This window comes from Cebidichthys violaceus, unplaced genomic scaffold, assembly GCF_023349555.1.
Source record: "Cebidichthys violaceus isolate CVI_PGR_0920_01 unplaced genomic scaffold, fCebVio1.0.p SCAF_85, whole genome shotgun sequence".
Lineage (NCBI taxonomy): Eukaryota > Metazoa > Chordata > Actinopteri > Perciformes > Stichaeidae > Cebidichthys > Cebidichthys violaceus.
Genome location: NW_027176970.1, coordinates 566,023 through 636,722, shown reverse-complemented (window position 1 = coordinate 636,722; position 70,700 = coordinate 566,023). Strand labels below are relative to the sequence as shown.

The 70,700-nt window shown below is 40.9% G+C and overlaps 9 protein-coding genes and 1 pseudogene across 10 annotated transcripts in view; 2 read left to right on the top strand and 8 right to left on the bottom strand.

The window, feature by feature from the left end:
• The window catches only part of itgb8 (integrin, beta 8), a 16,175-nt gene extending 12,736 nt beyond the window's left edge, over nt 1-3,439 (top strand). Inside the window, exons 15-16 of the mRNA XM_068702540.1 lie at nt 695-858; nt 1,670-3,439. Of these exons, the coding sequence (XP_068558641.1) occupies nt 695-858; nt 1,670-1,798 (293 nt within the window). The 3' untranslated portion in view covers nt 1,799-3,439. The remainder of the gene's footprint in view (nt 1-694; nt 859-1,669) is intronic.
• Nucleotides 3,440-4,520: 1,081 nt separating this feature from the next.
• On the bottom strand, nt 4,521-6,528 carry sp8a (sp8 transcription factor a). Its single transcript, XM_068702522.1, has 2 exons — nt 6,406-6,528; nt 4,521-5,931 (listed from the first exon to the last, which is right to left on the bottom strand). Exons 1-2 carry the CDS (start codon nt 6,424-6,426, stop codon nt 4,708-4,710), a joined length of 1,245 nt encoding a protein of 414 aa, XP_068558623.1. The 5' UTR covers nt 6,427-6,528; the 3' UTR covers nt 4,521-4,707.
• Nucleotides 6,529-24,372: 17,844 nt separating this feature from the next.
• sp4 (sp4 transcription factor) lies at nt 24,373-31,806 on the top strand. The gene is made up of 7 exons (XM_068702517.1): nt 24,373-24,942; nt 25,222-25,292; nt 26,165-26,506; nt 26,609-27,788; nt 28,072-28,270; nt 28,843-29,042; nt 29,343-31,806. The coding sequence occupies exons 1-7, from the start codon at nt 24,936-24,938 to the stop codon at nt 29,621-29,623; spliced, it is 2,280 nt and encodes a 759-aa protein (XP_068558618.1). The 5' UTR covers nt 24,373-24,935; the 3' UTR covers nt 29,624-31,806.
• Nucleotides 31,807-32,810: 1,004 nt separating this feature from the next.
• On the bottom strand, nt 32,811-43,083 carry cdca7b (cell division cycle associated 7b). 2 transcript variants are annotated; one of them, XM_068702505.1, is made up of 10 exons: nt 42,866-43,083; nt 40,158-40,301; nt 39,947-40,047; nt 39,190-39,382; nt 38,991-39,044; nt 36,724-36,909; nt 35,714-35,863; nt 35,446-35,595; nt 33,809-33,945; nt 32,811-33,286 (listed from the first exon to the last, which is right to left on the bottom strand). In XM_068702505.1, the coding sequence occupies exons 1-10, from the start codon at nt 42,881-42,883 to the stop codon at nt 33,265-33,267; spliced, it is 1,155 nt and encodes a 384-aa protein (XP_068558606.1). In that variant the 5' UTR covers nt 42,884-43,083; the 3' UTR covers nt 32,811-33,264. The 2 variants fall into 2 exon arrangements, with proteins under 2 accessions (XP_068558606.1, XP_068558607.1); XM_068702506.1 differs by having other exon boundaries at nt 36,724-36,906; nt 42,866-43,082.
• A 3,117-nt stretch (nt 43,084-46,200) lies between these two features.
• LOC137866556 (lactose-binding lectin l-2-like) lies at nt 46,201-47,056 on the bottom strand. The gene has a single exon (XM_068702544.1). It carries the CDS (start codon nt 46,963-46,965, stop codon nt 46,438-46,440), a length of 528 nt encoding a protein of 175 aa, XP_068558645.1. The 5' UTR covers nt 46,966-47,056; the 3' UTR covers nt 46,201-46,437.
• A 2,168-nt stretch (nt 47,057-49,224) lies between these two features.
• Nucleotides 49,225-50,041, bottom strand: LOC137866546 (lactose-binding lectin l-2-like). Its single transcript, XM_068702528.1, has one exon. It carries the CDS (start codon nt 49,955-49,957, stop codon nt 49,322-49,324), a length of 636 nt encoding a protein of 211 aa, XP_068558629.1. The 5' UTR covers nt 49,958-50,041; the 3' UTR covers nt 49,225-49,321.
• A 3,434-nt stretch (nt 50,042-53,475) lies between these two features.
• Nucleotides 53,476-54,253, bottom strand: LOC137866548 (lactose-binding lectin l-2-like). The gene has a single exon (XM_068702530.1). The coding sequence runs from the start codon at nt 54,167-54,169 to the stop codon at nt 53,573-53,575; it is 597 nt and encodes a 198-aa protein (XP_068558631.1). The 5' UTR covers nt 54,170-54,253; the 3' UTR covers nt 53,476-53,572.
• A 3,434-nt stretch (nt 54,254-57,687) lies between these two features.
• On the bottom strand, nt 57,688-58,390 carry LOC137866555 (lactose-binding lectin l-2-like). Its single transcript, XM_068702543.1, has one exon. It carries the CDS (start codon nt 58,301-58,303, stop codon nt 57,785-57,787), a length of 519 nt encoding a protein of 172 aa, XP_068558644.1. The 5' UTR covers nt 58,304-58,390; the 3' UTR covers nt 57,688-57,784.
• Nucleotides 58,391-60,079: 1,689 nt separating this feature from the next.
• On the bottom strand, nt 60,080-62,517 carry LOC137866538 (lactose-binding lectin l-2-like; annotated as a pseudogene).
• A 6,179-nt stretch (nt 62,518-68,696) lies between these two features.
• LOC137866558 (lactose-binding lectin l-2-like) lies at nt 68,697-70,278 on the bottom strand. Its single transcript, XM_068702546.1, has one exon. It carries the CDS (start codon nt 69,310-69,312, stop codon nt 68,794-68,796), a length of 519 nt encoding a protein of 172 aa, XP_068558647.1. The 5' UTR covers nt 69,313-70,278; the 3' UTR covers nt 68,697-68,793.
• Nucleotides 70,279-70,700: the final 422 nt, after the last annotated feature.

The following is a 70,700-nucleotide window of genomic DNA, read 5'->3' as shown; positions in this document are numbered from 1 at the left end:
ACACACGCACATGCACACACACAATTTAAAAGCACTAATTCACACATACCCTGGGTTACACACACACACACACACACACACACACACACACACACACACACACACACACACACACACACACACTCACACACTCACACACATTATTGCACATCCAAGTGTTACAGTTCATCCCCGCCTTCCCGATTTTTGGAACAGCACCGGTCATTGTGTGTCCCCCCCTCCCATCTCCCCCTTTCCCCTCACCTCCACCCCTCCACCCAACGGGACACTCTCTTCCGGCTCACGCCCACTCCTCCCGGGTGCAGCAGGAGCCAGGTTTCCATGGTAACCCTGTTACAAAATGTCAGAGCACTCTTTGGGCTCTTTGTGTTGAGCAATGAGCCCGTCATCCACACATGCTCCCCAGCAGATTCACAGCCAGCTGACTGTTCAGTGCAACAGCACTGGCACAGCTGCCACTGACCGAGCTGTGTAAGAGTGTCTGTTTGTTTGTACGGAAAATAATTAAGTATATTACTCAAGCACAACTTTGAGGTATTTGTATTTTATATGAGTATTTCCATGCTACTTTATAATTCTACTCCTCACTTCCAGACATAAAACGTAGAGCGTAAAAAACGTTTTTCTAACCCATCACAAAGAAAGGAATCCTGTATCCGTTCCTCAAAGTGAAACCTCATGTGTGTGCCCACAGAGTGTGCCAGCAACAGTCGGCTCGTAGGAACATTCCTGAGTGTGTGTGCTCTGACGGTGCTGTGCGGGCTGGTGGTGGTGGCCGTGTCCCGGCTGCTGCTACAGAAGAGAGGCATGTCACCAGGGGGCGCTGCTGAGGACGCACCCTATCACTGCACTGGAAAGGTTCGCTCTCTGAAGTCAAGTATGCTTGAGGCACTCATCAGCACAGCAGGGTTTTAATTGAGATGTTCCTGGAGCCCCAGATGTATTAGGGACCACTTAATTGTACAGGATATGTTTGTTCCTGTGTTCTGTTGGCTGAAACCAGGAGTGAGAATTCTGAGTCTGCTGTCAGAGGTACAGCTGTATTTTACATTTCCTCTCAACTCCCTGCTCGCCATCTACTGCGTCCAGATTTGTGACTTTCTAATGATGTACAGCACCTTTGAGAAGAAGGAAACGATGGAAATTACCACAGGGGGGTTTTCTGGAGATATATATGCCTAAACTGGTGTGAACGTGTTTGGAAACCTCTCATTTATTCTACATGGTTCACCACAGATCATGGTGATCATAATTACATTAGCTGGGAGTTTTGCAAGTATTGTAAAGCTGTATATACTTCCTCAAAGACTACATGATGTAAAAAAAAAAGGTTACTCTCCACTTCTTAAGCTGAACATTTATAAAATCCACCTAAAATGAGCTGCTGTTACTAAAGAGATTTTATATTTCTTTACTAGTTGCATGGACACAGTCTATTGAAACATTTTTATAAAGTCTTCTGTTACAACTTAACCCATGTAAAGGATTAAAGGACATTACATTTGATTTTTCATGTCCTAAAATCTATAGCAATACAACACTAAATCGAGTATCATGTTTTGGCTTGAGTGTGTCTGTGTATATCCAGGATGCATGCATGTGTGTGTGTGTGTGTGTGTGTGTGTGTGTGTGTCTTGCTATTACTGACTGCATTTTTTTCACTATTCAGGACCTGTCATTCATCCCAACAACCAACGAGAAGACTGTTACTTACAGGAGGGACCGTCCACCTGACCGCACTGTGGAGATGCACATCCAGGTTCCCAAGATGCCCCTCGGTGACCCCTGGCAGTGCTAGGTAAAGGCCAAAGGTCAAGGTTGGAAGAAAGTCAGTAGAGCCATGAAGAAGGAGAGTCAAGTAAAGACTTCTGCTTCTAAATCTTGGTAAATCTTCAACCAGCTGCACGTGGAGACTGATAATGATGAACTAAACTATGAAACCTCCATGGGATCACTTTTGTTAAATGAACTGACCAAACTCTCATCGACTGTGTGACTAATGAGGCCAGTAACCCAAAACTAAGAGCACATGTCCCCCACCTCCTCCTCCTCTGCAGCAGGAGGGAGGCTGCTTCTTCCACAGGGTAAAGGGTGATCATTCCTCGCTTTTTAGCCGTGCAGCTCTAAGTTATGTGTGTGTGTGTGTGTGTGTGTGTGTGTGTGTCAGAGTGCGTGTGTGTGTGTGGAGCAGCTAGATGCATATATGCTCTATACAGGCTTTCTATTTATGATTTTATAGTAAAACACTACATGTTTGACGTTTCTGTGATTGTGTGACACTCCAAATCTACAACTGAACTATTTCCCTGCTGTCTTACTCTGCCTTCCTGTGGCCAGCTTGAGGTACAACATTTTGTCTCTAATAATACTGTCAACACATTACTGACCTCAGCTGTACTGCCTTGGGATTTAAGTGACAGAGCAAACCAATGACGCTGTATGCCTGTTTTTTTATTTCATTTGTGACATACCCTGTCTTCTAGTTTCTTTGTTGTATTTTGTTTTTGTTAACTGATCAACTGCATTGCAAATTATTCTTACTTTATGGCATTTATCTATCATGATAAGTTAAAATATAGTTTTATGTGTTTTTGATAATCTGGTTAGACTTGCACTAGAACAGTTGTGTTGCATTATACTACTGAAGACTGTGTGGTCTCTGGGGTAGGAGAGCTGTGTCGCTGGGTTTGAAATGATTGGTTTGCGATATATTGGGCATTAGAAGGCATCTATCTACGACTACGCATTAAATGCATTTAAAGCTAATTTAACAAATCCACAACACTGGAATAACAATGAACTGAAAAAGTTTAAAGTAATCAACATACTGACAATTAATGGCAACAGCATCATCAAACCCTTGCACGTGTGGCCTCTCTAACAGAGACAGAACCACAACTGTGTCTGCATACATCTGCTGATCATCCCAGTGCCATTACTGACGAGCTTAGACTCAACAAATCAGCTCTGAAGGTACTGAGAGCAGAGGTGGAACTACACCCCTCATGCACTTGATCATCTGGATCCAGAGTGCCGGTTGCATCTTGTGAGACTTTCGCTTCCCCAATCCTGTTTCTTCTTTTTAATTTTATTCAACACATTGTTGTTTACAGCAATAGCTGCTCTCTTTTACTGTAAGTCAGGAACACTAATTATTATTTATTGTGATTTTATTATTAGTTTTTTTTAATATATGTGAATTGTGCTATTTTATGATAAGGCTACCTGTATTACAGGTAGTGAGTACTGTTTGTGTTTATGAAGAGCGGTCTCTAACCATGAGAATAATTCAGCAATAAGGTTGTAATCATCTCATCTAACCGGGCACTGAGTTCGGAATAACAGCACTTTTCTGTGTAGTTTTGCTGTCAATTAATGTGACTAGTTGTGTAGCATGAATTTTTTCATCACAATAAAATGTGCAAGATTTTTTTAATCATTTCTTGAGTACTTTAGCTTTTCTGAACCAACAGGTTGTATAGAAATTCATGTTAGTGTGGTGAAACGTGACCATATTCATTATAAGGCAGTAACTAATTAGGCTGTCTCATTTGACAGCTAGTATATTTTTAAATGTATATAAAGTCAATGTTTTCAGTTCAGTTGAACGTACAGCTTTGTGCAAATCTTGAAAATATATATATTTTTATCAAGGTGTGACCAACGCATGTGGTCCAAAAAACTGGTGTCTGTATAAACTGAACACTAGGTGGAGTTGCTCACTAGGGTATGAGATGAGTGTTACTGATCACTGTAAATATTATAGATATAAATATAAGCAATAACAGAAAGTGTGCAAAATACAATGTTTGATAAATGATTCGATATTATTTCTTCAATAGTGCAGCTCTGACTTGAAATCGTTTCAGAAGCTTAATCAGGCAAATTTAATTTTCACACTCCTGCTATAGGCCTTAGTTATATTCAAATGAAATATGACTTCTATTTGTAACCGATTTAATGATGCATATCTGTACAAACAATGTCTGATAGACCTACAACCAAAATCAATGAATCAAATCAGTCAGTTTTAGAAATACGATGAATGGATAAACTTCACGTGCCTAAAATATACATTAAATACTCTGATTAATTCTAGCAGTTAATTTGTGTGTATGTTTTTCCTGGTTTTCAAAAAAGTTATTAGATATAAGCTATGTTTTATTTCTTTATTCCTCGTAAAAAATATATATTCTTTTCTGAAAAAAGGCTTTAACGACTATCAGCTTTAACGAGCAACGAAATATGTCCAAATATTGTCCTGTTTCATTGAGTTATAATTCATAATCATGACTTACAAGCAGAGAAAAATCATAAAAATGTAGTCTTTTAACCAAACATAATAAAAAAAACTATAACGATATAGCATAACCTTAAATTAAAATTAATTAATTAATAATTAATAAGCGTGATTATGACCAAAAATAACGCAAATAATTATATGACAGGCCACTTGTTTCATTTCCAAAAAAAAATATTTTTTAGAATAAATTAGGCGCATATGTTTTCAAATAACACAAGTCTGATAAGCTGTAGAGTACAAATTTATTTTTTAAGAAGGCTACAAATGAGATGAGGTAAGGACACAGAGTTCATCCACAGCTGAAGTTCATCATAAAGTGCCATTTCAATGTTTAGGTTTCCAAGAAAACACACTCCATACAAGCCGATACAGTGTTATCGAATGCCCACTTGTTGCTTTGTAAATCATTTCACCGCCCTCTGTCCCTCGGTGGTTTGGACAGTCTGACGAACCTGTACCCCGGGAGACTGGCTCGGGCTACCGGCCAGGCTATTGTCAGTGTCGCTGCTCCCTTTACCGAGTCCCGGTTCCGCGCCATCCTCTGAGCCCTCCGCGCTGTGCGTCCTCGCGTGCTTGTTGAGGTGGTCGGAGCGCATAAACCGTTTGTGGCAAGTTGGGCACTCGAATCGCTTCTCCCCAGTGTGCGTGCGTAAATGCCGCTGGAGCTCGTCGGAGCGCGTGAAGCGTTTCCCGCAGAATAGCCAGTTGCAGACAAACGGCCTCTCCCCAGTGTGCCAGCGCAGGTGAGCCTTCAGGTGAGAGGTCTTGCCGTAAACTTTACCACAACCCGGGATGTGGCAGCTGTGCAAGCCCCTGCGCCGCGGACTCGTGCCCCCCTGGCCGAGGCTCTCCGCCTCCTGGCAGTTCGGACAGTCGCACGTGGCTCTGCCAGAGTAGCGCCTTGAGGAGGAACGGGAAGATGCGGGTAGAGAAACGACGGGAGTTCCTGTCAGAGCAGGTGCCCCCGTCGTTGTAGACTCTGTGTAGGTAGCATGAACAGGGGGCCTGAAGCCGTCAAACAGGTGCTGAGTGGCGGGGTGCAGGTGCTGAGAGGCCCCGGGGCTGAAGGCCGAGCTGTAGTCAGTGCTGTAGCCGCTCAGAGGAGAAGGTAACCCGGCCGGGCTCTGTGTGTCCACCCAGCTGGTTCCCATGTCCCACCAAGCAGCAGACCCGTTACTGACATCTCCCACTGGCTTGAACCACGAGTCGTAGGGATGCGCGTGCATCCTCGGATAAATCCCGGCTATGCCTTCCACCGACGAGGGGAATTTGGTCAGAAACACAGACCGCTGTGTGTGCGAGGGATCGGGAGCACTGTTTTCTGATGGCACGGAGGTCTGGTACATCGAAATGTCATTTCCAAAAGGCGAGTTGGCAGTGGTCACTGAGAAAGCGCTAGAGGTTTCCGTAAAGCCCGTCCCGTTACTCCTGGAGGGAACCCCGACGGGGGTGAAGCAAGCCCCAAGGTTGCTGGTACCCGTGGCGCCTCGTTTCCACGGGTGAAACCCCTTCACGTATCCCGGAACACCATCGGAAAGAGCAGGGGAGCAAGAGGGGCTGGACTCACCGATTCTGCTGCAGGTGGCGGCCAACATTGCCAGCGGTGTGCTGCCGAGCCGGGGCTCCTCCTGTGGGGAACACAGACATTATAGGCCTGCCATTCCAAAGTCATGGCCAAACATAATGTGTGCGTAAAGACGCACCAAATATTAGATTCATCTAGTGTTAGTCACTCGATCTGCGTAAAATAATTGGCCTTGCAGATTAAAGATTAAAGTCATGTGGATTATTAATGTGGCATAGTTTAATTTTCACAAACAGTGTGCCTCTGGCCTCACATTATGAATAACAAATAACATGGATATATATGTTAATGACATCAGATTAATCACATTATAAGACGGTTTCTAAAATCAAATATTTTTCTGTGCCTCTTCCTTTTATAAACATTTAGAGAAACACCTTAAAGTGCGAAGTTAACTGGGCTCCCTAATACCACAGACTCACTGAGCCATTTAAGGATATTATAACATCATATAACCAATACTTTAGAGATTTCTTGGATATGGATGTTCAGTAAACACATAGAGAAGCAAACTTACCCCTAGCAGTGTAGCAGCCATGGTCTCTCCGTGTGTGTGTGTGCGCGCTCGCGGTGACTGAATGTGATGAGTCTGCGTTTCCTCTCCGACTGCTTCAGTAGTTGTGACTTCTTCGTGCCTTTGAAGTGCCGCTAAGAGTCCGAGGACCAATCAGAGAGCAGCTCAGACTGTCACTAAACATTAGTGCTCGAGGTCGTCGTAAATTTGAAAAGTGAGGTCTCGCGACTCTGGCGTGCTCCAAATTGCAGAGAGAAAATATGAAAAGAAAACACGAAGTTCAAGACACTAAATTCAGTTTGACCAGAACACACACCCTTCACACTAACTCACTCTCTTCACTTCAAACAGTCATGACTGAGCTTGTACATGTGCCATCATTTGTTATTAGACATGGTGGCAGTTTTAATTAGCAGTTATCAAGTGTTTGTTTATTTAACCGTTTTTTTGTTTTATTTATACAGAGCTCAAACACCAAAAGGCTCCATTATGAACCAGGAAAAGTGGGGGGAAATGGCCACTGGACCTTAAAGATCCAGGTCACTGGGGGAACCAATTCAATTTCAAATTTGTACATTTTTGCATAATACCCATAATTTAACCAACAAAAAAGATAGCAATTGAAAAACTCAAAAGCAACAGCACTTTCCAGATGGAGGAGCACTTTGTGGACAGTTAAGACAAACACGTTTTAGTGTGTTTAGGTACCTTACATGTTTCAGACAGGAAGCTTTTGTTTCAGCTAGACAGCCTGATGTTGTTGTTTTTGCTGATGTTGTGAAGCCATACAGAGATGAATGCTGATGAATCAGAGGCAGGCCCGGACCATCCCATCCTGTCCCTGGGGCGTATCTAGTCAGCCCTGGGGCAGGGAGGGGAGGACACCACCACTGCCTCCACAATTTTATCTCATTCAACACAAAACAATGTTGTCTTTCAAAAAATACCTCTTCCTGTGCTTTCCTCAATTCTATAGATCATTTAAATACTCGTCCTGGCTCAGACTCAAGCTGTATACACTGTGAGGGAGCTCTTTTATCACTTGAATGTAAACAGGTAAATACTCCTATTCTTAAATCATGGGTGATTGACCAATATGACAACGCACTCCCAAAAATAACCCACAATGATCTTCAGCCTCTTTATATATGAGCAAAGCCACAGAGGGAGCATTTCATTTGAATTTCAAATTTAATAAAACAGCAGGATTTAATCCATTTCCTTCATTTGTTTGGTATTAACTGCTTCCCTGCCCGTTCTTCATCTCTCTTGTTCTATCATCCTGAATGAAGTCAGCTGGACACACATAGACGGAAAAGTTAATCACATTCCTCATCCACTCAACCCCCCTGCGCGCACACACACGCACATACACGTGCGCACACGCGGGCGTGCACGCACATACCCTGTGTACACTGGGTGATTGATAGTGCACAAGATAAATTTTGGTGATGCTATGCAAAGACAAATAGTTCACTCCATCAGCAAGCATACATTCAACACTTTTCTTTAAAAACGTTTTAGGAGATAATTTTTTAAATGTACAAAGATGGGTAAGAGTAGGTCATGTACATTATTTTACATTATGTTGAAAACAAGGCACATGGAGGTACCTCTGTCTGGTGTACAAATACACACACACACACACGCACACACACGTTTTTTCCACTCTTTTAAAAAGATCTCTGTGCAGGTAGTCTATAATTTGGTCAAAGGGTTATATTAATTGTGTTCATCTTAGTTTGTGGGATTACTTACTGGATTTTGTTATAGCACGTTGGCCACAGAAAGTTAAAACAAGAGAGCTCTGTTGTCAGATAGCCATGACTATGCTAAAGCTAAATGTAAATTTACTTATCGTTTTTTGTCATAGATTTACAAATGAAAGATATCTGTATTTCAGTTTGTTGTTCCACATAGCCAAATGAGGCTTTAGCTAAATCAAACTGTGATGGAGAAAAAAACAACAGCTAAAAACCTTTTAAAGCTAACTATTTTAACAAATCTCAGCAATAGATGCAATCTCAGCTTTTGCCAGAGTGGAACGTGTCCGATTTGGTGTGGCTACCTTCAAATCACGTGATCGAATGTATTAAGCCTGTAAATGAATCTGTTGTATTTATTTCAGTATTAATTTAACAGTAGAGCGATATAGACACAGATTATAAAATATAGACTATAAGCAATCAAAAGAAGCGGAAGATCATTTCATTTTGAAGATGCTGAATTTTCCACTTGAATTCTGTGAATGATATCCAACTACAAAGTGCAGTATTTGCATTTTGCTGTTCAGCCTAAAAGGGTATAAAATGAGGATATTACAACCTTTTTATCTGTCATGTAAGTGCTGTCCACTTGATTTCTGGGATTTCAGAAATCAAATGTAGAGACAAATCACATGAAAATGGGTTACTATGAATACATTTGGGTGTCATTTTTGGTAGGCCGCGCACACTAATACACACATACCATTGGACCGCACAAAATCACAGGTTCCCACGCTGGCCCTTGCTTGCCCCTACAGCCTGAGGCATGGCCGTATGCACAGGTGGAGTTTACAGTAGGCCATCTTGCCGTCCTCACGAGCCACCCAAACAGCTGTCCCTCTTTTAAATGCATTCTTTTCCCACACTGAAAGTGTGTGTGTGTGTGTGTGTGTGTGTGTGTGTGTGTGTGTGTGTGTATGTGTGCGCGCACTTTAAAGACCCCCAATGAAACCCTGTCTGAGGCCCAACCTGTTCCTTTAGCGATGATAATGACCACATTATCACGCGCCATCGAACATCAACAAAAAAAGATTGTCATGTGCTTTCCAATCACTTCATGGGCACTGAGACAGAAAAAGCAGAGAGAAAAGAGTGAAATAAAGATCTGGCACTTCTCGGGGAGAGGGATGGGTGAAGTATTTTATTTCTCCTTGGTGTTTTCCTCAACTCCTCTTTTGTTGGCGGTGTATAGTCACAGTGATCCAGAGGGCAGGGCGGCCATCTTGGTCAGCTGCCCTGCTGGGACAATTAGCAGGAGAATCAGAGTCAAAAGACAAGCTGCGAAACATGACACAAAAAATATTCATTACAGCCAGGGGGTCAGTCAATCAATTTGTGTAAAACAAAGGGAAATAAAAGCAAATAGTTTGTGAGCTGTCCTGTGGTGCATTTGTGACAATGATGTACATAGGTGCTTTATGTGATGATTGACACTGTTTTCATGCAATCTGAATCGACTGAAACGTCCACCTTCTCTCTCCTCAGCTTTGTTGCCATCTCATTTCTATTTTCCATCTTTATTCAAATGTTAAATGAATATCATGAGGCCGGTGATCTTTTTCCTTTCTCATTTTTGGTTCCCAGAAAATTTTGGTGATCTTAGAACGCACTCCACCAAAATCTATTACCTTTTTAAATTAATTGCTAATCCACTGCTGACTTGAATAGCGGCTGCTGTACATCTGTATCTTTACAGATGGACAGATATACGTGCATATGTGTAAAATGTAATGTGCACTTTTGTCTAAATGTTAATTTTATATTTTATTAAGCTGTGTTTAAATACGTTGTACGTTTCTGTTGTACTGATTTGTTATAGCAGGGACAAAATTTCCTTGAGAGACAATATTGTGAATAATAAACGAAACTTATCACACTTTATTATTATCATGTCTACTAACAGTGTTAACCTACTTTTGAATACTGACACAAAACTTCAGAAATCATATGTCCTGAGTATTGAAAGTGACAGAAGAAAACATGTTTTGTGTGTCTATTTTTAATTTACATGTCTCGCCACAGAGGAGTATTTCAGACTGACTGACCCATATTTCTCTTTTGATGCCCTTTAAACTCAACCCCTATAACAAATTGAGTAAGGAAAAAGTCATCCAGGTGAGCCGAGTGCCAGGATGTGCCTGGAGCAGCTCCTCCCCGGCTTCCTGTAATTACTGCGTGGAGAGGGCACGTCCGCCGTCTGTCAGCGCAGGGCTGATGGACGACTGTGGCAGCGGAACAGGGAAAACGTGTTCGGGTTGCTGTGATGAAAACTTTCACATAAGTGATTCACAAGATCCCATTTCAACCGCACTGACAATAAAGGATCAATAAGCACTGAAACCCCACTTTTATGTCATGCAAACACATAAACTCACTCTCCTTCTCTAACTGTATTTTGCTATATGCATCTTGTACATTCTTGCATTTGCACGTTCTCACATCAAATAAGCTTTTCTGCACACACACATGCACACACATGCAGGGGTCAGAAAGAGCATCTCTCATCAGTCTATCTATGTAGCAGACTGAGGGAATCCTGGCCAATGTAATTACACTGTTGAAGCGCTTCATTCACATTCATGTATACAGCACATCTACATACACCAGTAGACACGCTCATTCATGAAATGAAGGGGGGGTGGAGGAGGATGGATTCATGGGTGAGCAGAGGAGAGGCCTCTGTTTGTAAGGCACAAGTTTGGGCTGAAGGTGAATTGAAATTGTACTTCATGAGTAGCATCTCTCTTTGTTCCATGCACACGCACACACACACACACACACACACACACACACACACACACACACACACACACACACACACACACACACACACACACACACACACACACACAAGCGCACAAACACACACTTAGGTTAGGGTTGATGGATGCCTGGGGTTTGTTAAGTCATACATCACAGAGGTCATTTAAGCTGCCAACACATCTGCTGTCTCTGCCCTCAGAAAGAGAGGAAGAGGTGGAGAGTGGAAAGATTTATAAAGGCGAGGGGGAGAATTATGCAGGGTGAGAGAGAATGAGACTGTGATTAGTAACTGAAGTGGATGAACAGCAAACACACACACACACACACACACACACACACACACACACACACACACACACACACACGCAGTAAAACGGTATCTTTGCTGAAGCTGCTTGCGTTGAGTTTCTTCGCTCTTCCATCAACTTTCGTCTTGTCTCTGTTAACTACTGACAATAAAGTTGCTGATTTATGTTGAGCAGCCTTTCTGCGCGCCAACATATTAATGAGATGCATCTGAAGGAGGAGTCCTCATTGATTTCTTCAAATGCTGTTGACGTTTGTTAGGTGGCTTTATCTCTGACGTTTCAAACGGAGCGTGTTGATTGCAGATCAATAGCTTTTATCTCACGTTGACTTACTATAGCTGCCTCTTAGACAGTGTCTCCTCTGTTACTAGACCTGCTTTAGGTCCCTTCCGAAATAAGGAAGATTCTACTTTACATGAAATAGATGCTAGCAGAAAGAGGGAACACAAATCAAGACTCTGGCTTTAAATCTTATTCTTTCAAAGTTCATAATAAAGTTCTGTACTTGATCACATCCAATAACAAAAGCCTTTGCGTAAGGTGGTGAATGTGACATTATCTCAGGGCAGCTTTGCACCTAAAGGGTTGTTTCCTGGATCAAACCAATTCAAGGATGACACAATGTTTAAATTTTCAAACTGGTCAGGTTTGCATCCAAAAAGGCAAAACTCAAAAGGTCCAGAAATTGTAAACAAAAGTTATTTGGTGGAAATGACGCTCGATTGTTGGACATACAGTTGGCTCCTTGTACAACTCAGTTGCCTCAACGCTTGTGATGTGCTTTCTTACGCTGTGACAAGAGTATGTGAATGAAGCATTATGTTATTAGGTTTTACTCATTTTGCTGCTTGCTAGTTAGCTAGCTAGTTTGCTACTTCCACCATGCTTTCATGCTACACTGGTTAACATTTCAGAAAATTAGCCAAACAGCAGGCTGGTAGCCAGAATTTGGACCCAGCCCTTCACTCCCCGCCGCAAAGAGACTAAGGAGTTGCCGACCACTCTCCTACCAGCAAAATGGTCTCCCAGTTGGGGGAGTGAGGTGGAGGGGTGTGCTAGATAGCTAATTGTCACATTTGTTTTTCTGATAAACAATAAATTAATTAAATTCAGCGGTAGCAAAAGCGCAAATAGGCCACTAGGTCACCAGTCACCAAAGCAGTTAAAGCAAATGTATATTAAACCAATGAAGTAACACAAATGGTACGCTTCCAGTGATTGGTTCGAATGGTTTTAACATCAGAAATGAACCGCTTCAGAGCTCACTTGACAGCGGTCCGAGACCACCCCTTTGATCTGCAAACCAAACAACCATTTTCAATTCACACCAACTGAAACGCAACACACCAAAGGGGGGAAATTCTCCAGAGTTCAGTTCAACCGGACTAAACAAGGCTGGCGTGAACGCGTCTTTATTCAACATCAGCCTGTGACATTAAAATATGGGAACCTCACTGCTGAAGTGTGTCTTACTGCTGTTTTTCTAACCTCCTGTCATTGTGACGTCCGTTCTGTCACCTGATATGATTTATGTTTTCACAGGATGACTAGTGACTGATTAGTTTGTTTCTGATAACACACATTCATCTCCCTCCTCCTTCTTCAATTCACCTTGGTCTGCTTGTATCCATCTCTTACTTGCGTTTTTGGTGTTTTGCCGTCAGTCAGCCATCATTAATATCTGCTCTGGTCGACACAGCCAACGTTTTCATGACAACAGACCGGCAGGAAAAGAAAAACTTTTAAAGGCCATATCAATACTTAAATACCTTTTTGCTAATTTGCTACAAATCACATGTAACATCACAGCTAACATTACCTTTACATTGCTTTGTTTTAAAAATCTAAATGTATGTTTCTACTATTTCACACTTACCTTGCACGGCAGTTGGATTCTTCCGATATCACAAAAACATATCATACGGAAATCCATCTTGACAGGCTTCAAATGCATTTGTGTCGGGCCAGTGACCGGACCAATCAGCGTCCTATGAGGAGCTACTGGCAGTGGGGGCGTGTTTTATGTGCGTGACGGGACGACATGGTCGGAGTGGCAACTGCTCGTTCAAAACAACAATAAAGTTAGCGTAGATGCTGCAATAGCATCAATTATATCAGAACTGGAGAGCATTTCTTGATTGAAAGAAGAGCAACGAATGGCACTGAAGGCTTGTCTCATTAGAAAATTTGATTTGAAGTCCACCATCAAGCAACCACCAGGGACTCCAGGAAGTCACTGCTCTCAGCCAAGAAATAGTCTATCACATAATATCTCAGAAAACCACCACTGTTGTTCTTACAATTCTTTTTTTTAATGGATGATACTATTTGGGGGCTATCTGTTTCCCCCTGCTTCCAGTCTTTATGCTAAGCTAAGCTAACCGGAAGCTGGCTTTAGCTTTACACTTAACAGACAAAATATATGAGAGTGGTATTGATCTTCTTATCTAAATCTTTGCAAGAAAGCAAATAAATGTAACATCAAACTATGGCTTCAAACAGTTTTGTGGTGTATTTCAGGAGGTAGCTATCCAATGTTATTGGTGAGAAATACAACAATGCCATGGACTTACCAATAACTAATAGACACAGATAAGGCAATGAGGCAATGTTTCTCTCTGTCAAAATGAACATCCCACTTTGGAAGTTGACTCTCCAGTGCAACCGGTGGAATGGCACAAAAGGTATTAAAATGACATGTTAGCAACATGAAAACAATGCCAATGGAAAGTAATTTAGGATCCTTTTTTGTGACTCACAAATTAAATGCATCCATGTGACTATGCAAAGGTCAGGACTAGTGACGTAGTATTAAACAATGTGTTATTAAACAGTGAAAGAGACACACAGGGCGGGTGGGAGGGGAGATTGATGAGTCAAACAAACACAGGTCTTTAAACTATAAGACCGGTATTCAAAACCGGTGTTTGTGTCCTACTGCGTTGAGTTATTTCCTAAACCTAATGTTCCTTTTCTTGCCTAGACCGAACATTACATTGTTTCCTTGGTGTTGGCGCATAATTTGAACCTGTTTCGTGCCATGAAATGCTGCAGTTCTTTGTTTTACTCTGAAAAAAAGGGGCTCTTCTTGTCCTGTTCAACATCGATGAACAGAGGGACCAGTAGCACTTTTGCATGTAGCAAGTGGTGAGTGTGTAGGGGTTAACATGATAAGTAGGAGCGGATGTGGCATTTAAAGTCTGTTATTATGGTCTATTTGCCACAGCTGGCTCTGACACACAAATTGAGACTCATCCAACACACACACACACACACACACACACACACACACACACACACACAGATAACCACTTATGAATTACACAAGCTCCAATAGCACCGTGTTTTGTGCACCAGGGAGGAAGGCTGATGAGAGGGAGAGAAGAAAAGGAAGAAGATGAGGAGCGGGGGAGGAAGAAATAAGAACAGAAAGGCCGGTGATGCTACACATGTCACACATGTTTTGATTCCTCTAATCTCTTTTAAAGCTTGGGTAAGATTTTTTTTCCCCTTAACTGAAGCTGGTGATGTTCTTCAGCATCAACCAGTGAAGACTCCGATAAACCTCACCACACCTCACTCACATACACAAACGTGCTCTCACTCTCTCCTTGATTAAATCCTGCTCTGACCGTGATCTCTGTTCTCTTCACCAATAACACTGTTCATCCCTCTCTCTACTCTTCACCAACACACACACCTCAGACAAGGAGATTAATTTACTTGTGTTCATTTTTCAAGTTCTGCGTCTTCTCTGTGTTTAATGTATGGTCGAATGTGTGTGTGCGTGTGCATGTCCGTTGATTGATGCGTAGAATCCCAGGAGCATAATCATACACTTCCAGATGTCATTTTTCACTTTCAGTGTTGATGGATAGACTTGATGCATCTGATCACTGCTACCTCAGCGTGGGGGGTCTAGGTCATCCCCAAGGTGTGTGTGTGTGTGTGTGTGTGTGTGTGTGTGTGTGTGTGTGTGTGTCTCTCATTGGCCAGCAGTCCATCTGTCTGTCTGAGGCCAGTAGTGATTGAGTAGACTCCCCCATCCCACCAGAAGGCCTGTTTGTGGGGTCTTTTTTCCCTTTGCTACCCTGAGGACAACCAGCCATGACAGCCAACTGTGTGTGGATGTGAGTGCGCACTTGTGTGTCTTAAGTGTGATTTTTAAAGGGACAATCCACTATTTTGCTCACCCCCTCTGTTGTAGAGATTTGGGGAAGGTGTCATCCTGCAAGAGCATTGAAGATGTGCCAAATAAAAATGCCCCAAAAGGTAAACTGAGACCCCTGGAATTCCCTGTAGCTGTTTTAACAGTTCAACTACTTTAAAGCTGTTACACATCTACTAACAGATCAACCGCCATCAATGCTTGCATGTAAACTGAAACTTCAGCTGCTTTAAGTGGACAAAATTAGCTCCAGCGCTTCCACTACTTAACTGCTTTCAGCACTTACAAGTCAACAGGCGTTTTATACAACAGTTCAAGTTTTTTTTAGCACTTTTCCTTTAACAGAAATGTCACGGATTAACCTATAATTAGCATATCAACAATTTCATCTCTAACACTTCAACTCCTTTCAATGCTTACACTTCGATTGACCCTTAAACTTCCTGTGTGGCATCAATAAAGTCTTATAGAACATGACATTAGCAAATAATTACAATTTAAAAGATTTTAAACTATTTACACTATTTCAAACAAAGAATCGAATCTTTAGACATTTGAGAAGATTTAAATATATCCAGTTTATGTTGGCTTTCGTCTTCAGAAAATGATGCCTTGATGTGTACTTACTTTTTAATGTGTAGTGTGTGAATAGGGTTACCATGACTTATTCTATGTAGACCAAAGCACCCAGCCGTGCACATACATATGCATGCAGATAGATAGATAGATAGATAGATAGATAGATAGATAGATATATACACGCACACACACACACACGCACACACACACACACACACACACACTATTCATGCTATGTTCCTGGTTAACTAGCGCTCCTCCCACTCATTGCGCTTCACCTCGCCACAATGCCAGCCATAAAATTCGGGGGCTGAGGGAGCAGAAGAAGAGTGGGGGTTAAGAAAAGCACAGAGAGATGGCTTGATGTTAAATTGACTGGAAAAAAGCTGCTCGCTTTTTCATGCTAATTGCTGTTCAACAAATTGTTAATTTATTCCACAAAGAAGTGCAAAACACCCCCAGATTTAGCTGAAAATGTGTGCACTATAGGACAAGCTTAAATCAAACTCTTTTATTTTCACTATTACCATCTCTGCACACACACATTATACTTAACGTGGTCATCAATTGGGATAGGGTGTTTAAAGGCGTGAATCAGATTAGAAAAAAGAACGCAGGTTCTCCCTCGCATACACACTAACACACTCTCTCGGACCAGGTTCAGGTGGTTTTGAGGTGATTTCATGGCTGCTGTTTTATTGATGGTTCCCGTCAAACATGAAACGTTTCTTTTCCCACCTAACCGCACACGCATGCACTGCCTCTGGGCTGTCATTCAGGACATACACAGACAGCAAGTAACAAGGGGTTGGCGTCAGCTCTACCCAGCCCGCAAGTCATGTCAGGTCCTGCACTGAACCACACACACACACACACACACACACACACACACACACACACGAGCGCACAAACACACACTTGCTTATCTAGGATCTTTATAGTGTGCTGCACCCTTCACTTAGCACTGCTGTAAAGGTCTTCCTGAACTCGTACAAGAGAGCCATCTTCAAAGACATCCATGCACGCACACACAAACACACACCGAAGAGCCACACAGACTTCTAAGCGGACTTAATCATTTCACATTTGGCTTCAAAGAGACTATTTAAACACATGCTTGCTCACTGTCTGAAAGCACAGCATGGGTCCCGTCCTCTTTAATAGTTTCAATTCAGCTTAATTCTGCGTCTTTGAGTTCAGCTGCATTGGGGAGTGAAGTTATAACAGAGAAACAGCTGAGATAATGGAGAGCACATGTCCTTTACAAAGCATTTCTCAATAACACCCGCCCCTCATTAACAAAAAGAGAAGTTTTCAGTGTCTTGAACTGTACAATACATCTCTTGGAATCTTGTTATTCTTGCAGAATACGGTTATCTGATGAAAATTTGTTTTCACAACGTCCAATTTGAATAATTAGAAATTTTTAATATACATTTTACTGCCTTGTTTGCTAACAGCCAAACCAATCATTACACTTTTCCAACTTAAAGTGTGATTTATGGGGCCTACGGTTCAACTCAGAGTTCAATCTCAGTTCAAGGTTTTGCTCCTATCTCTCCCATAATCATGTTACATCTTACAGCATCTCATCTCCTGTCCTGAGGACCTCTTTGTCTTGATCTTTGAACCTCTGAGGTCAGATACCTCTGGAGGCTGACCGCAGGTTGACTTTTCCCCTCTCTTGGTGCACATGTAATGTCTCCAACGTCCTCTGTGCATGTGTGGTTTGAGAGAGGGAAGGTAACTGACCTGTTGTATGAACACTCAGATGTGCAAAATGCATAGGAACATGCACACAGCGGCACGGATGAATGCATGTAATAAATACCTGCAGTTGTCGCCAGCATACACATTCTGCAGATTATAGTCGTTCCGACTCTTCTTCTGAATCACAGGACTTGTAATTAGGTTCAGCTCTCGGCCTCACTGTTGTTGTTTGAACAAACCTGTAGACAGTGCAGTTAACAGTTTGTTAGGACTTGAAGTCCAGCGAGTCGTGTTTGCGCGCAGCAGTTCAACATGTCAGTGACTTATGTTTGTCAAGACATTATCAGTTAGAAGTCAATATTTCACAGTCACTCGTAACTAACTGTATACTTAAGAGATGTGAGTCTTAGTGTGATATTGTTCCTTGAATTCAGGAAGAAATGTCAACTGATTTACATGCAAGCATGGATGGTAGTCTGCCAAAACATTTCGTGATTGATTTATGGTCTGGTCCATAAAATATCAGAAAAATATGACTGCAACGTACTGTGTAATTACTCCCAGTTTACAACGTGACTGTGCGCTACAGTGCACACTGATACAACAAGATAGAAGTTAGGGAACAAGGGGGTTAAAATCTAGGAACTTAAAAATAATTTTACCTTCAGATGTTTTTTTAACTACCTGATATTTGTTATGTTATTACAGGATACAGTATGCACATTAATGACCTTTGATTGTTTAGTGTGACGGATAGTTTAAACCCAAAGACATTGAGTATCGATTAATCAATTACTTGTTCCAGCTTTAACGGATTGCAGCTTTAAGGAACAATATAAAGCACATATTATCTTGTAAACATATTATCTTGGCTCAAAGTAGGTTGTCTTATCAATCAATGTAATGTACAAATGTTATATTTTATAATTTCATTAAAATGCAAATGCAGAAATGAAAAGCACAAGTCTGTTTTTATTTACAATCTAGCTCCATCTCATATCCATATCTCCTAGTCCATTTAAAAGCAGCGTATACTGCTTTTATGTTTAAAAAAAAAGCCAAGATCAAGATATTTTCAGATATATTCATTCATATAAGGTTATTAAAAATGAATTTTAAATAGTTTCAGTCAAGAATTCACCATTTGTGCAATTATTTCCCATCAAACTACCACCACCACCTGCAGAGAGCACTGATTTACTCATTAATTATCTCAGTGCACGACATTAAAGATAGAAGCAGAAAAATAACTTCTTATCTGAATACAATGTTCACAGGCACAGTTCACGGAGATGGACTCAAAGCACTCATGCCTTCAGATTGTCCCTGGTGCATGGATTTTGTTCTGTTGAATGGCATCTTCCAAGAGAGTCAAATGTAACAAGTTGTAAGATTTGTTGGAACTGATCAAGATAGGTGAAAGAAGAAGAGTTTATCTCCTTGGAGATCTCTAAGAGTTTTACTCTAAGTCAGAGTTGATGCTCGGCCTCTGTTCAGCCACTGATTGACCGTTTCTCTGTTAGCATCGATGAAAACAGCGGTTAACATTCTGCTCTGCACTCTGTTCTTCTGGGTAATTGTGAAAGAATTTCTTCAGAAACAATTTGAGTTTATACTGGCACACCTCTCTCTCTCTCTCACACGCACACGCACACAGGACCAGCAACATTAATTTTCAAGCATTAAAAGATTATTATTCCAGACAATTAAACCATATTTGACAAATGTTTTGGGCACTGAATTATTAATCTGTCAAATTTATATCCAGATGACACACACATGCACACAAAAACTCACAGAACATATTGTTATTTACTTTTACAGACATTCACGCTCCTGTCAGCCTAATCAGAGGTCTGTAACATTTCCAACAGAGACATAGAATTACGGAGGGTGTGACAACCATCTATATATATTCGGATGTCATGCAAGTTCATTAGTTATTGTGTAAATCATAATAACCTTTATTCATTTCTACCCGACACACTGTTTGAATTTGCATGTGTTGTTGTTTAAAGGTGATGGTTGGTTTGACTGCCCTCAAAACATGTCAATCAATCACAGCAACAGACAATATTTTCAATCAAATATCACTTGCTGAAGCTAATGCAATCTTTTAAAATTAAAGCATCTGGGTCGAGGCATCTTTTTGTATGTTATAATGCTCATTTTACCTAAAGTGATTCTTTTTTTTCTTCGCACAAGCAGCTCTATAAGTGTTAAACATAAAATGTGCTCTCAAGTGCATGCACAGCTGATACATTCTGTGAAATCATACTGTTGCATGTGTGCTTGAAAAAAAAGTAAAACATCCAGCCACAGAGAGAAACAAAATCACCTTGACAAAGGTGTGGGTTAGAAACATGTCCCACCCACACCCTGAACTGGCATCATGCCCACTGAGACACACCGGTTGTTTTCCACTTGATCCAGACACGAGGAAGCATCAATCAGTCAACTATCATTACAGTGAGATGCTGCCAACTTTCACGGAGCTTCATGCCAGTCTAGTCCGGTTCGGAGTCATGTTTCCAGTAATAATAAAAAAATACTTTTTATCACACCAGGATTCATCTTCCATAGGTTCAAACATCAACACATTAAATTTACAGCTACAGCTTCCCGATCATCCAAAATTGTGTGTGTGTGCATATGCTGTAGTGTAATACCAGTAGGAAGTTGTGGTGATGAGCCATAGTAAACACAATGACATCACCTGTTCTCATTCAGATTTACTGGCACAATAGGATGAGTACAGAATGACTATCTATCTATCCATCCATCTATCTATCTGTAATAACAGCTTGTAGCTTGTTAGAGGAAAGTTATGTGAAACATGTCTGTTATCACCTGTCAACAAGTTCTCCAGGTGTGTACACACACACACACACACACACACACACACACACACACACACACACACACACACACACACACACACACAATTTATGAACAGAGGCAGCTAGAAGTCATAAATCTGTCCATCCCAACTTAACCTTTAGGAAAGGGAGACATTCTGACGCCGAGAACCCGTGTGACAAATGCACACCTACGCTTACGAGTGCACAAAGAAAACCATAACTGCACGCAAGCGTGCACTGACTCACACATGCCAACCTGCTTATGCGCATAGGTGCACCATTTCAACTTTACATTCCTGTGCACGCAATCATGTTTCATATACACTCAAGACATATGGAACTGACGTGGACAATGCAATGACCTCCAGGATGCAAATCAAATACAAATCAGAGTTCGAAATGATGCCTCTGTTTATGTCTGGATAATTACTTTTTCATTTACCTTTGGGATAACAAGCAGTTCATTCATAAATAAACTTTTGCCTGGGCACAAAGCAAATTTCAGATTTGATCAATCTTCATGTCAAGATTTTAGAACAACAAAAAAACATGGATCTCATACTGAACATATATACCGAAAGTCTATTTGTATTTTTATGAACATGTTGGAGCTACGTACTTCTTCTTCCCGTCTTCTATTCTAAAGTCATTGTAATGTTAGGCGTATTAAAAACCAAGCATGCCTCGACTTGGAATACAGAAGGAAGAGGAAAGCAAGTTTAAATAGAGTTATTACATACTCATACTCTCTTTTAAAAGATGAAAGGTAAGCAGGGAAATTGACTAATTGACTAGTAGTCTACATTAACTCAAATACTAAATGTATTTATTACAAGAAAGTACTCCTACTTTAGTTGAGCATTTTCATTGTATGTCCTTTATACTTTTCATCACATTCATTTCAATGGGAAATATTGACACCAATAGTTACTAGTTACTTTACAACTCAAGACCTAACATATAAAAATGTTCACTACAATAATTACTTTCAACATTAACATGGCGCTTACATATTATTAATAATAATGCAATAATATAACATGATAAAAGAGAACTTTTACTTTGAAAACCTGAGTATATTGTGTTGCTCATAGAACTTTTACTTGAGTATTTTTACATTGCAGTATTTCTATTTTTGCATAATCAATGCTCTGAATACTTCCAACACTGAGGAAGGTGGAGGTATAGTAAACACTCTAGGTTTATATTTTCTTATTTGAATTATTTTGTACCACTTTTTATTTATATATCATGTTCTTTATATTTTAACCGAATCCCCCCCCCAATAGAAATGTATTTTATCTTATCTTATGTTAGTAACTATAAAGCCCCATATCTGGTATGTGGCGTCATCTAGTGGCAGCAGCTGGGAAACAAGTATTACTTTCACTTTCCTCACATTGAAGGAATATCCGTTCACATTTAGCTTTTGCTGATCTTAAAGTGATCTTATATTTGTAGAGGCCCCAATTACATTTGATATAGGATCACTGAAAGTTAAAAGTATCTTTAGTGAGGATTAATGATGATTTCTACTTTTACAACATTTTAGCACTAACGATTGGAAAAGGGCTTTTTTTTTTAATGTGTGGCATAGTTATCTGTACCAGATGATAACCTTCTCTCAAACCACAGGCCTCCCATCACCACCATCACACAGGCAACAACCCTTCTTCAGACCAGATCTCGTTGCCTAGCAACGTCCTGCCGAGTGGCCCAGGGGGCGGGACCAACGCACTTGGCTTCCGCAGTAATTACAGTGCATGTTGTGTGTGTGTGTGTGTGTGTGTGTGTGTGTGTGTGTGTGTGTGTGTGTGTGTGTGTGTGTGTGCGTGCGTGCGTGCGTGTGCGCGCGCGCTATGAAGTCACACGTAGAACACTAGCAGTCTCATGACCAAAAAGAAACCACAGAACTTGAACAACAGGCCCGCAGTATGTTCAATAGTTATTTCTCTTCAGGTCTCTGATGAGGAAAAGTCAGATTATAAACTCTTAAAAGTTTGTGTTGCAGCATAATTACACTCATCAAAGTGAGACCACATAAACCATACATGTTGGTGTAATTTCTGCATCAAATTCCATGTTGGATAAGAGCCTCAAAAGGTTGAAATCATAAATCTTTTACATATTTTGAAGTATCACAAAAAATAATAATCTTGAAACCTATAACAACAAACAGCTTCCAGGATCATCCTGACTTGTTTTAATGACTGGGTGCATCCTAGAGAGACACTGTGGCAGAGTATTGCTCAGGCTGACAGCATATCAGCCTAAATATTTCCCTTGTGTGCCGTGGGCATATCCTCAGTTGGCTGCCCGCTAATGATGTTTTCTGCTTGGTGAACCAGGGCTTTGACTCCACTTGGCTTAAGTCACTCCTCCATCATGGAGGGTTTCTGTGAAGGAGAGGACAAACTGGGCAGGAGAAACCCCTAACTGGGTCCATATAGGCCTGCTACGTCAACATGTAGCTGTGTTTGCTGGGATGAATTTAACATATACATTTCCCTTTGGGAGATTGAAAGAGGTTTTTGCGCCTGAGTGAGGCCATGACTTTTGTTCCAGACTGGTACACAAACAAGACATTTCTGTGTGATTGCTAAATAGCCATGATTCAACTCTCTTCAAATGCATTTGTTAAACGGTAGTAGTCCTTTTTAAAGTCAAATATTACTTTTTATACTTTTTATGTACTCAGTTTACAATGATATACAAGTGAGAAAAAGCAGCACATCCTCATATTTGAGAGGCTAGGAATATTTGGCATTTGTGCATGGTAAATAACTGAAATTATGAAACTATTATCAAAATAGTTGAGCCTGTATTTGTTACAAACTGGATTTTGGAATACGAATAGGAGCAAGTCCACCTAAAGGGTATACTTTATGCAATTTATTGAACTATGGTCAACACAAAACCAAAAAAATAGAGTGGGTCGATCAGCAATGAACGCCTAAGGGCCTAGGTGAGCCTAATCAGCTGACAACCCTTCCAGGTCAGCTGAGGTTGGCCAGGAAAGCCTACAAGACATGTAAGAGGGGGTCATGCGTTAATTTCCTGTCCATAATCACAATTAGTAGGTTAATTGTTTCATCTCTAAACCAGGCAAAGTACTGTAAAATACTGTTTTCTCCCTATAAGATTCAAAGACTAAAAGGGTGACCGTGGATAAGTGGAGAGCAGGGCCGCCTTTCAATTAGAAGGTCGGTGGTTCGATCCCCGGCTCCTGCTCTACTAGTCTCATGTCATTGTGTCCTTGAGCAAGACACTTAACCCCAAAATTGCTCCCGTAGCTGCGTCTACGGTGTGTAGATAGATACTAAATTGTAATTGTAAGTGGATAAAAGCGTCTGCTAAATGACCGTAATGTAATGTAATGTAAAGATGTGGGGAAAAACTGGGTCAGGGACTGATGAGGGAAAAGATATTAGTGGCAAATAAATAAAAGGTATTAAGTTAATACAAAACTAAATTACACTTCAGTTCCAACAGCTTGATCTTCTTCTTTTCTACCCGAGCTGTCATCTTGTGACACCAGTGCTCACAGTGGAAACCAGCACACACGCCTCCCTTTCCCGTTCGCCCAACCTCCCCCACAACACAGAAGTCTCCGCCCTTCCCTCTCGCTCTCTCTCTCACACCAACGTGACTACCAGCACCGACGCGCCCGGAGTATCATGGGAGCTGTAGTCTCTGCCGCCCAATGAAGCTCAAGAAGGCGAGGCCTCACCAAAATACAACTCCCATCTCGACCCTCGCACGCCGAGCCCCGTCGACCAATCTGAATATGTGGGAGGAGCGCGTCCGCCCACAAAAGCCACAGCTATCTCCCCGTATCTTCCCCTTAAAAAAAATTCAATTGTGCACGAAAAAAAAGGGGAATAGGCGTAAAATACAAACACTGGTGACGGTTTGTTTTAGGGTGCACGACGGACGGCGACGAGGCGTCCCCGCGTCGTGCGGCGAGAGAAACAGCGGCGACAGGCAGGAGCAGCGGAGAGGGTGTTGTCCTGATGCTTAAATGGAAGTGGGTGGGCCTCTACGGTCACACACTGACAACTTCTCTGTGGATATTATTCTGACAAGCGCCAATTTGCTCGTTTATGGACTGGCTATCCGGTAAAAGACATACGACGGGGCTGCGAGGGGGCCGACGGGGTCCGGTGACGTGCACGGTGTTCTCCGTTATCTCCGTTATTCGGGGCTGCTTGATTGTGCCTGCGCTTGGCACCGCCCTTCCTGGCCAGTGGGTGGTTTCGTCAAAACGGGCAGATCCGCCACGGCCCAGCGCGGAACACATAGGCCGTCCTCCGCCTCTGTACCCGGCCGGCCTTCTACCGTGAACTACACCCTCTCCCTCTCGGTATATTAATGCGTTATGAGTGGTAGGTACCCTCCCCCTCTCCGTCTCCACCCCCCTCTCTCTCTCCGTCTGACAGATAGGAGGCTCCCAGTACCTTTGATAGTGATGATGAGGTTACTGGTTTCCCCTTTACCTTTATTGACCACCTTTGTTGTTATCTGCTATATTATCAGATTTGGTTTTTTTAGGCGACTTAGTGTCTACATGAGTGTGCCTCCTCCTGGAACTCTGTACTACTCAGAAATACTCAGATTTTAACTGGAGATATTCTTACATTTTGTTTCTTCTCTCTTTTAAACAGACTCCAAGAAGGAATCATCTGGAACTGAAGGAGGGAAAGCATCTAAGAAGGGGAAAAGTTCTGGATCACAGGTAAAAGAAATAAGAGTTTATCATACTTCATTACTTTTGCCTTGCCTGTTAGGCCAAAAATGCACTCCCTCCCTCCCAGCCAGACACCTCTGGGGGCGTTTCTCTGGTGAATTCCACTTCCTGCTTCTGTGCAGTCCTGCTGAGAGTCAGACCACAGCTTGTTGAATAGGCTTATACGGCTGTCACACTTCAGCCACAGTACTTTTGAATTGTCTGTTTGAATTAAGGTCAAAATGATTTAATTCTGCATGTGGATTTATTATAAAGACCTGCAGCATTGGTATGTGGCTCTACAACTGTGGAACCTCCTTTTTTATAGCTTGTATATATTTAATATATTTCAACTAGGCAGTCAAGGCATCTTCTGTTGTACGACAAGCATTGTTGTTATTCCACGCTGTTGTACTTGTTACAGAACCTAGGCTGTTTCCGAGGTGTATAGCATAAGAAAATTGCCTGCGACCTAGTTCCTTTGAAAGGGAGGAGAGAGAGAGAGAGTGAGAAGGCGGCATTTTCCTCCAGTGTTCTGAGAAAAGAGAAATGTGGTTCTCACACGCCCACCCACTCACTTCCTGTAATACCGCCCACTTCCACTGACAGCTCTCTCTCTTTCTCTCAGCTTTTTGTTTCTTATTTGCACCACGTTTTCCCCTCCCCATTCTCTTTTACGCTCTCATCTTCATTTCAAATTTTCATTGTATGGGTGCATAACGATACCTGCCCATCCTTTCCCTTTGGCTTTTTTCACTTACATGGTGTACTTTCTTGTGTGTGTACATATGCTTTGGCTTCCCCTTCTTCCCTCGTCACTCCTGTCTAACCGCTCCTCTCTCTGCCCCTCCCCACAATCCCCCCCCCCCCGTCTCCTTCAGGATTCCTCGCAGCCCTCTCCGTTGGCTCTGTTAGCGGCCACCTGCAGTAAGATCGGAGGGCAGGAGGGGGCCCAGGCCCAGGTGGGGGCCCAGCAGTTCCAGGTCCAGGCTGGTCAGATCCAGCTGCAGCCAGGTCAGCTCCAGGGTCAGATACTGTTGGACACAGCTGGAGGACAAACCCTGGTGCCCCAGCAGCTGGAACTGGTCCCAGCTCAGTTCACTGGGAACGGGTGGCAGATAATTACAGCAGCACCTGCTATGGCCAAAGAGAACACCAATCAGCCTGTTGCTGTGACAGTGGCCACCACCTTGGCTAATGACAGCTCACCGGGGGGGCGCAAGGTGAAGGAAGTGGGGGAAGCAGTGGGTTTGAGCACTTTTTTTAGTTTTGTTTGCCAACGTTTGTGATCTTAACCGTTTCACTGCTCCTTTCCTGTTGGGCAGGTGAAGTCATTTTGTGGGACCAACAGCGTTGCAGCCAATCAGCAGCAGTTCCAGATCATCCAGGTTCAGAACCTGCCCAATGCCGGGGGCGGGGTCCAGTATCAGGTCATCCCTCACCTGCAGACTGCAGATGGGCAGCAGATCCACATCAGCCCAGCTCAGACGGCCTCCATCGGCACTGTACAGGAGCAGGTCCAGCTCATCCAGACCCAGAGCTCCGGCCAGACCCAAACTATCCTCCAGCCAGCCAACCAGCAAGCCATCCTGACAACTACAGCCAATCAGACAGTCCCACTGCAGATCCGCCCTGCACAGTCGTTCCCACTGCAGCTGCAGACTCTGCAGGGCTCCCAGACTCCTGTTATGACCACAGTACCCATAAACCTTGGTGGCATGACCCTGGCTTTGCCAGTGATAAATAATGTTGGAGGGGGCGGGGCCGTGCAGCTTATCCAATCAGCAGATGGCACATTCTCTGTTGCCAACGGCAACCAGCTGCTGACAACAGCATTGTCTGGGGCAGCTCCCACCACAGCAACGACTGGCTCGACGGTGGTAGCCGAAGGTGAAAGCGTGTCCGATGTGACGCACGTGGTGTCTGTTGGATCAGAGGGTGGAACAGCTGACACCCAAGTGCAGAGCAGCGAGGCCGACTCTCAAAGCCAGAACCAGGCCAATGGGCTACAGAACCAGATTGATACAGCCGGAACCATTCAGCAAGTGATAGTGGGCCAAATGGGGCACCAGTTGGTGCAGCAGATCCAGCTACAGCCTCAGGTTCAGGGGCAACAGCAACCTCAGCACATTCAGACCCTCCAGCTGGCCCCAGGACAAACCCTGCAGCCCATCCAGGCCTTCCAGAACCAAGCCCAGGTCCTTATTCGTACTCCAACCCTGTCCCCATCTGGGCAGATCACCTGGCAGACACTGCAGCTGCCCGGTGGTGTCTCCCTGCAGGGCGGCCTCGGGGCAGCCATGCCACAGCAGCTGACGCTGGCCCCCGTGGCCGGTGGGACGACGGTGGGGAGTGGAGGGCTGGTCTCCCTGAGTGGAGCTCCTCTGACGCTGAGCGCAGCCCAGATCAACCCAGGGTCTGGAGTACAGACAGTCAGCATCGCAGGGCTGGGCACTGCTGGTGTTCAGGTGCAGGGGGTTCCCCTCACTATTACTGGTCTACAGGGTAAGACTGTAATAAGAGTAACTAATCCATCACGGATGTAGTATTAGCAATGAGGTCAGTTATTGATGAAATATGAAGCTCTAATGACTCTAATCTCCTGTATCGTGATGAACTATGGCATACATGAACCATTCAAAGTTAAACTATACCAGGATAACCTGCTCGCCCATTCAAATTGTGTGACACTTTACTCAAGTCCGTTTTGGATCTTGTTTTTTTCTCTATTGTCATATTTTTGATAAATAAGTTTACACATTTTGTCATTTTTTAAATCACCTTTCAGGTCAACCACAGGGTCAAGATGGGGTCAAGGTTCAGTCGTCTCCAGTGACGGTCACTGTCGGTAACGTGGCATCGGGCTCATCGATGAGTCCAGACCAGCTGGGCTCAGTACAAAGTTCTTCTGACCAGGAGGGACCACCCAGCAAGAGGCTTCGTCGTGTCGCCTGCTCTTGTCCGAACTGCAGGGACGGAGAGGGAAGGTACGAACACATTAGAAACACACAGCTCCATAGAGGATTGTTTGACCGTCTACAGCTTTGTTTACCTAAACTCATGTGTACATTTTTATGACCATTCCAAAATGAGTGACAACTGTCATGTCATGGTGGAACAACTGGTTTGACAGATGGTCCGAACACAGTGTAGCTTGTATCCTAAAGTGAACGATCTGATCTCTCACCACCCAGCACTTCACTTTGCAATGAGGAGCCTGCACCCAGAAATACACAGAGAATATTCAGAGACCAGTCAAATGTATTCCACTTTGCTAGAATAAATCTGTGAAAACATTTGTTAAAAGTCTGACTAATTCCCTCAGAGAAGTTAACTTTAATCTTAGCTTTGGGTGTGGAGATTACTTCCGCGACTTCTAGACTAGCTGTGTTCCCATTTGTTTCAAGTCCTGAAAGCTTTTATGACACACACACACACACACACACACACACACACACACACACACACACACACACACACACACACACACACACACACACACACACACACACACACACACACACACTGCAGCTGACTCGAGTGTGTGTGTGTGTTGTAGGAATAGCGGTGACCCCACAAAGAAGAAGCAGCACATCTGCCACATGGAGGGCTGTGGGAAGGTTTACGGCAAGACGTCTCACCTGAGGGCTCACCTGCGCTGGCACACCGGCGAGAGGCCGTTCGTCTGTAACTGGATCTTCTGCGGCAAGAGGTTCACCAGGAGCGACGAGCTGCAGAGACACCGGAGAACACACACAGGTAGGACGAACACGTACAGGGAAGTAGACTGGAGATGTGGCTCACCCTGGTCCCGTTGGAAGGCCTTGGGGTGATAGCAACTAAGTATTTTTCTGCCAACTAACTAGTTGTTTCAGCTCTAATTCCCTCATTAACAATACAATTCTACTTTTCCACATGAGTCAACTTCTTGCCCAACAGCTACACATGTATTTAGTTGTAAAGATAAAAGGGAAAACATCTCAGAGAAAGGCACCAACCAAAGCCGGGCGGTCCTTTCCTGATTTATTTTGATCTAATTCTTTGTCCTCTCCCCTCTAGGAGAAAAGCGTTTTGAGTGCCCCGAGTGCTCCAAGCGCTTCATGCGCAGCGACCACCTCTCCAAGCACATCAAGACCCACCAGAACAAGAAAGCCGGAGCTGCGGTGGCGATCATCACCACCGATGACATGGAGGAAGACGCCCCCGAAGGCATGGACGCCTCCCCTCAGATTGTCGCTGTGGCAACCCTCTCACGTGACTCTGACCCCGCTACACCCACCACATCCAATCACATGGAGGAAGAGGAGGAGGAGGAGGAGGAAGGGGGGGAGTTTCAATAGGCAACTGACTCCTGTTTCTTTTGCTGAAGGCTGACTTCCTGTTTTTTTGGGAGTCTTTGCAGGGACTGTAAGGGGGTGGCTAGTTTTTCTTTTCTTTTTTTTTTACTTTTAATTTGACATTTAAAAAAAAAATATTCTCTCATGACAAAGGGACTCAAAAGAGACGGGATCATGCGATGAACAGAAAAAGAAAAATATAAACATCACAATCTAAAAATAACTAACGCATATAATAACAAAAATTTTGCCTAAATATATGAAAGATTAGTTTGGCATTTATAAAATTAATCTATAACAATTCCAATCGCAGTGGGGAAAGGAATGTAAGTAGTGTCTAGATTAGCACAAGATTAGCCTGCTGAATCTAAAACCATCCAACATGGGGGGACATTGTCTGAATTGCAACAGAATCAAAACTCTATGCACAAAGTTGTGTTCCTGTTTCATACCTGTCGGACTGTGCTGAGAGTCAATCATGGTACAGGACTGTTGCAGAGCAGCGATAGAGCAGGGGCAGTCTGGGATGGTGTGTGTGTGTGTGTGTGTGTGTGTGTGTGTGTGTGTGTGTGTGTGTGTGTGTGTGTGTGTGTGTGTGTGTGTGTGACCTGTATGAACGAGTGTGCGTCTGAATTCCCACGCTGTCACCGAGAGGATCTACCTAATTTGAGTTTTATTCATGGTTCAGGTTTAGTCCTCAGATCAGATTCAGGTGTTGATTCCTCCGAGACCAGTCAACGGATAAACTGTTATTGAAGAAGAGAGGGGAATTCTAAAAATAATAAAAAATACAATAAAAAAAGAGAGTAGAAAAAAGCACATATAAAAAGATTTATAAATAATGCATTCCTATTGAGGCACAGTGGCCATTAGACAAAAAGGTTTCTATAGAGAAAAACAATCTAGCTTTCTACAACCTTGTTTGTGTAGTGAAAGCAATACTATAATGACAATCCTAGTGAAACCATGTTTACATTTTCGGGGGAAGTTTTCTCTGTTGATAAAACAAGCCAGATTAGTGAGAATATGTGAAAGCAAGTGCTGTCGTCCAAACAAATCCTGTTGCTTTGCAGATACCACAGGGTGGCGTTAACATCACAGCTGCAGTCCATCCAAAGCCGGTTTGTACTTTTTATACATTAGATTTCCATCAGATGGTACCTGGCAGATGGGACGACAGTTTTGTCGGACGGCGGCACCGTCGCCGATGTTGCTTTTTTGCTCTCTGTGCTCTGGTGACGGCCCCTCTGCACCTCCAACCCCGCTACGTGACCGATGTGCCACAATTGCCTTAACACAAGCTGTCGTACAGAGGGGAACCTCGGGAGTTAGCTGGATGGAGAAAGAGGGGAGCGGTCCTGCATTATAAAAGGAGGTGAAGCACAGAGAGGTAAAGAGAGCACAGAGTGACGAGAGCTGTGGGTGGGAGAGGGTCGGGCTACTTAGCTATGTGGATATTATGAGACGTTTTCTGGTGGTGTTGCTCTGTGTGTTAGTTCAGTGTGTACATTCTTTTGAAATTAAAAGAAACTTTTATTTGATAGAGTTTATCAGTTGTTCCCCTCACAGTAAGTTAACACACAGGACCCCACTGTGTACGGCTAATTTATTATTTATCCTTGAGTTGTACTATTTGCCTTTTGCTGGACTTGTATTTGTGTGCGTTGATTCTGAGGTTGTGTACAGCATGTTTGAGTTTTTTGCCGTAGTGCTGCTTCTCTCTTCTTTAATCTTTGTGCTTCTGTTTTCTTTTTCTACGTCTGACCATTGCTGTTCATTTCTTCTTCTTCTTCTCTTTGCGCCATAACGTGTTTTTCGGAGGAAAATAAATGACAAAAGAAGAAGAAAGCAAAAAAAAGTTACTATTCTTTAAAGTTGAAAAAGGTTGATACCAAACGAATTTAGATGTTTTTGGTAATATTTTGTGTGACAACCAACTTTTTTTTTTCTTTGATATTTTGTAGTGACATCTCATTTGTAAATCTTTTTCTAAAAGATGTTTGGTCGTCTCCATAACATTTGATAATGGGTTTTTGCCAGGTTAGCCTCAAAGGCCCCAGTTTATTGATATTTTTAAAACTGGTTTGTACAAACGTGTTATGTCAATAAAAAAAGAAAAACTTCAAGCAGAAAAGATGCTTTGCCTGCATAACACTCGACAATAAAGTGATTGAAACGGTCTTAAATTCCATGCTGATGCTCTGGTATTTGTGTGCACCAATAGAAAATACAGTGGAGCCCTCACAATATCTACACATGGTACACTTTGACTTTAACGCACACACAGTCTCTATAACTTCTGCCGCCCGATTATAACTGGGTAATCTCTCAGTGTTGCCACAGCAGTGATATCCGTATTTCCTTTGGGAACAATTACTGTTCACAGTTACGGTTTCTGCCGTTGATGGACTCCAAATTGATGCTGTGAGAATGGAACCTGTGACTATTCAGTTACCACTCAAGAACACACAGCTGCTTTGACTAATTGAGTTATGATGAGTACATTTTTGTTTGTGTAGACGGATAATGAGCCAATAAACCGTCTACTTGAAAAAAAAACATGAACTACAAAACACCCCGAGTGCAACTACGATCAAAGTGACTTCTGGGAGTTCACCAGCAGGTCACTCTTGACCGCCAGTATACAAAAAGAATCAAGTAGTAGGCAGCTCACGCAAACCTTTGACATGTCGTTCCTTTGAAGCACTTAAAAAAAAACCAACCAAAAAAACACCCAAATCTACAACCTCTCTCTGCACCCTCAGGCGATTTTGTGGATTTGTGAAGGTAAAAAAAAAAAAAAGAAAAGAAAAAAAGTTGAATGTATTGAACTCTCAAAAGTACACTACAGTAACATGGACCGATTTTAATGTTTTGATTACACAGGCGCAAAACCTTTTCCAGGACCTGTCTGCAGATCTGTATCACCACAGTGTGCACACACAATGAAGATCCTCCATGGGACCTCAGGTTGATCTCTGACCCCTGCCCTGCAGCAGTGCTACCTGGTCATTACATGAGATCAGCTGACTGGCTCAAGAGCAGCAGTTCACCTGGACCTGACCTCTCTCACCTGGAGAAATGACAACAGCTACACAGCAGTCGTGCACACACAAGCTGCAACCTTTTAGAAAACGTTGGTGCAGCTTAAAATGGTACCCTAAATGTACAATAATGTTAGCATGGCAAATCATTTATACAATGTAATTCTTTATTAGAATTCACAGTGGACTGAGAACAACAATACTGTAAAGTTAGCCACTTTAAGAAAAGTAGTTGGTATATAAAAAAAAAAGGCTCCGTTTGCATCCATACCATACATTTGTTCTAGTTAACATCAAGAAATATTCAAAGGAAAATATACAACTCAAAACTGAGTACTGACTTAATAACAACAAAAACATCCCTGCATATTATGAAGCCTTAAACCAGCATATATAAAACATTAACAGTGTATGTGCCTTGTTTTAAGGTAAGATTAAACAAACATCTTTTTGCTTTTGTTTCTCTAGTTAGATAGAAAGGTTGATCTAAACCTAAAAATGTGCATTAGAATGAGTTCTACGGTACTGTGCAGCACGAGAGCCTGCTCCAGGTTTTTAACCGTACGAGCAGGTTCTCCTCCCTGGTCTTCGCTCTGGACTTTACTGCAGATCCCTCTGAATGCTGCAGTGGAGACAAAAGCAAACATGAGCTGCTGTCACAATAGTTCTGTGTGTGGCTGCAACTAATCATTGTTGTCTTAAATATCAGAAAATAATTTAAAATACACATTAAAATTTCTCAAGAGCTCAAGGTAACATCTTAAAATTGTATATCTATGCTCCAAAAAGCCAAAAGATATAACAATATTCAACAACTGTTTATATTGGATATTAAATTCTGTCCTTTGACTAATTGTTTAAATGACCAATAATTTCAAATGAACCTTCATTTTTTAAGCATCTAGTGAGGCGTTTTTAGAAACTGTGCATTCAAAAAACAATCAATCACTTCACAGATTTTGAAAGTCATCTGTAGAATTGGCTTAATTTAGTATATTTATATTTTCCTAATTCCATGCTCAGTGCTGTAGCACAGACATTGAATTTCACAGTGTCTGTGTGTTCTTGATTAAATTCCTAAAATGTTCACATCATGGCACTTTTACTCTTACAGGTCTGTAACCGTGAGAATGAAGTAACGTACCTCTCCAGATAATTGTGGACGTTGTCGTGGCCGTTGTAGCGAGCCAATCCCACCAGGATGCCGGTAGCGCAGCGGCCCTCCTTCTTACGACACATACTGCAGTTACACACCTCTCTGCAGATGGGGCACGACCACGTCTACGGAGAAAAGGTCCACATCTAACAACCGCATTGTTACCCGACTGCACAAGTTGAATCCCTGTTGAGGTATTATGTCCCTTCCACCGATCCATTTTCTTTCCGTTTATCCGGGGCCATGTCGAGGTGGCAGCAGGCTTAGGAGGGTATTACAGACGTCCCTCTCCCCAGCAACGCTTTCCAGCGCTGCAAGGTGAACCCCGAGGCCTTCCCAGGCCAGAGACTCTTACCAGCTGCACGTGCACGGAGAACCCCTAAAGAGAGGCGTCCAGGAGGCATCATGAGCAGATGCCCGAACCACCTCAGTTGGCCCCTTTTGAAACGGAGTAGGGACTCTTATTTCCTTCAACCCTCAAGTCTTAAACATTTTCAAATCACCTGCTTTTGCTACTTCTGGGAATGAATACTTAACATATACTTGTGATTTTGTCGTACTAAACTTTGCACAAACAAACAAAGCATTCATAATAAGTCACACACTGTTAACACACTGATGAATATTCAGTGCGTTTGAGATTGTTCTTATTGTTCTTTAGGCAGGATATTGGTTGATACGTGGTCACTGACATGGTGCTTTGCACTGCCTTTCACTGTGATAACTTCCCCACATTGTCACCAGTACTTTGACTGAAAATAACTGCAAAAAGGACCATTCAAACAGTTGCCTAAAAACAAACCATGTTTACTGAGACTGTGATAAGCACAATGTAAATATATCGAATGTGTTTTGTAACATATGTGTAAGCTTCTGTTAGCATGACTGCCTACTCTCTTCTTGTGTTTAGTTTCACTTTCTGTTCTAAACAGGAAATAATGATAGAAAGATCCTCTCACTCTTAATAAAATCGAAAGGAAAACATTAACCTCCATGTACGCAGTGATTAATGTTACAATCTGCTTGCTTGTGCTTGTATTTGCCAGTAATTAAGTGGAAGTTTCTGTAGGTGGTGCTCTTTGCTTTGTTCAGCTATGTTGGTTCACACCTCTTCTGTTGAAAACTCTGTTCAGCTTTTGAACAAAACAAAACAAAAACAAAAAGCGAACACTGGCTGTAAACGGAATCCAACATTTTTCCAACGAGATTCAGGGTGTTTGAAAAGAAAACATAAAAAGTTATATATATATATGAATATTATCTTACTGTGTAAAATCATGGTTAATATACATTTTAGGGGAAGAATCTATGAAACACACTTCTAAAAAAAAGACAAATAAAATGAAAACATCATTATATCGCTATTATGTCACTTTGTTGTGAATTGTACTCTTACATATTATTTACTTTTAATTGTCCCTTAAGACCCAGCAATAGCCTTTCATATAAAGTAACGGGATCTAAAAACCAAACAAATGGGTTTTTAAATTGGTTTGTAACTTAATGTAATATTCAGCCACTTCAGGTTTAATGGGCTTTGTTTTGCTTCCGACGACCCCCACATTCATCTCAAGTTTAATCCAAAGTGAAAGAAATAGAGAGTTAACGAGTGTAGTCACACTGACCGGGTCGAGCAGCACATCGCATATGTCTTCTCCGTAGCGGTTCTTCAGGCACGGCCCGCAGAACCGACCTCTTGCCTTCACACAGAAACCACTGCGACACACCGTCTTGGTGTCCAGAGTCTTCTGTCTGCACTGGTGACACGAGATGCCCTGGAAGAATGAATGAATGAATGAATGGATGGATGAATGGATGAATGGATGAATGGATGAATGACAGACAGACAACCTGACAGTACAGACACCATTAAATAAGCCTGATGTGACTCACATGGACTTTGTCCCAGATCTTGCCTTTGAGGCTGACTGCTACGTTGTCCAGTTCTTCTTGGGTGATGTCGTCAATTGACCTCACAAACGTAATCTTGCGGCTCCTCTTTTTCTTTTTCTTTTTCTTTTTCTCACCAGGATCCTTGTCCACCTGCCCAATCACAACCGACAGATTAATTATAAGTATAATTGTTTTTCTATCTGTAGAATGCCTGCTGGGGTTAAAGTTGACTATATAACTGACAGCAATTGTAAATTTCAAGTGTACAAATTACTTCACTGAAAATATTCACCGGGCACATTTTAGGGCTGGGTGACTTAACTGTTTACTAGAGCACAGTGGTGGATGAAGTACTCAGATCTTTTACTTAAGTCAAAAATAATACCGAAATGTAAAAATACTCCGTTACAAGTAAAAGTCCAGCATTCAAAATGTTACTTCAGTAAAAGTAGAAAAGTATTGTCATCAAAAGTACTCATAATGCATAATGACCCATTTCAGAACAATATATATTACAGTATATCGTTGTATTATAATTATTGATGCATTAATGTGTTCACTTTAATGTTGAAGCTGGTAAAGGTAGAGCTAATACAACATTGTATACTTGACATACTACTTAATACATCATAGTATATTTGTTGTATTCAGAATCTGAATCTCCAATGTAACTCATTTTGTCAAAGAAACATTGTAAAAAAAGCAATATTTCTCTCTGTGATGTAGTAGACTAGAAGTATATAGTTACATAAAATGGAAATACTCAAGTAATGCACAAGTATCTCAAAATTGTACTTAAGTGAAGTACTTAATGTATTAAAATACATTCTACTACCAAAAAGAGCACAGACCTGTTTACAAGAGCACAACGTTGTTCATAGATCTAGCCTCTTCATTTTGCACCAGATTTAATGATGAAATTATGAACATCATCATGTACATGATGTACATAATTTCCCCCTCTAGGGAGATCTGGGGGCACGCTGTGACGTGCGAGTTGCACATCGTACCTCCACCAGTCTCCTGGTGTCCTTAGAAGACATCTTGATCTTGGGGAGCGGCTTGATCTTCTCCTCCACTGCAAAGTTCTGAGGAGGACGAGCCTTACGAGACGGGTTCCTCCTCTTTGACCCCACCTCGGGTTCAAACCTGCGTTTCCATGTGGTCGCTTTCTCTGATGCCTGCTTCTTCTTCTGCTTAAAATAAAACAAAAGAAAGTCTTTACAAATCAGGCTCTTTAAAAACACAAAACAGCAAATTCGATTACAGGGTTTGTGCAGCTTTTTAAAAGATCATTTTTCTCTTTCAAGGTACCGAAACCAAACTTCGGAGACTCTGTACGCCTTAATCGTCACATCTATCTTTAGCAATTGCATATGAAGTAAGAATTTAAAGTTTAAATAATTCCTTTATACCCATAGAAATCAATGTATATGTTTTTGCAGATTGTGCAGTAAGGCACATTTATTTGTATAGTACATTTCAACAACAAGGTAATTCAAAGTACTTCACATAAAACCATCAAAACACCCTCCTTTCTGTGGCTCCTCTTATTAATTTTTTTTATTTTTTGTGAGCCAGCCAGTTGCCATTAAAACAACAGTCGTGCATGTGGCTAAAACTGAATTTGATTAAGTAGGTGTATTTGAAGATTGCACCATGCATCGATAAACTCAAACACTCATCAGGTCATCTGATCTGCATCCACGGCCCTCCTTTCAACCACAGTTTAGCATACAAGATGATCTGATAAGTCACTATTGGCAACTTCTAGTTAAATAGTTCTACTTAATCACAAAAATAATTGAACATTATTGTAGTTGTTGCATTCACTTCTCTTAATGTCTCAAATTACAAATAAAGAAATCCTTTAAAATTGGATAAAAAACAATGTAATTGTAGCATTGTTTGTGTTGTTCTGTAGGTTTCCCCATTGTTGAGTTTTGTGTATTGAGCCCATGTAGGGAAAGGTTTTGTAGACTAGCTTAGGCTATAATTGCTATGAGACAGACAGACAGACAGACAGACAGACAGACAGACAGACAGACAGACAGACAGACATAGTAGGGGTGTAACGATACACGTATTCGTATTGAGCCGTTCAGTACGGGGCTCACGGTTCGGTACGCATTACGAACCGAAGAATACATTTGAATAATATGAAATTGCTTTAAAAAAAAATATATATATATATATAGCTGAAATTGGTGGAGCCACTGCGCTCAAACATGGCAACCCACCCGTGATGTCCTTCCCTGATTCACCACGCTTCTGACACGTGACCAGATGTTCACAAACAACAACAGTCTTAATTACGGATCGACTGGAGAACTGATTACAGGCGTTGTTGACCGTGTTGTCTTCACTAGCAGCTGTTGTTCAGTTAAAGTCTGCATTATTACGAAGGAAGCAGCTGTTATTGAAGCAATTAACGTCAGCGAGCGGCGTGTCCAGCGGAGGTATCAGACCTACGGAGAGGACGTCTGAAGTAACGGTTAGCGGCTTTAGAGAGGACGGACACAAAACGGAGGACTTTCCTTTTCTTATTAATGTTTATTTTGTTCTGTACAACTATGTACAACAAGTTAACACACATAAACTATAAAGGAACAAAACATGAATTGCTCTCCAGTACAACAGAGACTTCAGCAGAGCTACGAGTGAGAACAGACAACGACACTGAGGGAACGAGTGAGAGACGTGTGTTGACCACATTTATGGATCATAATCTAGTAAACCTTTGTGTGTAAGTGTTGATTTTAAAGTAAATATGAGGTGAGTGAGTGAGTGAGAGCTGCAACTAAGTCTGAAAAATAAAACTTCTAAAACTTTCCTGGAAATGTGTCTGTTTCAGTTTATAGAGGAAATTTTTAGAGAAGATCTTAAGTATCAAACACGACCTTTCATTATTAAAGACTACTTGAGAGTCTCACCAGCGAGGATTTGGCATTTCTTCTTTTTTGCTGTACTGAAAACGTACCGAACCGTGGTACCACTGTATCGTATTGAACCGAGTGAACCGTTACACCCCTAAAATATATATATATATATCTCGTTATACTTAAACACATAAAAAGTAAACATGTGGTCTTTCATGAACATCGAAACACAGATTATTAGTAGTATTAGATTATAGTTTTACAATTTACAAGACATCTAACTTTTGCTGCAATGGAGTTTGAATGAACTTACTGTAAATCGCTTTGGACAAAACAGTCTGCCACAGTCCAACCTAAGTCTATGGCTGTGAGAAAGTGGTGCTAGTGTGTATACTCACTTGAGGGGTGGTCAGGTCAGCCATGGTGCTCAGATCAGCAAACAGCTTAGCCAGCTGAAAGACAACAGGAAGAAGAGTAAAGGACGTGTAACAAAGGAAGGAGGGACATCATTTTAGTACACCGATCACAGTTTGTCAGAAGTAGTACATCTACAAGTCAGATGTAGAGAAAACACAAAAGGTTGTACGGGTTCATTACCATGGCCTTGTTTTCCTGGATGTTCTTGTCTCGTTTCCGGAGGCTCTGAGGCAGGACCTCTTCATCCTGCTGCTGCTGCTTCATCCTTGGCCTTCCTCTGGCTCTCTGTGAAGGCGGAGATTCTTTGACTGGCTTTTTGACATTTTTCTCTTTCAGTTCCTGTTTGGGGGTCGACAGTCTTTTGACGGGAAACCTGAGGAACAAGATTAAAATAAGAATGAACACATTTATCATAAAACAGGTCTGTGTTTCTGACCAGGTCCCTTGTATAGCTGGGCAATAGGATGAATATATCCCCAATTAACCTTTTTTTCTTTTCTTCCTGATCAGGATTTGAGCCGTCAAATGTGACACAAATAACTAACCTCATGAGTAGTTAAAGCGGGACCCGCAATAAGAGGCTCCGTTCACTCATAAACTTTGCCTGTTCAAGACCAAGTCGAATCATTTTCTCATAAATAACAGATGGCCAGTAGCATTGTCTTCACTTTTCAGAACCAGAGGTTGCCTTCTCTTAAAGACACATCATGTAGGTGCAATAACATCCGATTATTTGTGTATGCTAGCAGCACTTAAGGATGTTATACATAAACAAACAGAGCAGACTTCGACAGATGGATGTAGGTGTTCCAACATACTGAGATACAGCGATCATCTCTCTGTTAAAAAAGGGAAAAAACTATCCGCTTGCTTATTTACCAATTCTCACAGACACACACCCACCCACACCCACACACACACACACACACACACACACCTCAGGGCAACTAAAAGACTCCTCCTCTTTGGCGGGGGGGCATCCTCGCCATCAGAGTAGAAGCCCGTGTCCACGTCACTGTCCTCCTCTGACTCCACCAGCTGGAGAAAACCAGAGAGAATAAAAAGGCATTTAGTCTGAAGCTTATTTGGCTGCAGTATATCACACACATGTTCATCAAATAATGCAACCAACAATAATCATTTCATACCTTTTTCTTTTGCCGTTTGTTAAAAGATAGCTTGTCCTCTTCTTCCTCATCCTCACTGAAACCTTCAAACTCCTCCTCGCTGTCCGACTGGCTGAACAGATGAGCCAGCTCAGCTGTGATGAACTTGGATTTGAAACACGGAGCCTGTTGGCAGACATTAACAATCATATTAAACTAGGTTTGGTGGAATGGATGACAGGCATTTTTGACTTGTTTGTTTACGAGTGGGTCCCCGTTTAGTTTTTCTTGTGCACATGCACTCGAGTGACACGGTACACAGTCCTGCAGCTGGTGTCAAGCTATTCCACTAATCAACAGGTAATGGTAAACAAGCCAATATACGCTGCAATGCACCAGCAAAGACAAGAAGACCACAAGCTAGAAAACATGGATCTAAACAACACTGGCTAAAAAAAAAAAAAAATCAGCTTAGCAAAAGTTCAATGGGGAAGAAGAGCACTCAACTTGTTAGAGCTCAAGGTTAACACAATGCATTTTCAGTGAGTAACACTGACTTTAACCAGAACTTTTGTTCCCCACAGGACAATTATGAACCATTTTCACACTTTACACCAGAGGGAGCACCATCCCATCAGTGGACACATCCTTGACTTCACAGAGTGAATGCTGTGGGAACATTGAATTTATACTTAAACCTTGTACTTTGGTGACATTGGGTTTACTTCCTCATAGTTTAGGTTCCCAAAGACACTCCATGCTACATGTGCAAGACATACATAATTAAAAATAATTAAACCATTTGTCACTTTCCTCCTCTTTCATTCTGACTTTATTAAAACCAAATAATAAAAGGGTTTCAAAGTGGTAACCCATCCACTATTTGGGGCACATTTAAAAGAAGGTAATCAAATACAGAAAATATAATCACATCACATAGTTATTTCACAAAATAATGAAATATTTTGTGTTTTATATTATATGGGCAATGCATGAATATATAAATATTAGGGCTGGGCAAGTTAACGCGTTAATATCGCATTAACGCATTCATTAATTAACGCCAATAATTTTACTGCGTGTAAACGCGTTTTTTTTAATTATTATTAAACAGACATTTGTGTGTGTGTGTGTGTGTGTGTGTGTGTGTGTGTGTGTGTGTGTGTGGCGTCTCTTCCTGCTGCAGCTGTAGCCCCCCCCCCACATCCGGAACCCCCCTTCACTCACCGTCGGTCCCTCCTGTCTCACACACAATCGTCTCGTTACAGGATCAAATGTGACAATATTGTGAGGAATTTAAAGTTTAGAAGCACTCCTAGTGGTGGATATTTTATGTCAATGTTTACTTAAGGTTTAAACCAATGGTATAATTATTATATAATATGTTTGCTTGTAGAAGTTTTGAACCAGGGAGTGTGGTCATTTCATGCATTGAATGTATATTGAGTGTCTGTGAGGGGGGTTTGAGGAATGTGAGACGGTGTGAACCTGCGGGGGATGGAAGTGTGCTGGCCGAAGGAAGGTGTCTGCCCAGGACAATGGGTCAAGAGCCAAGAGGGAGCTCATTGGACTTCAGCCAGTCGTGGAGCAGATCGATCGGCTGAGGAATGCGACTCTTGGGAGACAAAGAACTGTAAATCTGAGGAGAGATCAGACCTTCTCCTGACCATGGGGTAGACATACATGTCTGTCACGTGGCCCAGACGGGGCCTCACTTTCATGAAATTGATATGTTTGTTTTGTTATTAATAGTGTATTCGGTTTGTAACTGTTTTGCTTCTGTAGTTATTAATTATCGTTTGATTTGATTTTAACTTGGACCAGCTGATTTTTTGGCCCTGCTCTGCTGACAAAAGACACAGCAGTGGGAGACATGTGGCCTCCCTTTGTCTGCGAGAGAGTTGAGACCCTAACACTATCAAAATACATATTGTATTTTGATATTGTTATTGTTGTTTTTTTTTTTTTTAAATAAACATATAATCACGTGAGAACAAACTGCTCTTAAATGCAACTCTTTATTAGCATAACTCCACATGCAGGTACAGACTCCCTCCACGTTCCATGCTTCACCTACATTCCCCTGGGTCCTAAGTCCCTCCAAGTACAGCTTCTTATCACCCTCTATGTACCAACGTACATTTATAACAAATACCACAGTTTTAAAAGTTTTTTGTTTGGAATATGAATAATAAGGATATCATTTAGTTATCACTACTGAGAATTTAACAAACATAAAAAAACATGACATAGATAGGTTTGCAGTTTTCAAGGTGTATATTTTAAATTGCATCTATTACACACATACAAAGTAAAATAAAGTTGTGAACACCGGCTGAATATCTAGTATCAGAATCATTATAACTGTATTTTAACTGCTCCTGTGTAAAGGGAATACTGCTGTTAAAAAGAAACAGAATCATGCTGTGTCTGATCCATTTGTTGATATTTGGACCCACCTTCCCAGCTCCATTGAAAGAACACTGAACATTGCACTCGTTTACTTTGAGCATCAGTTTTACAGATCAGGCATCTGGCCAAAATGTAATGGAAAACCTGAACGTTGATGTGAAGCAGCTCACGTGTAGGCTAGCTGGGCAAACCAGGTCAAAACAATGACCTGAAAAGTTTAGCAAATAGCTTTGAAGACGTGACAAAATGGCATTAATTGTGTCTCATTGTGACTTTTCTTCCAACACAAGAACCACCATAGTATTGCTACATTCAAACGTACTGCTCAGTTGTCTTACCTTCGACGCGAGGGTCATTTTTGATCCCGGTTTATCTGCAAATTTCCGTTCAACAGAAACTTTTGTCTTGTAGCACGAAGGCGTAGCGTTGGGTTTAAAAACGAACCACTGGAGAATACTGGTAATTGCAAAAGTAGGGGTTTAGTTGTCGTTAGGCTTATTCATTAGTTTGTAGTTAAGTCCAATACGTATATTTTCGAGAATCCACCAACAGCGAAATACAATTTAAAAGTCCCCGCCACCTTACATTTAACAATTAAGATGTTTCTACCCATGTTTAGAAGTAGTCTCTCTTCACAGTCCCCCCCCTCACACTTACAATGGTACAGTCCACCGTTCGCGCGAAAAAGGCTAATAGGCGTGGTAATCTATAAGAGTCTGCCCCTACCATAGTAAGGGCCTAGTAACGTGTGTGTGTGTGTGTGTGTGTGTGTGTGTGTGTGTGTGTGTGTGTGTGTGTGTGTGTGTGTGTGTGTGTGTGTGTGTGTGTGTGTGTGTGTGTGTGTATGATAGAAAACTACAGTAAATTTACCCGTTTGGTCTGTTGGTTTCTTTGTATCCGCCTTTGAGTTGTAGACACAAATGCTTTTGTATCATTAACAGACTCCATGAGATCGTTTATCTCACTGGCACCTTCCTGGCTAAATAAGGATACATACAATAAACATAAACAGACAGTTAGCAGTGGTGAAATCTCACTATGTATATTTTCACCATCAATTTTGATGTAGGCTACTTGTACTTTTATGTACTTTATTGCCATTTATGCTTTATTATCTACACGTTTGAGAGGCAAACACATTATACTTTTTACTCCATTGTATTTATGTATAGTTTTCAGTTATAAGTTACTTTGCAGGGAAAGATTTTACATCAGTTTCTGAAAAAAAATTGTGTTGATTTAGCCAGTATTCAGTTAGAGCGGCAATTAGCAATTAGTTTCATGGTCAATTAATCTGTCAACAATTTGATGAAGTAATAGTTTAGTCTATGTATGTTAAATATTAGAAACAAAATGCAAATCACAACTTGTCAGAGCCCATGGTGACCTGATACATGAAAGTGCAGATTACTCATAAGATAACAATAAACACTGATGTTTATTCTGCTTAATTCATATTTCTTTTTACGATGCTTCAAATTCATTGCTGATGATACAAACATACTTGTACGTATTTACTTCTATTTGAGTATTTTTTTAGTAAAATATTTCAATATTTTTTCTACACTGACTTTCAGGCATTGCCTAATCTTTTGAGAGAATTTTCTGCTGGTGAAAGTTAAAACATTAGTTCTTGATGGACTCAAGTTTCCTGGAACCTGGGTGCCATATTTTGAATTTGGCCAGGCTCAGTAACCTACAGGAGTCTTCACCAGTTGTCTGGCAACTACTCAAAGCAAGAATTACTTCAGCACATTTTTTGTATGGAACATTGTATTGAACAAATGTGATAATAACTGAGCTTCAGAAGTATATAGGCCTATTTGATTATCGTTGGACAGAGCCAGGCTAGCCGTTTCGCATGTTCCCAGTCTTTAGGCTGAGCTAGGATAGAAGACAGCTGGCTGTAACTTTTAGGCCAAAAACTTTAGGCTCAATATTTTGTCAGCACAATTGTACTCCTAGCAGTATGCAGAGGGCTTTGAGAGCATTTCTACCATCAATTCGAAAAATGAAAAAATATAGCCTACAGACAATATAGCTAAAACCAGGGGAAGGGAGCCTTGGGCTATGACCTGAATATTTTTTAAAAGCCTGGCTATGACCCAAATACTTACTGTCAATTGTTTTAATTTCCAAGGGCACTCTGCCAGATTGACAATTACACACCACCTGCATCACTGCCTATATATTCTGTTTGTCTCACCTCCTTCATTACTACGTTCATTACTGTTGTTTAGTTGTCAGATGCCTGCTGGGTAAAATACACATCAGGATGACTGCAAAATAATAGGGGTTAGCAGCGTCAGGATACCATATTGCTACACCCCGGGTCTATCCAACACTGACCAGACCTCCCCTCCACACACACACACACACACACACACACACACACACACACACACACACACACACACAGCACATGATGGCAGGGGGTGCTTAACACTTCTTATCACAGTTCATGCCAGCTGGAATCAGCAGAGATGAGACAGAGGCAGCTGTTTACACATTGCAAAACTGTTCTGCCTTTCCCTCCACGGCAACTATAAACTCTTTAGCTTAAAGTCCACAATTAGTCTTTCAAATTGAAATGGTGTCCTCTCCATCGCTTCCTCCTCCTTCTCTCATTTCCTCTCGCTGCTCGCCTCTTGTCCTTCTCCTACTATACCGATCCTCCTGTTTTGGGTCATTTTAGGGATATACAATTTAAACTTTTAATACTGTTGCGTTTCATCTGTTTGCATGAGTCAACAGTACAGGGAAGGATTATGTGCACTTTACTTCCATCGAGTGAATTCCCAATAACACTTCAGTGAAATAAAACTGGCAAGGTGTGAGTGGTTGTTCACCTTTTTTTAAATGTGTTCAACTTTGTTTTTTAATAATACTTTTGGGAGAAATATTTTTTGTCCCTCTTGCATCAAAAGCAAATAATCATGAACCTTTTATGAAATGCTGAACAAATCAGAGATGTGGGCAGTGATTAAGAGGTCTGAAACTACGCTTCATGCTTACACTTTCAATCTTTGCTATTTCTGTTTTCTCCAGCTCTTCTTCTTCTCCCCATGACTGACTCACCCAGATTGTATCTGATACCTGTCCATATTTATTTTTCAGAAGAAAATGATCCTTTCACTACATCATTTTATCAGAGTATTTCATAGTTTTCAGAGTAGATTGAGGAGCAAAGATTGCATGAGTTGAGTTAGTTCCATATGACGTGATACTGTATGTTCAGAAAGTCACAAAACAGAGGCGTTAATCATCAGTGCTCAAGTCAACATGCGGGGAACTTATAACTTAGAGATATTTTTAAGCATTTCCTCTTCAGTTTTCATACTGCTGTTAAGGTTTAGCAGAATTGATTACTGTTTTTTTTATTTTTGAGATGTGCATATAAAATGGATTAAGTAGTTATAATTATGTCGAACCATTAAACCTGTTTTCCCAGATTTAACAAACACACACACACACACACACACACACACACACACACACACACACACACACACACACACACACACACATACACACATATGTAGGCCAACATCCACTTCTTTTTAACTTCTCCAACCCTCAAAGAACAGCTGGAGCAGACATGCAAAACACAAAAAAGAATAAATTTACACAAAACCACAGGGTGTAGAGTTCTGCGGATTGTAATGACATCATGTTTACGGTATCTGGTATATTTTATTATCATATTTATGATCAACATATATTTAGAGACTATTAAAAACTAGTGGAAATATTCCCTTTGATCAACCACTGGAATTAAATGTGTGAATTTCCAACACTCATGATGATGAAGGTTATTGAAATTACTTCTGTACACACATATAAGTGAACATTTGTGTCTTTAAAGTGAACAGTGACCAGGTTCAATCAGACATATGTAACATCTCAGTTACTAAGGACAGTTTGTGCGAGATGCACAAACGAAGGGAAAAGTATATGAACATGGAATATCGTTCCATTTCAGCTCTTTAGGATAGTTGGTGTGGACACAGTGTTCTCTTCCACTGGCGTTGTCTGGATTTAAATGGCTCCAATAGACAAATTTGACGGCGGATCCATCAGACCACATCCATGTTCCGTCTTTGTGGATGTCACTCAGTCCGAACCAGGTATATCCCTCAGCAGGGTCAAAGTTCTTGATCAGGGTTTTGACAAAATTCTGTTCCTCCTGACTGTGGATTGACACCAGGTTGGCTCTTTGTGACACACAGTGGAGCTCTGCATCAGCCCAGGCCATCCGTGTGGCAACGTACTTGTAGCAGCGGTTGTTGAAACTGTACCAGAACATGGGACAGTTGCCCCTCTGTAGCTTCATTCGACGGTCATCAGAAGGAGTCACAGCCCCCAGAGCCAGAACAGGGTCATCAGAAGGAGTCACAGCACCCAGAGCCAGACCAAACAAGAAGAGGAACAGCAGCATGTTGGCGTCTCTCTGTCACAGGAGCAGGATGAGGGTTGTTGTGTTGGTTGGATTTGATCTGCAGCGTTGGATGAGATCGAGACAGGTGACAGGCTGCTTTCTTATAGAGGCTTCAGAGAGGGTGTTTTCACTGTTGGCACAATATTATTGGTCAGCTGAAGTTGGCGAACACTTTCAGTAACCACACAGTATCTGAAGATAAGCCGAAATAAATCCACAAGCTCACCTGGAGATGTTACGTAAAAATCATAATTTATTCAAATGAATTCTCAAGGTTTTTGTTTTCATTTCGTCCCAAATAAAGACCATCTGGCGTAAAGAGCTGTATGTGGGTTTTCTTAATGAAATGATGACTAACATTTCTTTTATACTTTTTTGCACTTTACCCTCCACAGAGCTTCAGTGGGACAATATTTAGAGGTGAATACATGTTTAAGTGTTTACTGCTCCTGTCCTTCCGGCTGCCTCTGTTACCCATACACTTAATATAAACATTATGCTGCTATATCTCAAAACAGTGTGAATTCATTAGTGTGGAGAAAATGTTGAGTTTTGTCGACATGATTAGATATTCACACTGTTGTTGTGATTGCAACAGTTGTGCTGTTCCCACATTTATCTAATAGACTGGATGGAAAAACAAATGCACTTGGTCAACACTTTCCCTTGTACACATCTACACAGTATCTGAACATAAGCCAAAGAAAGACAACAAGCTCACTCGGAGATGTCACATAAAACCTATAATTTATTAATTTCAGTCAAATGTTGACATAGTAAAACGCTGCTTTAGAAAAGACATGTGGCTTCAGCTGTCAGAAGGTTGAGGGGACACGAGGGGAGACGTATTGCTTTGTGACTGACCAATTTTTCATTTACAACTGATAAATAATAACAACATACCAAACATGGGCATATATTTACACATCAACAATATTACAATAGTACAAAGCCTTCAATGTGTCCCATCTTGCATTGTGACCTTTGTGTTTTTTGTTTTAACATGCAAACAGGTTTTAAACAACAATGCTTTGAAAAAACGTAACTTTACAGTCATGACTACGGCCGATAGAACACTAAATACACCTTCCTGTTGGCTTCCTGTCCGACAGAGCATTTGACACCAGAGAAAAGAGAAGAGCGTCATCTCACCCACTTGCTCTTCTGCTGCTCTCAAGTGGCCACAAAACAGAACTACAAGTACTTTTACATTCCAGTGTTGCAGCTTCAAACCACAAACTTGTCTTCTCTAGAATGAACTGACACATTGTTGAACCTCATATTGAGTTGTGGCACCTCAAAATAGAATACACAGAATTTAAGAATATTACTCTTATAATCTTGGATGGCTTGTCTAATACTGTGATCAAAAATAACTCTTGGGAAGCAAAGATCTCAACACTAACATATATAGCTGCAAAAAACATTTCCCGTACAATAAACTGAATTCTATAGTCTTAAGAATTTACACTCATTTCAAACCAGGTCCTTAAAACTGGCTTCATTTTGATTCACGGAAGTATTGGTGACGAGGAATAAGAGTCTGTTTTAAGTGTTTTAATGCAGAGACAAGGATACAGCTGCTCATAAGATTAAAGTTGGGTCTTTATCACAACTCTACAGTCTATATGCTGCAGGGTCATGTAACATTCGCCTCTGAAGAGTGCATGTGTCTTGATTATTTACAGTAAAATGTAAAAATGATTATCTATTGTAACAAAATCAAAGTCCAATGAGAAAGATGTGCGAGGAGTGTTTTGATAAAAAATTAATCTGGAATCCAAAATGAAAACAAGGAAATCAAAGACAAGCAATAACTCGAAAGAAAGATTTAGTTTGCTCTTTGGATCAAGTCCTTTTATTTTGGCTCCTAGCTTTTCATTGGAAAACCCCTGAATAACTCATACTACTACAGTGTGTTAGGTTTTCCATGGATCCAATGAAATAATACACATTTTCTTGAGAAGAAATGCAGCGTAGATTAATGAGAGTCCGAGGTGCCGTCATTAGATGGCAGTTAGGTAAGGACTGACTGGACCTTAACAATTATTGCTTTAAAATTGTAGTGGTTGATGCATAGAGAGGTGAAATATGTGGATTAAGATGTCATTTTTACTGTATGTGGCTTTGTTTTTTATTATAATTAGGAGATTATCAAAAAGGTGTGGAAATATTCAGTTTGATCAACCACAGGAGTTACACGTGTTGCATTATCTAACATCGAAATTAAGGTTAGTGAAACAAAGTCTAACACACATATAAGTGAACATTTGTGTCTTTATTGTAGAGGCCAAAATGCATGTCAGCAGAGCAACAAGTGAACAGTGACCAGTTCAATCAGACATATGTATACATCTCAGTTGCGAGATGCACAAACAGAGTGAAAAGTATATGAACATGGAATATCGTTCCATTTCAGCTCTTCAGGATAGCTGGTGTGGACACAGCGTTCGACTCCGTTGGCGTCGTCTGGCTGTCCACTGGCCCAAAAGACAAAGTTGGCTGCAGACCCATCAGACCACATCCATGCAAATTCTTTGTGGATGTCACTGAGTCCGATCCAGGTAAATCCCTCAGCAGGGTCAAAGTTCTTGATCAGGGTTTTGACAAAATTATGTTCCTCCTGACTGTGGATTGACACCAGGTTGGCTCTTTGTGACACACAGTGGAGCTCTGCATCAGCCCAGGTCATCCGTGTGGCAACGTACTTGTAGCAGCGGTTGTTGAAGCTGTACCAGAACATGGGACAGTTGCCTTTCAGTAGCGTCAACTGACGGTCATCAGAAGGAGACACAGCCCCCAGAGCCAGAACAGGGTCATCAGAAGGAGTCACAGCCCCCAGAGCCAGAACAGGGTCATCAGAAGGAGTCACAGCCCCCAGAGCCAGAACAGGGTCATCAGAAGGAGTCACAGCCCCCAGAGCCAGAACAGGGTCATCAGAAGGAGTCACAGCACCCAGAGCCAGACCAAACAAGAAGAGGAACAGCAGCATGTTGGCGTCTCTCTGTCACAGGAGCAGGATGAGGGTTGTTGTGTTGGTTGGATTTGATCTGCAGCGTTGGATGAGATCGAGACAGGTGACAGGCTGCTTTCTTATAGAGGCTTCAGAGAGGGTGTTTTCACTGTTGGCACAATATTATTGGTCAGCTGAAGTTGGCGAACACTTTCAGTACACAGTCACACAGTAAACATACGTCTCCAAAGACCACCAGCTCACCCAGAGATGACGCATAAATCCCATAATTTATTACAATACTTTGTAAAGTATAATTGCATTGTTTTAATTTCCTCACAGATAAAGACCATCTGAGGTAAAAAGCTGTGTTTTTAAAGCCAGACTAAATTAAGGGTTTTAGTAAAACCTTCCTCCAAGCTTTGTCAAAGCGAGCCAGAAGAAGTTTTCTTTGTGTTGGTGATAAGTGATCAGAGTCTGTCTTTGAAAAATACTTTTTAATACAAAGACAAGGACTAAGCTGCTCATAACAGTTTGGTTTGGTTTAAATCCTCAAGATCCTTTTTGACTTTTGTCTTGTAATGAATCAATGATGGTCTAAAATCACAGTTCTCTCCTGTTCATTTGATTTACTTTTATCATTGAAATCAAAATTTGTAGAAATAAATTTTTTTTTTATGTCATTAGTGTTTATTGATGTTGCTAATTATGTTAATATACAATTTTGGATTAAAATCAACCAGGACTGACATGAAAACAAGGAAATAACAATTTATTGACAGAACTCTGGCACATAAATTACAGCTCTAGTGTTTAATTATGTTTGTTGCATCATAACAATGCTTATCAACATTATCACAGTATCAAAAGAAATAGGCCTGAGCTATAACAGAGAGGCGGAAGAAAAGATGAATTACACTATCCCTCAATCACTATATTATGATACAGGCAAATCAACTTCTGTTATGTATTAGAAAGAAATGCCAGGGACCTTTTTATACAATGTGCCCTTCACTAGATACTGAACATGAGCCAAAAAAGACCACAAGCTCACCTGGAGATGTCTAAACATCCTCTGTCTTTTGGCAACTGTGGGGTTTATATCATTAATCTGGATTGTTTCCTTTGTCATATGAAATTAAAGAAATATGTTTTACTGTCTTCTTTGAGATGTATATAGCATGCATTGGACCGAGTTCACAGGGTAATCCATTCACTTTTATAATTATTTTCTTTAATCCATCCATGAATTGGGCAATCACATGTATCTAATAAGACACTCTTGACACCTTTAAATACTGTGTTCAGATTTTATCTGATTAGGTTTATGTTTGTTTATATGTAACAGAACAATGTAAAACAAAAACATAAAAAGTTGACACCAGCTCAACTTTAATTTGTAGTGTAAGTTTACACTGGCAATGGGTTGATAATAGATCAACTTGTTAAATCATTCTAATAAAACCTTCCATGTTACAATCAGTAATTGGTGGATAAAACACAGATACAGACTCACAGAGTGTAGAGTAAATATTGCAGGGACAAAGTGCAAAGAGGATGGTAAGAGGTTGAGGAGGAGCAGCGGAGGCAGAAGGTAGCAGGACAGGCTGATAAGAGTGAGCGCGTGGCTGGTGTGACAGCTCAGGGTTATGGTAGTTGAGGCAGGCAGGGGAGTTGGAAGGAAATGATCGTGGAGATACCAGGAATCAGTGTAAGGTCAGTTAAACAGCAAGAAGAAATACCGTAACTCTGATTGCACAAATCAGAGCGGCCATGAGCCATGCTGTGGTTGCAACAACGATCTGGCACGAGATAAGTGAAAAGCCCGGGTTTAAAGGAGAGGTCACGACCCGATTGCTGGCAGGTGCTCAGGAACAGGGATCCAGGTTCACAGCAGGTCAGGAACGACACACACAAACACAGAGAGACCAACAGGGGACACGGCAGGAGAGGGACAGAGAAACACAAGAAAACCATACCGAGGCACTCCCCAAGATCAGAATGATACTAAACAAGTACTCTATTTCATCAAAGGTCTTCTCAGCATCAAGTGATAAGATAAGACCATGTGCTTTAGGAATGTTTGTATGTTGAAGGCAACTCAACAACCTTATTTTATATGTTTCACAGAGGATGTCTGCTCTGTTGGTGTGATATCAGTGGTCAAATGCACTTGGCAAACACTTTCAGTTGTACACAACTTACTATCTGAACATAAGCCAACAAAAACACATTAAACATCGTTATCAAGCAATCCCTACTAATCATTGATAGTTATGACAAAGTACCCCGTGACGTTAGTCATATTCTGCCTCACCTTGAAAGAGATATGAAGCATCAACTTCTCTCATTCAGAATAGGATTTATTTTTGCTTAAAGTTCCCTCAGTGAAACAACAAGAGTGCATCCCCTCCACTCAAGAGGATGATCTCTTCCATTTCCATACCTCCTTTGTCTTTTGGCAGCTGTGAGGTTTATATAACAATTCAGGGTTGTTTCCTTTGTCGTATGAACTTTCAGAAATATTTCCACAATTTCTTTGTTTTCTTTGAAATGTATATCACATAAATTGGGCAGACTTTTCGGGTAATATTCAATTTTATACATTTTTTCACCCATCCATGAAATGGGCAGATCAATGAATCTAATAAGACTTGACATCTTTAAGTATTTTGTTTAAATTCAGCCTTTATAGCTTTCTAATATTAGTTATCCATCAGAACAACAATCCAGAGGTACAGTAGACCAAGAAAACAAAGTCAGGCTTCAAACCACAAACTTGTCTTCTCTAGAATGAACTGACACATTGTTGAACCTCATATTGAGTTGTCACCTCAAAATAGAATACACAGAATTTTGCCTTAACCAGGTCCTTAAAACTGGCTTCATTTAGATTCAGGGTCTTTATCACAACTCTACAGTCTATATGCTGCAGGGTCATGTAACAGTCGCCTCTGAAGAGTGCATGTGTCTAAATTATTTACAGTAAAATGTAAAAATGATTATCTATTGTAACAAAATCAAAGTCCAATGAGAAAGATGTGCGAGGAGTGTTTTGATAAAAAATTAATCTGGAATCCAAAATGAAAACAAGGAAATCAAAGACAAGCAATAACTCGAAAGAAAGATTTAGTTTGCTCTTTGGATCAAGTCCTTTTATTTTGGCTCCTAGCTTTTCATTGGAAAACCCCTGAATAACTCATACTACTACAGTGTGTTAGGTTTTCCATGGATCCAATGAAATAATACACATTTTCTTGAGAAGAAATGCAGCGTAGATTAATGAGAGTCCGAGGTGCCGTCATTAGATGGCAGTTAGGTAAGAACTGACTGGACCTTAACAATTATTGCTTTAAAATTGTAGTGGTTGATGCATAGAGAGGTGAAATATGTGGATTAAGATGTCATTTTTACTGTATGTGGCTTTGTTTTTTATTATAATTAGGAGATTATCAAAAAGGTGTGGAAATATTCAGTTTGATCAACCACAGGAGTTACACGTGTTGCAATATCTAACATCGAAATTAAGGTTAGTGAAACAAAGTCTAACACACATATAAGTGAACATTTGTGTCTTTATTGTAGAGGCCAAAATGCATGTCAGCAGAGCAACAAGTGAACAGTGACCAGTTCAATCAGACATATGTATACATCTCAGTTGCGAGATGCACAAACAGAGTGAAAAGTATATGAACATGGAATATCGTTCCATTTCAGCTCTTCAGGATAGCTGGTGTGGACACAGCGTTCGACTCCGTTGGCGTCGTCTGGCTGTCCACTGGCCCAAAAGACAAAGTTGGCTGCAGACCCATCAGACCACATCCATGCAAATTCTTTGTGGATGTCACTGAGTCCGATCCAGGTAAATCCCTCAGCAGGGTCAAAGTTCTTGATCAGGGTTTTGACAAAATTATGTTCCTCCTGACTGTGGATTGACACCAGGTTGGCTCTTTGTGACACACAGTGGAGCTCTGCATCAGCCCAGGTCATCCGTGTGGCAACGTACTTGTAGCAGCGGTTGTTGAAGCTGTACCAGAACATGGGACAGTTGCCTTTCAGTAGCGTCAACTGACGGTCATCAGAAGGAGACACAGCCCCCAGAGCCAGAACAGGGTCATCAGAAGGAGTCACAGCCCCCAGAGCCAGAACAGGGTCATCAGAAGGAGTCACAGCCCCCAGAGCCAGAACAGGGTCATCAGAAGGAGTCACAGCACCCAGAGCCAGACCAAACAAGAAGAGGAACAGCAGCATGTTGGCGTCTCTCTGTCACAGGAGCAGGATGAGGGTTGTTGTGTTGGTTGGATTTGATCTGCAGCGTTGGATGAGATCGAGACAGGTGACAGGCTGCTTTCTTATAGAGGCTTCAGAGAGGGTGTTTTCACTGTTGGCACAATATTATTGGTCAGCTGAAGTTGGCGAACACTTTCAGTACACAGTCACACAGTAAACATACGTCTCCAAAGACCACCAGCTCACCCAGAGATGACGCATAAATCCCATAATTTATTACAATACTTTGTAAAGTATAATTGCATTGTTTTAATTTCCTCACAGATAAAGACCATCTGAGGTAAAAAGCTGTGTTTTTAAAGCCAGACTAAATTAAGGGTTTTAGTAAAACCTTCCTCCAAGCTTTGTCAAAGCGAGCCAGAAGAAGTTTTCTTTGTGTTGGTGATAAGTGATCAGAGTCTGTCTTTGAAAAATACTTTTTAATACAAAGACAAGGACTAAGCTGCTCATAACAGTTTGGTTTGGTTTAAATCCTCAAGATCCTTTTTGACTTTTGTCTTGTAATGAATCAATGATGGTCTAAAATCACAGTTCTCTCCTGTTCATTTGATTTACTTTTATCATTGAAATCAAAATTTGTAGAAATAAATTTTTTTTTTATGTCATTAGTGTTTATTGATGTTGCTAATTATGTTAATATACAATTTTGGATTAAAATCAACCAGGACTGACATGAAAACAAGGAAATAACAATTTATTGACAGAACTCTGGCACATAAATTACAGCTCTAGTGTTTAATTATGTTTGTTGCATCATAACAATGCTTATCAACATTATCACAGTATCAAAAGAAATAGGCCTGAGCTATAACAGAGAGGCGGAAGAAAAGATGAATTACACTATCCCTCAATCACTATATTATGATACAGGCAAATCAACTTCTGTTATGTATTAGAAAGAAATGCCAGGGACCTTTTTATACAATGTGCCCTTCACTAGATACTGAACATGAGCCAAAAAAGACCACAAGCTCACCTGGAGATGTCTAAACATCCTCTGTCTTTTGGCAACTGTGGGGTTTATATCATTAATCTGGATTGTTTCCTTTGTCATATGAAATTAAAGAAATATGTTTTACTGTCTTCTTTGAGATGTATATAGCATGCATTGGACCGAGTTCACAGGGTAATCCATTCACTTTTATAATTATTTTCTTTAATCCATCCATGAATTGGGCAATCACATGTATCTAATAAGACACTCTTGACACCTTTAAATACTGTGTTCAGATTTTATCTGATTAGGTTTATGTTTGTTTATATGTAACAGAACAATGTAAAACAAAAACATAAAAAGTTGACACCAGCTCAACTTTAATTTGTAGTGTAAGTTTACACTGGCAATGGGTTGATAATAGATCAACTTGTTAAATCATTCTAATAAAACCTTCCATGTTACAATCAGTAATTGGTGGATAAAACACAGATACAGACTCACAGAGTGTAGAGTAAATATTGCAGGGACAAAGTGCAAAGAGGATGGTAAGAGGTTGAGGAGGAGCAGCGGAGGCAGAAGGTAGCAGGACAGGCTGATAAGAGTGAGCGCGTGGCTGGTGTGACAGCTCAGGGTTATGGTAGTTGAGGCAGGCAGGGGAGTTGGAAGGAAATGATCGTGGAGATACCAGGAATCAGTGTAAGGTCAGTTAAACAGCAAGAAGAAATACCGTAACTCTGATTGCACAAATCAGAGCGGCCATGAGCCATGCTGTGGTTGCAACAACGATCTGGCACGAGATAAGTGAAAAGCCCGGGTTTAAAGGAGAGGTCACGACCCGATTGCGGGCAGGTGCTCAGGAACAGGGATCCAGGTTCACAGCAGGTCAGGAACGACACACACAAACACAGAGAGACCAACAGGGGACACGGCAGGAGAGGGACAGAGAAACACAAGAAAACCATACCGAGGCACTCCCCAAGATCAGAATGATACTAAACAAGTACTCTATTTCATCAAAGGTCTTCTCAGCATCAAGTGATAAGATAAGACCATGTGCTTTAGGAATGTTTGTATGTTGAAGGCAACTCAACAACCTTATTTTATATGTTTCACAGAGGATGTCTGCTCTGTTGGTGTGATATCAGTGGTCAAATGCACTTGGCAAACACTTTCAGTTGTACACAACTTACTATCTGAACATAAGCCAACAAAAACACATTAAACATTGTTATCAAGCAATCCCTACTAATCATTGATAGTTATGACAAAGTACCCCGTGATGTTAGTCATATTCTGCCTCACCTTGAAAGAGATATGAAGCATCAACTTGTCTCATTCAGAATAGGATTTATTTTTGCTTAAAGTTCCCTCAGTGAAACAACAAGAGTGCATCCCCTCCACTCAAGAGGATGATCTCTTCCATTTCCATACCTCCTTTGTCTTTTGGCAGCTGTGAGGTTTATATAACAATTCAGGGTTGTTTCCTTTGTCGTATGAACTTTCAGAAATATTTCCACAATTTCTTTGTTTTCTTTGAAATGTATATCACATAAATTGGGCAGACTTTTCGGGTAATATTCAATTTTATACATTTTTTCACCCATCCATGAAATGGGCAGATCAATGAATCTAATAAGACTTGACATCTTTAAGCATTTTGTTTAAATTCAGCCTTTATAGCTTTCTAATATTAGTTATCCATCAGAACAACAATCCAGAGGTACAGTAGACCAAGAAAACAAAGTCAGGCTTCAAACCACAAACTTGTCTTCTCTAGAATGAACTGACACATTGTTGAACCTCATATTGAGTTGTCACCTCAAAATAGAATACACAGAATTTTGCCTTAACCAGGTCCTTAAAACTGGCTTCATTTAGATTCAGGGTCTTTATCACAACTCTACAGTCTATATGCTGCAGGGTCATGTAACAGTCGCCTCTGAAGAGTGCATGTGTCTAAATTATTTACAGTAAAATGTAAAAATGATTATCTATTGTAACAAAATCAAAGTCCAATGAGAAAGATGTGCGAGGAGTGTTTTGATAAAAAATGAATCTGGAATCCAAAATGAAAACAAGGAAATCAAAGACAAGCAATAACTCGAAAGAAAGATTTAGTTTGCTCTTTGGATCAAGTCCTTTTATTTTGGCTCCTAGCTTTTCATTGGAAAACCGCTGAATAACTCATACTACTACAGTGTGTTAGGTTTTCCATGGATCCAATGAAATAATACACATTTTCTTGAGAAGAAATGCAGCGTAGATTAATGAGAGTCCGAGGTGCCGTCATTAGATGGCAGTTAGGTAAGAACTGACTGGACCTTAACAATTATTGCTTTAAAATTGTAGTGGTTGATGCATAGAGAGGTGAAATATGTGGATTAAGATGTCATTTTTACTGTATGTGGCTTTGTTTTTTATTATAATTAGGAGATTATCAAAAAGGTGTGGAAATATTCAGTTTGATCAACCACAGGAGTTACACGTGTTGCATTATCTAACATCGAAATTAAGGTTAGTGAAACAAAGTCTAACACACATATAAGTGAACATTTGTGTCTTTATTGTAGAGGCCAAAATGCATGTCAGCAGAGCAACAAGTGAACAGTGACCAGTTCAATCAGACATATGTATACATCTCAGTTGCGAGATGCACAAACAGAGTGAAAAGTAGATGAACATGGAATATCGTTCCATTTCAGCTCTTCAGGATAGCTGGTGTGGACACAGTGTTCGATTCCCTTGTAGTTGTCTGGCTGTCCACTGGCCCAAAAGACAAAGTTGGCTGCAGACCCATCAGACCACAACCATGCTAATTCTTTGTGGATGTCACTGAGTCCGATCCAGGTAAATCCCTCAGCAGGGTCAGAGTTCTTGATCAGGGTTTTGACAAAATTATGTTCCTCCTGACTGTGGCTTGACACCAGGTTGGCTCTTTGTGACACACAGTGGAGCTCTGCATCAACCCAGGTCATCCGTGTGGCAACGTACTTGTAGCAGCGGTTGTTGAAGCTGTACCAGAACATGGGACAGTTGCCTTTCAGTAGCGTCAACTGACGGTCATCAGAAGGAGACACAGCCCCCAGAGCCAGAACAGGGTCATCAGAAGGAGTCACAGCACCCAGAGCCAGACCAAACAAGAAGAGGAACAGCAGCATGTTGGCGTCTCTCTGTCACAGGAGCAGGATGAGGGTTGTTGTGTTGGTTGGATTTGATCTGCACTGTTGGATATATTATAAAATAATATTTATAATTAGTTTCTTTAATCCATCCATGAATTGGGCAATCACATGTATCTAATAAGACACTCTTGACACCTTTAAATACTGTGTTCAGATTTTATCTGATTAGGTTTATATGTAACAGAACAATGTAAAACAAAAACATAAAAAGTTGACACCAGCTCAACTTTAATTTGTAGTGTAAGTTTACACTGGCAATGGGTTGATAATAGATCAACTTGTTAAATCATTCTAATAAAACCTTCCATGTTACAATCAGTAATTGGTGGATAAAACACAGATACAGACTCACAGAGTGTAGAGTAAATATTGCAGGGACAAAGTGCAAAGAGGATGGTAAGAGGTTGAGGAGGAGCAGCGGAGGCAGAAGGTAGCAGGACAGGCTGATAAGAGTGAGCGCGTGGCTGGTGTGACAGCTCAGGGTTATGGTAGTTGAGGCAGGCAGGGGAGTTGGAAGGAAATGATCGTGGAGATACCAGGAATCAGTGTAAGGTCAGTTAAACAGCAAGAAGAAATACCGTAACTCTGATTGCACAAATCAGAGCGGCCATGAGCCATGCTGTGGTTGCAACAACGATCTGGCACGAGATAAGTGAAGAGCCCGGGTTTAAAGGAGAGGTCACGACCCGATTGCGGGCAGGTGCTCAGGAACAGGGATCCAGGTTCACAGCAGGTCAGGAACGACACACACAAACACAGAGAGACCAACAGGGGACACGGCAGGAGAGGGACAGAGAAACACAAGAAAACCATACCGAGGCACTCCCCAAGATCAGAATGATACTAAACAAGTACTCTATTTCATCAAAGGTCTTCTCAGCATCAAGTGATAAGATAAGACCATGTGCTTTAGGAATGTTTGTATGTTGAAGGCAACTCAACAACCTTATTTTATATGTTTCACAGAGGATGTCTGCTCTGTTGGTGTGATATCAGTGGTCAAATGCACTTGGCAAACACTTTCAGTTGTACACAACTTACTATCTGAACATAAGCCAACAAAAACACATTAAACATCGTTATCAAGCAATCCCTACTAATCATTGATAGTTATGACAAAGTACCCCGTGACGTTAGTCATATTCTGCCTCACCTTGAAAGAGATATGAAGCATCAACTTGTCTCATTCAGTGTGGCTTTGTAGCACAAAGGCAGAAAAACTTTCCAAACAAAATGCTCCAGGTCCCACAATTTTTATTCTTTATACACCATTTTTGGCCAAAAAGCTTGGAAATGTTGTGCTGTCGCACACAGACGTCATTGGAATCCAACAGACTTACTCATTTGGCTCAAAGAGCCGCAGAGCGACATGAACTCCAACCAACTGCTCCATTAGACTCCATGTTAAATCTGACTACTAATTTCTCAAAGAAAGCAGATGGTACCAGATTTGTTTATTGCTCTAGAGCTCACATTTTTAACACCACAAACCACATCGCCGCGTTCGGCGTTCTTATTTTTCTCATGATTTTTCTCATGATACCCATATTTTGGCACCATTTGGCAAAAATGTATTTCAAATGTTAATCATTTCCTTTGACCCACCAATTAAATGACCTGCGTTAGTGTCAAACATTCATGAAAATGAAGATTAATGAAATTACTTCTGTATCTTTATTGTTCAGGCTTAATGCATAACAACAGAGCACAGGTGGAAAGTCAGAGTTCAATCAGACATAACCTTTTTAGTTACTAAGGACAAATTGTGCGAGATGCACAAACAAAATGTAATTTATGAGAACATGGATTATCATTCCATCTAATTTCTGGGCCAAAGTTTATGTGAACACAATGCTCACTTCCTGCACTGTTTGGTTCTCCTCCATGCCAAAAGACAAAGTTGGCTGAAGACCCATCAGACCACATCCATGTTCCTTGTTTGTGGATGTCACTGAGTCCGATCCAGGCAACTCCCTCAGCAGCAAGTTCTTGATCAGGGATTTGACAAAATTCTGTTCCTCCTGACTGTGGATTGACACCAGGTTGGCTCCCTCTCTGACACAGTAGATCTCTGCATCAGCCCAGGTTCCTTGTAACTGGCTAACTGAGTTAGCCGGATAACTTTCAGGATATTCAAGTCAGGCTTTTCGGTTCCACGAAGCAAGTTTGGCAAAATCACCATAGCAACACATCCATAAAATTTAACCTGCTCCAGCGCAGGCCAACTTAAGTTAGCTGGATAAGCTTGCCACTCCCCCGGAAAAAAATGTCAGCTGCCTTCCTCAGAGATCCCATTGATGAAGGAGCGATATTAGTTAGATTAGCGTTTTATAAGAAGAGAGTTCTTCGAGATCGCCAAGATCCGTTATCACATGATGACTTCCTATACAAGCGCTATCAATTCTGCCAAAAAGGAATCATTTATTTACAAGACCTTCTCGAGCGCCACATGCCGCAGCCAAGCATTGACATACCCATGACTTGACCGCAATTCATCTTAGATGATCTGTGACTCCACCTGCCTCATAACAAATGTTGAGGCCAAGTGGCCGGGCTCCGTCCACGACTCCAGAAAGAGTCTACACTGTGCCACAGCTTCGAGCAAGGTATAGCAAGTCTCATGTCATTCAGAAATTGCTTATTTTATGTAGAGGTGATCCAACATTGTACATACTGTATATACTAGGTCACTATGATGGACTCCTAATTGGAGACAGGGGTTATGCCTGCAAGCCCTACCTCATGACCCCCTATGCAGAGCCAGCACCAGGCCCTCAAGCCGGTTTCAACGGGGCTCTTGCGCGAACGAGAGCCTGGATTGAAATGACCTTCGGCCAACTGAAGGCCAGATTCACATGTCTGCAGGGGCTGCGGGTGGCACCAGACAGGGCATGCGACATCACTGTGGCATGTGCAGTGCTCCACAATGTGGCTACAATCAGGAAGGAGAGGGTCCCAGTTATCATGGACCATCCTGAGGATGACCTAGAGCCAGGCCACTTGGATGAGCAGACCGGACCGGCTGCAAGGGACAGAATTGCCCACCATCATTTTGGTTAGGGGTTCAGATGACTTTGGGTAATATTGGACTCATTTCATGTTTTTCTCTTTATGTTTGCATGTTTCATTTATATGGTTAATGGGTATATGGTTTGCAACTACATGGGGGTTGAAAGCACTCATAATTATATGACAGTGTTATTAGTTCACCATAGCATATCATTATTGTAGAAAATGATTAAGGTGGACTCATGATAAGAAGAGAGAATCACACAATTTCTTTTTACTGCTTCAATTGATTGAATTTCTGATTATGAATAATACATACTGATCTGCCCACACATGATAATCTACACATATATAGTACATGATACATAAGCGCATACAATACATATATCCTGAAGTATCTATTAATTTGTATCAATCAAATACTCTTTGGGCTTGTTTTTATCTACTTATTCTGAATGAGTTGAGATCATTATTACTCATTCAATGATGCATTCCATTAAGCCTACTGCCAGCAGGCACATTTAAAGAAATATAATCTGATCGATTGGGGTGATGAGGCACTTAAAATTAGCCTATTTTATACTTTCCTATACATTTTCCCAACACTTACACATTTAACTTGTCTGCGATATTTTGCCATGCTTCTTGTCTAGCCCTCGCAGCGGGCGGTGTTAGATTTTGCAATGATTATGGTCTTGAATTCCTCATATGCATTCATGATCATCTCCTACTCGCCAGCGGGGGGGGAAAAAAAAAAAAAAAAAAAAAAAAAAAAAAAAAAAAAAAAAAAGCTGCTTTCTTTGCCATTGTACTGTTAGAAAATCATGGTTTCGGTGATCGACGCTTCCCCCTTTTGAAGTAGGACGGGCAATCGCAATTATCCTGATAACTGAAGTCTGGTTCGAATTAACGAGATTGTTTGAGCGCGGATCAGTCTTTGAGAAACCGAGATAGCCAGACTTCAATCATTGGGTTAATTTAAGCTGGCCAACAGGACATTTGATCGATTTAGTTGAACCACGTACGAGGAACGGGGCCCCGGTCATGTCTGTGGAGACATACTTGTAGCAGCATCCGTTGAAGCTGTACCACAACGTGGGACAGTTGCCATCCTGTAGCGTCGCTTGATGGTCATCAGAAGGACACACAGCACCCAGACCATAGAAGAAGAACAGCAGCATGTTGGTGTCTCTGTCACAGGATGAGGGTTGTTGTGTTGGTTGGAGTTGATCTGCACTGTTGAATGGGATCGAGACAGGTGGCAGGCTGCTTTCTTATAGAGGCTTCAGAGAGGTCGTTTTCACTGTTGGAACATTAGAATTGGTCAGCTGAACAACTTCAGCAACCACCCAGTATCTGAGCAAAAGCTGAAATAAAACCACAAGCTCACCTGGAAATGTCACATTAAAGCTATAATTAATATAAATAATTTTACTAGGTTTTTGTTTTTAATTTCCTCAAGACCCCCTCAAACTGTCAGGGTTTAGGCAAAAAGAGTAGCAGGGGATGGACCCAAACGCAGAAAGACACAGGAGCAGAAGGATATTTGACTGTGATTTTTATAAACAAACAAAAAATGTCCAAAACAAAACTTGCAGCGATCAAAATCCAAGGAAAACAAGGAATGGGCAAAACCCCAAAAGGTAATTAGAAAACAAACAAGAGGGATACATACATGAAAAGGCAGAGGAAAGCGCAAAACAGGAATCGTACCATTAAATACCTCAGCAGAGCAGGTCACACAACAGAGGAATCGACACTGACACAAGGGACACACAGGGTTTAAATACACTAGGGAGGTGCAGGTGATTAGACACGGGAGGATTCAATCAGGGGCGAGGCAGACAATCACTTTCTTTCTTTCTTTTTTGAGGTTTATTGGCGGTTGGCAAACAATGAATTGGTGCAATACCGCCACCAACTGGTCTGGAGTGTGGATCAGGATGTCTAGTACTTGTTTAAAAATTTAAATTCAAAGAAAAGAAAAAAGAAACAAAACAAAACATAACAAAACAAAAATAAAACAACGGGCTCATATTTTCTTAATAATATAAATTAATCTAAGATATTGAAATAATACTTGATAATGCTCACTTTTGGAGTTCTTTTGCAGAATATCCACTATATCCAACCATACCTTCATCTTTCCGAGGTCTCCAATCAGCTGCCCTCTTTCCTGCTCATATTTCTGACATTGCACAATAACATGTTCTATTGCAGGGGCCACTAATAGGCATTTTCCTGTTTCGTCTTTACCTATCTTTTTAAGCATACTGTTTAGGCCAGTGTGTCCAAATCTAAGCCTTGATATTACCGTTTCCTCTCTCCTGTTCCTTCCTGCACATCTCATTTCTCCCACTTTCCTCTGAACTCGGTAAAACCATCGTCCTTTCCTGTCTTCTTCCCATTGCTTCTGCCACCTTTCCTTCAACATCTGATTAATGATACTTTTTATTTCTGATTTACTGAAGCAGGCTGCAACATTAGTGCAGCTATTTTTTGTGGCCTCTTTTGCAGCTTTATCTGCCATTTTGTTTCCTTTGACCCCAATATGTGCTGGTACCCATAGGAATATGACTGTCAGACCCATCATTTGAATTCTGTTTAATGTTTGTTATATTTCTATAAGGATGTCTGAATGGCTGTTCTGTAAGCTGGCTAATGATGAACTTGAATCTGAACAAATGATTGCCCTCAATGGTCTTGTGTCCTCTATCCACTGTAATGCTAGCATTATTGCCAGCATTTCCCCTGTGTACAGTGATACTCCGTCAGTGATCATTTTACATATTTTAATATTAAATTCTGGAACAATAAATGCCACTCCTACCTTGTTTCCTAAATTCTTTGATGCATCTGTGAACACCTGGATATGACTGTGGTAACTGTCGATATGTGCCAGTATTGTATGCCAATTGAAACGATCCGCTCTACCCTTGTTCTTCTTTTTTAATAATGTAAAGCCTACTGATGCATCAGGAAGTATCCACGGTGCTATTGTTTGGTAATGGGACTGTTGGACTGAAGTTTAATTTAGCTATGTCAAGTTCTGTTGCTTTCTGTGCTACTGTCCATCCAACGCTTCTTGTCTCCCTCTTCTCCTTTTCCCAGCAAGGTTTTAATGTTTCCTGTGTTGGATGTTCTTTACTGTGTCCCTGTAGATTAGCTCAATAACTCAATACTAACTGTGTTCTTCTTAGTTCTCGCGGCATTTCACCCATTTACACCTGTAATGCAGCCGTTGGGGTTGTTTTAAAGGCACCGGTGCATATTCTCATTGCCTGACATTGAATAGTATAGTTTTTTGAGAGATGTGCTTGCTGCTGATCCATACACCACACAACCATACTCTAATATAGACCTAATTAATCCACTTCACTTCCCTTCTTTAATTCACTACCAATTTGTCTCCTTGTAAATAACATTGTCTTTGTCTTATCTACTGAAAATTTAAAACCCCATTTATATGACCACTCTTCTACCTTCAAAATGGCTCTCTGCAGTTTGTTTACTATGAATTCCACATTTCTTCCCCTCTTCCAAATTGCTCCATCATCTGCAAATAGTGACAATCCCATCCCATTTTCTATTTCTTAGAACACATCATTTATCATTATGGAGAATAGTAATGGACTGACAATACTACCTTGAGGTGTTCCATTTTCAATACCAAACTTTCCAGAATAGCTCTTTCCTACTCTGACTTCTATACATGTTTTAAATAAAAAATCCTTGATCCATCTATACATTCGACCCTTAATACCCAACTTGCAAAGTCTAATTCGTAACCCTTCTCTCCACATCATATCATATGCTTTCTCTATATCAAAGAAGACAGTCACAACACTTTCCTTGTTTATCTGTGCTTTCCTAATTTCATGTTCTAAATTTAAAGCTGGATCTAATGTACTTCTCCCTTTCCTGAAACCACTCTGGTATTTGGATATATATCCTTAACTTTCTACATAATAATATATTAAATTAGAAATAGGAAAAAATCCTGGATCCGGTTTACAATAAAAAAAGTATTTAATAATTCACAGAAGCTAAAAGACAGTTACAAACTGAATTACACTATCGACAGTAAGGATTCACGAAGCCGAGTTCAAACACGTCCCTCCCCAACAGACCAACAAAAAAGTCAGTTAACTGTAAAACAGGAACGCCAAGAACTAAATAACTTCTCTCCGAACAATGTTTTTATACCCGAAAGTCAGTGGTTTACTTTCAAAATCTAGTATCAGCTTCAGTGACTGGCTGAAATTCAATTGTCTCCTCCTGGCCTCAGACGATGCTCACTATTGGTCGAAGTGATGATCCGGATAGTGTCCGCTGGTCCGGCCTGTCCACCTCCTCGTAAAACTGCGTGCACCCGACACCCTCGCTTGACCACGGTCCTGTCTCCACTTGATGCCGATTCCACTCCGACTCATCTCATCTCCATATATGGTCATGAAAACCTCTGAAACGCTCGCTTTTCCTCTCTACTCTAAACATTCAGTAACTATACTTCTAATCTAATGCATTCAATGATTAGGATGTTATGGTTTAAGACCTCTGTAAGTTAATATTGTACACATATACTATCCTCTAATTATTTGTGACATTTTTATACTTTGTGATATTTTATACTTTCTTCAGGTGTGCTTTTAATCATACTAATATACTTCTAAACTTAAATTCCTCAGTTTGCGTATCGGGACTACAATGACCTCCCTCCAGCTTTGAGGCATTTTCCCATCCTCCCAAACTTTATTATATAATTATACATCCTTAGAAGATTCACTTAGATTGTTTAACATGATATAGCAAATCTGATCCTTGCCTGGTGCCGACGTCATGGTTTTCTTGAGACATCGGCTAAATTCTGTTTTTGTAAAAGGCTTGTTTAGCAGATCATTAGTATCTTCCTCTTGCTGTAATAAATATTCATTCTCCGCTATTGTAGTTTCCCTCCCCCCCCTACCCTCTTCACTAATATTATCGGAACTATGTATTTTAACAAAGGTTTTTGCCAACATCTCTGCTTTCTCTTCATCTCTCACTGCTGTTGTTTCACCATCATAGGACTGGATACCCAAACTCTCTTTTAATCCCATTCATTCTTTTTCAAGACAATCACACAGGCGGGAAAACGTACAAAGCCAGGAAGTGAAGTGAACACAGGACACAAGAGGCAGGGAAGTTCAAAATAAAACAAGAAACCAACTAAAAAGAAACCCAAGACCGTGACACAAACATTTATACTTCATTGCACTTAACCCTCCACAGACCCTGAGGGAGATACTAATTAAAAAGTACATCTACATTACACTTATTATTAGCTTTATGCTGCTCTAACTCACAGTGAGATTTCATTGCCATAAGTGAGTGTGTAGTAAATGTTGAGTTTGTGTTCCTAATTAGATATTCTCCTGCTGAACAGAAAGTGTACTTGTGTTTGCAACAGATGTGCTGTTCTCATATCTACAGTATCTAACACAAGCAGCAACACCCAGTGACTCTAATTCCTTGATGTGAGCAAGAAAACTGTTACTGTTAACGGTTAATGCGGGTGCATCCTACATGCTACATCCACACTAATATGTATTTGTTTTAAAACGATCTCCGTCCACACAGCGTTTCAGAATCGTTTTCGAAATGATCTCCGTCCAGACTAAAACGCCTGAAAATGAATATCATGTGATTATTCACATACATTGGGCATGGGGTGGGTGCCGGTGTAAACTTGCTTAGTTAAAAAAAATACGACAGACCAATAAAGCAGTCTTTAATAATGAACGGTTGTGTTTGATACTTAAGATCTTCCTCTAAAATCTTCCTCTATAAACTCTAACAGACACATTTCGGGGAAAGTTTTAGAAGTTTTATTTTTCAGACTTAGTTACAACACTGCGGGTCTTGCTTTATCTCTCTCTCACATCAAAATTACATTAAAATGAACACACATAAAAAATAAGAAAAATAAATAAACAAACAAATGGTTGAGAGGTTGTGTATATTCCTTATTATCATTTTTCTTTCCCTTTATTTTTTCTCCCTTTTTTCCTTCCTTTATAATAATAATAACAGTAATTATAATAATAGTGATAATAATTCTACTATGTAATAACAGCAACATGACAACAATATAACATCGTCAGAGATAAAAATAAAACAAAACAGCTACAGCTTTTGACACCGGAGGAAAGAGAAGAGCGTCATCTCACCCACTTGCTCTTCTGCTGCTCTCAAGTGGCCACAAAACAGAACTACAAGTACTTTTACATTCCAGCGTTGCAGCTTCAAACCACAAACTTGTCTTCTCTAGAATGAACTGACACATTGTTGAACCTCATATTGAGTTGTGTCACCTCAAAATAGAATACACAGAATTTAAGAATATTACTCTTATAATCTTGGATGGTTTGTCTAATACTGTGATCAAAAATAACTCTTGAGAAGCAAAGATCTCAACACTAACATGTATAACTGCAAACGTACAATAAACTGACTTCTTTAGTCTTCAGAATTTACACTTTACATTTTCAAATAAATTACTTAGATGGCTCAAGTAAGTTTATCAGCATGGGTTGCTTTAACCAGGTCCTTAAAACTGGCTTCATTTAGATTCAGGGAAGTATTGGTGACGAGGAATAAGAGTCTGTTTTAAGTGTTTTAATGCAGAGACAAGGATACAGCTGCTCATAAGATTAAAGTTGGGTCTTTATCACAACTCTACAGTCTATATGCTGCAGGGTCATGTAACATTCGCCTCTGAAGAGTGCATGTGTCTTGATTATTTACAGTAAAATGTAAAAATTATTATCTATTGTAAAAAAAATCAAAGTCCAATGAGAAAGATGTGTGAGGAGTGTTTTGATACAAAATTAATCTGGAATCTAAAATGAAAACAAGGAAATCAAAGACAAGCAATAACTCGAAAGAAAGATTTAGTTTGCTCTTTGGATCAAGTCCTTTTATTTTGGCTCCTAGCTTTTCATTGGAAAACCGCTGAATAACTCATACTACTACAGTGTGTTAGGTTTTCCATGGATCCAATGAAATAATACACATTTTCTTGAGAAGAAATGCAGCGTAGATTAATGAGAGTCCGAGGTGCCGTCATTAGATGGCAGTTAGGAAAGAACTGACTGGACCTTAACAATTATTGCTTTAAAATTGTAGTGGTTGATGCATAGAGAGGTGAAATATGTGGATTAAGATGTCATTTTTACTGTATGTGGCTTTGTTTTTTATTATAATTAGGAGATTATCAAAAAGGTGTGGAAATATTCAGTTTGATCAACCACAGGAGTTACACGTGTTGCAATATCTAACATCAAAATTAAGGTTAGTGAAACAAAGTCTAACACACATATAAGTGAACATTTGTGTCTTTATTGTAGAGGCCAAAATGCATGTCAGCAGAGCAACAAGTGAACAGTGACCAGTTCAATCAGACATATGTATACATCTCATTTGCGAGATGCACAAACAAAGGGAAATGTACGTGAACATGGGTCGTCGTTCCATTTCAGCTCTCCAGGATAGTTGGTCTGGACACAGTGTTCAACTCCGTTGGCGTTGTCTGGCTGTCTACTGGTCCAATAGAAAAAGTTGGCTGCAGACCCATCAGATGACATCCATGTTCCTTCTTTGTGGATGTCACTGAGTCCGATCCAGGTCTTCCCCTCAGCAGGGTCAGAGTTCTTGATCAGGGATTTGACAAATTTCTGTTCCTCCAGACTGTGGATTGACACCAGGTTGGCTCCCTTTGACACACAGTGGAGCTCTGCATCAGCCCAGGTCAAATGTATGCCAACGTACTTGTAGAAGCGGCCGTTGAAGTTGTACCACATTGCGGCACAGTTGCCCTGCTGTAGCGTCAATTCATAGTCATCAAAAGAAGTCACAGCACCCAGAGCCAGACCAAGATCATCAGAAGGAGTCACAGCCCCCAGAGCCAGACCAAACAAGAAGAGGAACAGCAGCATGTTGGCGTCTCTCTGTCACAGGAGCAGGATGAGGGTTGTTGTGTTGGTTGGATTTGATCTGCAGCGTTGAATGAGATCGAGACAGGTGACAGGCTGCTTTCTTATAGAGGCTTCAGAGAGGGTGTTTTCACTGTTGGCACAATATTATTGGTCAGCTGAAGTTGGCGAACACTTTCAGTACACAGTCACACAGTAAACATACGTCTCCAAAGACCACCAGCTCACCCAGAGATGACGCATGAATCCCATAATTTATTACAATACTTTGTAAAGTATAATTGCATTGTTTTAATTTCCTCACAGATAAAGACCATCTGAGGTAAAAAGCTGTGTTTTTAAAGCCAGACTAAATTAAGGGTTTTAGTAAAACCTTCCTCCAAGCTTTGTCAAAGCGAGCCAGAAGAAGTTTTCTTTGTGTTGGTGATAAGTGATCAGAGTCTGTCTTTGAAAAATACTTTTTAAAACAAAGACAAGGACTAAGCTGCTCATAACAGTTTGGTTTGGTTTAAATCCTCAAGATCCATTTTGACTTCTGTCTTGTAATGAATCAATGATGGTCTAAAATCACGGTTCTCTCCTGTTCATTTGATTCAGTATGATCTTAGCTTAGTGTTGAAATGGTGATGAATGCTTGTGGAACAAATATTACTTTATTTCACTTTACCCCCCAAAAAGTCACAGTGGGACAATATTTAAAAATGCAACTGTTTGTTTGAGTGTTTACTGCTCCAGTCCTGCGTGCTGCCTCTGTTACACATACACTAAATAAAAACTTTATGCTGCTCAAACTCACAATAGTGTGATTTATTTACGCGAGTTTGAAGTAAATGATCAGTTGGGTCTACATAATTAGATATCCTCATGCTGGACAGGCAGTGCTCTTGTGTTGCAACAGCTGCTTTTCCAATATTAACTATTACACAGAGTCTGGAACAAACATGGAAATAACGATTAATTGACAGAACTCTGGCACAATAATTACACCTCTAGTGTTTGTTTAACCCTCGTGTTGTCCTGGGGTCATTCTGACCCCAAATGAAATCTTTGCTGTCAAAATATCTTTTTTATTCATCAAATGGTCTGAAAATAATGGGGGTTGTTCAATACTATGCTCTTAATGATTAAAATAAATTGGAAGTAATTTGATTGAGTTATGGGTGATTTATTGAATTTAATAATTTCTGTTGTCCTCTGGGGTCAAAAAGACTCCGCAGCACAAAGTGGTGCAATTGGGCAAATTGTCACACCATACTGCTTTCCAAAACATCTTTGATCTTGGATGTTATATGTGTGGGGTCAAGCAATGGTTATGACAACAACAACAACAACAACAACAACAACAACAACAAAAGGTATTTTCTCACAGGTGTTGGGGCATTTCACATTTT

What these genes read in the sequence shown, in the direction of transcription:
- sp8a (XM_068702522.1), bottom strand. Translation starts at nt 6,426, where the DNA reads ATGGCTGCTACACTGCTAGGG. An exon ending in TGGCTGCTACACTGCTAGGG is followed by an intron (nt 5,932 to 6,405) that starts GTAAGTTTGCTT and finishes TGTTCCCCACAG; the next exon opens with GAGGAGCCCCGGCTCGGCAG.
- sp4 (XM_068702517.1), top strand. An exon ending in TGCAGGGACGGAGAGGGAAG is followed by an intron (nt 28,271 to 28,842) that starts GTACGAACACAT and finishes TGTGTGTTGTAG; the next exon opens with GAATAGCGGTGACCCCACAA. An exon ending in ACACCGGAGAACACACACAG is followed by an intron (nt 29,043 to 29,342) that starts GTAGGACGAACA and finishes TCTCCCCTCTAG; the next exon opens with GAGAAAAGCGTTTTGAGTGC.
- cdca7b (XM_068702505.1), bottom strand. An exon ending in TCCAGGAAAACAAGGCCATG is followed by an intron (nt 39,045 to 39,189) that starts GTAATGAACCCG and finishes GTTGTCTTTCAG; the next exon opens with CTGGCTAAGCTGTTTGCTGA. An exon ending in GCGATGTGCTGCTCGACCCG is followed by an intron (nt 33,946 to 35,445) that starts GTCAGTGTGACT and finishes TTTTCTCCGTAG; the next exon opens with ACGTGGTCGTGCCCCATCTG.
- LOC137866556 (XM_068702544.1), bottom strand. Translation starts at nt 46,965, where the DNA reads ATGCTGCTGTTCCTCTTCTTGTTTGGTCTGGCTCTGGGTGCTGTGACT.
- LOC137866546 (XM_068702528.1), bottom strand. Translation starts at nt 49,957, where the DNA reads ATGCTGCTGTTCCTCTTCTTGTTTGGTCTGGCTCTGGGTGCTGTGACT.
- LOC137866548 (XM_068702530.1), bottom strand. Translation starts at nt 54,169, where the DNA reads ATGCTGCTGTTCCTCTTCTTGTTTGGTCTGGCTCTGGGTGCTGTGACT.
- LOC137866555 (XM_068702543.1), bottom strand. Translation starts at nt 58,303, where the DNA reads ATGCTGCTGTTCCTCTTCTTGTTTGGTCTGGCTCTGGGTGCTGTGACT.
- LOC137866558 (XM_068702546.1), bottom strand. Translation starts at nt 69,312, where the DNA reads ATGCTGCTGTTCCTCTTCTTGTTTGGTCTGGCTCTGGGGGCTGTGACT.